The following is a 72,089-nucleotide window of genomic DNA, read 5'->3' as shown; positions in this document are numbered from 1 at the left end:
CCAAATTACCCAATTTCCCAAATTTCTCAATTCCCCCCAATTTTCCTTATTATTCCATAACTTTCTGCTCTTTTTTTTGCTGTTTTCCCATTTTCCTAATGTTCTTCATTTTCTCCCAATTTTCCTCATTTTTGCCCCAATTTTCTGATTTTTTCCCCCAATTATTTTCCTTTTTTTGAATCAAACTCCCATTTTTTCCCCAAATTTCTCAGTTTCCCCCAATTTTTCCAATTTTCCTTTCAATTTTACTCATTTTGCCCTAATTTTAAGCTTTTTTTTCAATTCTTTTCCCATTTTTTCCCCAAATTACCCTATTTTCCCCATTTCCCCCAATTTCCTGCAATTTTCCCCAATTCTTTTCTCATTTTTGGGCCAAATTCCCAATTTTTTTTCCAATTTCTTAATTTTCCCCAAAATTTTCTAGATTTTTTCCTTAGTGTCGGAGGTTGGGGGAGGCCTTGGAATTTTTCTCCATCACTGTTACTAAGCAACAAATAGTTGGGTGATTAGAGCCATCAACTCTTTTGTAAAAGACAAAAAGGTGTGCTTAGGCAGGGCAGGGTAAGGGAAGAGCCAGTCCTTGGAACACTCACTCTCATCGTTTGGACCCCAAGAGCAGCCACAGCCAGCAGCAGTTGCCCCTGTGGTGTGTACAAAGTATAAGACCAAATCAGTACGCCCAGTTAATGATGATGGGGAGCCATTGCCCTCACAACCACCAGTGGAATCTGAGCCCATAATCATCACCGAGTCCTTCCACTTCGATAGTCTCCGTAACCTGTGAGATGATGTTAAGCGACGGGGGCACGAAGCTTTCCCAACCTGGTTACTTCGGGTTTGGGACCTTATGGGCCCAGGTGTGCAGTTGGATAATAATGAAGCAAGGAATTTGGGACCCTTGGCCCAAGACCCGGCTGTTGACAAAGTGTTCGCGAGGGAGACAGGGCCCCTTTCTCTCTGGGAGAGGCTTTTAATGGGTGTAAGAGAGAAGTTTGTCCACAGACAGAATGCAGGATCACTACTGTAGAATGCCCTGGAAGACCGTTGAGGAAGTGATCCAACGGCTGAGAGAAGCAGCCATAATGAAGGTGCTCTTTGGGAGAGATGGACAGCATGAAAATGACCCTGACAGGGTCAGGTGCACCGGGCAAATGTTGTGGAACCTTGCAAAGCTAGGGCCATCCCAATATGCCACCTTCCTTGCAACAATTAATGCCGATGACAACCAAGAGACAGTGGGTTCCATAGCTGACAGGCTCAGGTATTATGCAAGTGTGATCAGTGACCCGATGCAGGCGCAGGTCTCTGCTGTGGTTCAAGACCTCAGAGAGGAGATAAAAGAGATAAGGGAGATGAGAGAGATGATGAAGGACCTGAGGGAGGAGATTAGGGAGGAGATGAGGAGGATCAATGTGGCACCTGTGAGAGTCACAGGCCCCAATACCAGAGCCCGACGTCCCCCAGCTAGGGAGAGAGGGTTCACCCCACGAGCTGAGTTGTGGTTCTTTCTGCATGACCATGGGGAAGACATGAGAAGCTGGGATGGGAAGCCCACTACTGCCCTGGCAGCACGAGTGCGTCAGCTTAAGGAGGGAAACGCTGGCCGAGGGGGTTCTGCTAAAGCAAAGGTAGCCTCAGCTTCCTGTGGCCAACCTGCTAGGTACAATAGAAGGGAAGATGATGGGTCAGATCCCCTTGAAGGAACCTCTAGAATGTATGACCAGGAAGGGAATGATAACCAGTGCTAGAGGGGCCCTGCCTCTAGCCAGGTAGAGGTACGGGAAAACCGTGTTTTTTGGACTGTGTGGATTCGATGGCCTGGCACATCAGAGCCACAAAAATATGAAGCACTAGTTGATACAGGTGCACAGTGTACCCTAATGCCATCGGGACTTGCGGGAGCAGAATCCATTTCTATTGCTGGGGTTACGGGGGGATCACAGCAGTTGACCCTGGTTGAAGCCAAGGTGAGCCTGACTGGGAAGGAGTGGCAAAAACATCCCATTGTGACTGGTCCAGAGGCTCCATGAATTCTGGGCATAGACTTCCTCCGTAACGGCTATTTCAAAGACCTGAAAGGACTCAAGTGGGCTTTTGGAATAGCTGCTGTCGAGGCAGAGGGCGTGAGGCAATTGAACACCTTGCCTGGACTATCAGAGAACCCTTCTGCAGTTGGACTTTTGAAGGTGGAAGACCAAAAAGTACCAATTGCCACCTCGACAGTGCACCGCCGGCAATACAGGACTAATCGAGATGCTGTGGTTCCCATCCACAAGATGGTCCGTGAGCTGGAGAGCCAAGGGGTGGTCAGCAAGGCCCACTCGTCCTTTAACAGCCCCATCTGGCCTGTGCGCAAATCTGACGGAGAATGGAGATTGACTGTGGACTATCGTGCCTTGAATGAGGTGACTCCACCTCTGAGTGCTGCTGTGCCAGACATGCTGGAGCTCCAGTATGAGCTAGAGTCCAAGGCAGCAAAGTGGTATGCCACTATTGACATTACAAATGCATTGTTCTCCATTCCTCTGGCAGCAGAGTGCAGACCTCAGTTTGCTTTCACCTGGAGGGGCGTGCAGTATACCTGGAACCGACTGCCCCAGGGGTGGAAGCACAGTCCCACCATCTGCCATGGACTGATCCAGGCTGCTCTGGAAAAGGGTGAGGCTCCGGAACATCTGCAGTACATCGACAACATCATTGTGTGGGGGAGCACAGCAGAAGAAGTGTTTCAGAAAGGAGAGAAGATCATCCAAATTCTCCTGGAAGCTGGTTTCGCCATCAAAAAGAGCAAAGTCAAGGGGCCTGCCAAAGAGATCCAGTTCCTAGGAGTGAAGTGGCAAGATGGACCGCGTCAGATTCCCACCGAAGTCATCAACAAGATCACAGCGATGTCCCCACCAACCAACAAGAAGGAGACGCAAGCCTTCCTAGGCGCCATAGGTTTCTGGAGGATGCATATCCCCGAGTACAGCCAGATTGTGAGTCCTCTCTACCTGGTGACACACAAGAAGAATGATTTCCACTGGGGCCCTGAACAGCAACAAGCCTTTGCTCAGATCAAGCAGGAGATCACTCATGCAGTAGCCCTTGGCCCAGTCAAGACAGGACCAGAAGTGAAGAATATACTCTACTCTGCAGCTGGGAGCAATGGTCTGTCCTGGAGCCTGTGGCAGAAGGTGCCTGGCGAGACTCGAGGCCGACCACTGGGATTCTGGAGCCGAAGTTACAGAGGGTCTGAAGCCAACTACACTCCCACCGAGAAAGAAATCCTAGCAGCCTATGAAGGTGTCCAAGCTGCCTCAGAGGTAATTGGTACGAAAGCACAACTTCTCCTTGCACCCCGACTGCCAGTGCTGGGGTGGATGTTCAAGGGAAAGGTTCCCTCAACCCACCATGCCACCGATGCCATGTGGAGCAAATGGATTGCCCTCATTACACAGCGCGCCCATATTGGAAACCCGAATCGCCCTGGGATCTTGGAAATAATTACAAATTGGCCTGAAGGTGAAAACTTTGGCCTCATGGATGAAGAGGAGCAGGAACAAGTGACTCGTGCAGAGGAAGCTCCACCCTATAACCAACTACCACAAGATCAAACACGCTACGCTGTGTTCACTGATGGTTCCTGTCGTATTGTGGGGGCAAATAGGAAATGGAAAGCAGCTGTATGGAGCCCCACACGACGGGTTGCAGAGGCTAAAGAAGGAGAGGGGGGATCGAGTCAACTTGCTGAACTCAAAGCCGTTCAGCTGGCCCTGGACATTGCTGAAAGAGAGAAGTGGCCAAAGCTCTACCTCTACACTGATTCATGAATGGTAGCCAATGCTCTGTGGAGTTGGTTGGAAAGGTGGAAAAAGGTCAGCTGGCAGCATAGAGGAAGACCAATCTGGGCTGCTGATGAGTGGCGAGACATTGCCACTAGGGTGGAGAAGCTACCTGTGAAAGTCTGTCATGTAGATGCCCATGTCCCCAAGAGCCGAGCTAATGAGGAACACCGAAACAACGAACAAGTGGATAAGGCTGCAAAGATAAAGGTGTCACAAATAGATTTGGATTGGCAACACAAGGGAGAGCTGTTCCTAGCTCGATGGGCCCATGATGCCTCTGGCCATCAGGGCAGAGATGCCACCTACAAGTGGGCACGAGACCGAGGGGTGGATCTAACCATGGACTGTATCTCCCAGGTAATTCATAATTGTGAGACGTGTGCTGCCATCAAGCAAGCCAAGCGGGTGAAACCCCTGTGGTGTGGTGGAAGGTGGTCTAAATATAAGTATGGAGAGGCCTGGCAGATTGATGACATCACACTGCCTCAAACCCGCCATGGCAAGCGCTATGTGCTCACAATGGTAGAAGCCACCACTGGGTGGTTGAAAACCTACGCTCTACCTCACGCCACTGCTCGTAACACCATCCTGGGCCTTGAAAACCAAGTCCTGTGGAGGCACGGTACCCCTGAGAGTATTGAGTCAGACAATGGGACTCATTTTAAAAATAGCCTCATAAACACCTGGGCTAGGGAACATGGCATTGAGTGGGTGTACCACATTCCTTATCATGCACCTGCTGCTGGCAAAGTGGAGCAATGCAACGGTCTGCTAAAAACCACCTTGAAGGCTTTGGGCAGGGGGACTTTTAACGGTTGGGAACAGCATTTAGCCAAGGCCACCTGGCTAGTTAATACCCAAGGTTCCACCGACCGTGCTGGCCCTGCCCAATCTGAACCCCTGCAAACAGCAGACGGGGATAAAGTTCCAGTGGTACACATGAGAGGCATGCTAGGGAAAACTGTTTGGATTAATTCTGCCTCAGGCAAAGACAAACCCACCCATGGGGTTGTCTTCGCTCAGGAACCAGGGTGTACCTGGTGGGTGATGCAAAAGGATGGAGAGACACGATGCATACCTCAGGGAGACCTTAGTTGGGGTTGAATTGCCCATAACACTGTGCCTGTATCCATATCTGTATGTATATATGTGTCGCTGTTGAGCCGCTAGCAGAGAAAGGACCCGGGTTCTCAGTGTGGCAAGAAAAGAGAGCTTTATTATTTTGATTCCAACTTATATAGACTTTTCAGAGGTCACCCAGATTGGTCAGCCAGAAACCTCCCCCTAGGCCTGATTGGCCAGGCCTGAACTGTCCAAATCTCGAGACACTGTTTTCATAACATCCAAACTTTATCTTTGTTTATAAAACACACAAGAAAGTTCTCATGAGAAAGACCTGTGCTAGCCACATATATGTATCTAATTAGAGTAATGCATGTACGTATATAATTTAAATGTTTAAGCTCAATGTAACATGTTGGAATGGAAACAAATTCGGGGTGCATAATGTCAGAGGTTGGGGGAGGCCTTGGAATTTTTCTCCATCACTGTTACTAAGCAACAAATAGTAGGGTGATTAGAGCCATCAAGTCTTTTGTAAAAGACAAAAGGTGTGCTTGGGCAGGGCAGGGTAAGGGAAGAGCCGGCCCTTGGAACACTCACTCTCGTCGTTCGGACACTGAGAGGAGAGGCTGCTCTTTGCTTTTGGCTGCAACCAGAGGAAATCCAATTGTGCCCTGTTTTTCTTCTCCTGGCGGGGTAAGCTTTGATTCAACCTTTTTTTTTTCCCACTGAGAAGTGCACGTTTCCCTGGGCTGCATTTTCTCGCAGCAGCTGCTGGGAGAGTCCGGCTACCTCTGCTGCCTGCCCCCGCCCTCTGCCGCACAAGACCGCGGCGTCTGCTGTGACTGCAAAAATCCTTGCTACCTCGCTAGCTAGCCGGGGAGAGCCAGCTCCTGCCCCTGCTGCCCTGCTTTTTGCCGCTCCGAGCTGCCCTGCCTGCTTTTCAGCCTGCCCACCATTACCAGCTGTGTGAGGCTGACCTGACCCTGTGCCACATCGCCACCTGCAGCCGCTCAGGAGTCATCGCACCTGTCCTGCCCTGGCCGGGAGCTCAACAGCACCCCTGCTGCTTGCAACTGTGATTACACCACATGGGAAGAGGCTCGGCAGCTCACAAGTCATCTGCTATTGGTTTCTGGTTCTAGTTGTGGTTGCTATTATTGTTATTGCTTGTTTATAGATACTAGTAAAGAACTGATATTCTTTTTCCCATACCTTTGCCTGAAAGCCCTTGATTTTCAAAATTAAATAATTCAGAGGGAGGGGAAAATCACATTCTCTGTCCTAAGGGAGGGATCAACCTCTCTTGGCAGACACCTGTCTTTCAAACCAAGACACTTAGTTTTCTGCTTTTTTTCCCAATTCTCTTACCATTTACGATCCAAATTCCCAATTTTTTGCCCCAAATTTCCTCATTTCCCCCTAATTTTTTGCTTTTTTCCCCAATTCTTTTCCCAGTTTTTAAACAAACTCTTAAATTTTTGCCCAAAATTTTCCCTTTTCCCAATTTTCCCCAATTCCCCCCTTTTCCCCCCATTTTTCTCCAATTTCCTGCATTTTTTCCCAATTCTTTTCCCACTTTAACAAATACTCAAATTTTTGCCCCAAATTTCCCTTTCACCCAAATTTCCTCATTTTCTGTCCAATTTTCCCTATTTTTCCTATTTCCCCTCAATTTTCAGCCTTTTTCCCAATTATTTTCCCCTGTTTTAACAAAATTCCCATTTTTTTTCCAAATTTCCCATGTTTAAAAATTTTCATTATTTCCCCTCCAAAATTCCCTGTTTTCCTCCTACTTTCTGGATTTTTTCCCAATTATTTTACCACTTTTGAACCCAATCCCCCCCCCCCCAATTTTCTGGGTTTTTTCCCAATTATTTTTCAGTTTTTGAACCAAATTCCTAAATTTTTGCCCCAAATTTCCCTTTTTTTCCCCAATTTTTCAATTTTACCGTAATTTTCCCCATTTCCCCCAGTTTTCTGCTTTTTTCCCAATCTTTTACCACTTTTGAACCAAATTCCTAAATCTTTGCCCCAAAGTTCCTATTTTCCAAAATTTCTCAATTTCCCCCATTTCCCCCCAAATTTCCCTCAATTTTCTGCTTTTTTCCCAATTCTTTCCATGTTTTTGACCCAAATCTCCAAATTTTTCTCTAATTTTTCCATTTTTTAAATTTTCCCCATCTCCTCTAGATTTTCTTCATTTTCCCCCAATTTCCCACATATTTTCTCAATTCTTTTACCACTCTTAAACCAAATTCCTAAATTTTTGCCCTAAATTTCCCATTTTCCCAATTTTCCTCATTTTCTCCCAATTTCCTGCATTTTCCCCCCAATTTCTCGCTTTTTTTCAATTCTTTTCCCCTTTTTAAACAAATTCTCTTTTTTTTTTCCCCAAATATTCCTTTTACCCAAATTTCTCGATTTCCCCCCATTTTCCCCTAATTTTTGGCTTTTTCCCAATTCTTTTTTCATTTTCCCCCCAAATTCCCCATTTTCCCCCCAAATTTCCCATTTTCCCAATTTCCCCACCCCAAATTTTTTCCAATTTCCTGAATTTTTTAAAATTCATTTACCACTTTTGATCAAAATTCCCAATTTTTCCCCCAAATTTCCCATTTTCCAAATTTTCTTGATTTCCCTTCCAATATTCCCCATTTTCCCCAATTTTCTGCTTTTTTCAAAATTCTTTTGTTATTTTTGAACCAAATTTCCCTTTTTCCCAATTTATCCCTTTTCCCAAATTTCCCATTTTTCCCCCAAATTTTCCCCAATTTCCTGCATTTTTCCCTAATTCTTTTACCACCTTTGAACCAAATTCTCAAATTTTTGCCCTAAATTTCCCTTTTTTCCAACTTTCCCAATTTTCCCAAAAATTGTCCTGATTTCCCCCCAATTTTTCACATTTCTTCCCAATTTTAACCAAACTCCCAATTTTTCCCCCATATTTAATATTTTTCCTCAATTTTTCCCATTTTCCCCTTTAATTTTTTTGTCCCAATTTCTCGCATATTTCTCATTTATTTTTCCATTTTTTTAACCAAATTCCCAAATTATTACCCCAAATTTCCCATCTGCCATGGACTGATACAGAATGCCCTGGAAAAGGGTGAGGCTCTGGAACATCTGAAGTACATTGATGACATCATTGTGTGAGGGAACACGGCAAGGGAAGTATTTGAGAAGGGAGAGATCATCCAAATTCTCCTGGAAGCTGGCTTCACCATTAAAAAAGTAAAGTCAAGGAGCCCGCCAAAGAGATCCAGTTCCTGGGGGTGAAGTGGCAAGATGGACTGCGTCAGATTCCCACCAAGGTCATCAATAAGATGACAGCGATGTCCCCACCAACCAACAAAGAGACGCAAGCTTTCCTAGGCGCCATAGGCTTTTGGAGAATGCCCATTCCTGAGTACAGCCAGATTGTGAGCCCTCTCTACCTGGTGACACACAAGAAGAATGATTTCCACTGGGGCCCTGAACAGCAACAAGCCCTCGCTCAGATCAAGCAGGAGATTGCTCATGCAGTAGCCCTTGGCCCAGTCAAGACAGGACCAGAAGTGAAGAATGTGCTTTACTCTGCAGCCAGGAGCCACCGAGGGGTGGATCTAACCATGAACTGTATCTCCCAGGTTATCCATAACTGTGAGACGTGTGCTGAGATCAAGCAAGCCAAGTGGGTGAAACCCCTGTGGTATGGGGGAAGGTGGTCCAAGCAAAAGTATGGTGAGGCCTGGCAGGTTGACTACATTACACTGCCCCAGACCTGTCAAGGCAAGTGCTACATGCTCACAATGGTATAAGCCACCACTGGGTGGCTGGAGACCTACCCTGTGCTTCATGCCACTGCCCGTAACACCATCCTGGGCCTTGAAAACCAAGTCCTGTAGAGGCACAGTACTCCTGAGAGAATTGAGTCAGACAACGGGACTTATTTTAAAAATAGCCTCTGTCGGAGGTTGGGGGCATTGGAATTTTTCTCCATCCCTATTACTAAGCAACACATATCTGGGTGATTAGAGCCATCAAATCTTTTGTAAGAGACAAAAGGGTGTGCTAGGTGGGGCAAGGGGACGAGGCAGCCTGCTGTTGGGACTGGTACTCGTCCGTCGGACACCGGGGAGGAAAAAACGACTGCTTTTTGCTTCTGGCTGCGACCGTGGGAGATCCAACTGTGCTCTGCCTTCTCCTTCTGGCTGGGTGAGCTTTTGGCTGGAGAAAAGTGTGAGATCCAACCCTTTCCCTGCCAGGAACGCACACCTTTCCCGGCTGCACTTTGCTGCAGCTGTGGGGGAGTCCGACTGTCCCTGCTGCCCTCCCCACTTTCGCCGCACGAGACCACGGCATCTACCATGACTGCAGAGTCCTTGCTACCTCGCTGGCTAGCCCGGGAGAGCCAGCCCATGCCCCCTGCCACCCCGCTTTGCTGCTCCAAGCTGCCTGCCTGCTTCTCAGCTCTCCGCTATTAACAGCTGCGTGAGGCTGACCTGACCCTGCGCCACAGCGTCACATGCAGCCGCTTGGGAGTTATTGCACCTGCCCTGCCCGTCCGGGAGCTCAACACCGCCCCTGCTGCTTGCGACCGTGATTACACCACACGGGAAAGTGCTCGGCAGCTCAAAAAGACATCTGCCATTGGTTTTCTGGTCCTATTTGTTGTTGTTATTTTTGCTATTGCTTGTTTACTCTGCTATAGATACTAGTAAAGAACTGTTATTCCTTTTCCCATACCTCTGCCTGAAAGCCCTTGATTTCAAAATTAAAATACTTCGGGGGGAAGGGAGATCACATTCTCTGTCCTAAGGGAGGGTTTGACCTCTCTTAGCAGGCGCCTGTCTTTCAAACCAAGACAGCCTCATAAACATCTGGGCTAGGGAACATGGCATTGAGTGGGTGTATCATATCCCTTATCATGCACCAGCTGCTAGCAAAGTAGAACAGTGTAATGAATTTTTAAAAACCACCTTGAAGCACTGCGTGGGGGGTATTTCAAAAATTGGGAGCGCCATTTAGCAAAGGCCACCTGGTTAGTTAACACCCGAGGCTCCACCAACCGAGCAGGCCCTGCCCAATCTGAGCCCCTGGATCCAGCAGACAGAGACAAGGTCCCAGAGGTACATGTCAGAGGCTTGTTAGGAAAGACTGCATTAATTCTGCCTCATGTAAAGACAAACCCATCCATGGGGTTTTCTTTGCTCAGGAACCAGGGTGCATCTGGTGGGTAATGCAGGAAGATGGAGAAAAAAATGTGTACCTCAGGGAGATTTGATTTTGGGTGAGAAGCACGTGTAATGTTGGGATGCCTATGTATCGCTGCTTGCTGAATAACACTGCCACTATTTGTATATGTATATATGTACATACGTATATATGTATATATGTATATATGTACATACGTATATACGTACATACATATATATGTACATATGTATATATGTACATATGTGTGTGTTTAGAGTTGAAATATATGAACTTAGCCATTAAGCCGACGATATGGAAGAAGGGGTGGAATGTCTTGGGGTGATGTTATGATAATCCTGTATTCTCTATCGTCTGGTTTTTTTTATACTCAGAAATGGGTTCCTGTTGCTTTAAGACAGGTTCTGCAGCCGGAAGAAGTTCTGAGTTGTTTTGAAAACTCCTGGGTTGTGCAGGCTGGAAGTGCAAGGGTGGGGGGGGGTGTGTGAAGAAGACACACTCCTGGGTCTGGTTTTTTTTCTAGTGGTGGCGGCAGTGGCAGCAAAGGGCTGTGTGGTGGTTTTGCTTAGCCCAGAACATCAGCAAGGTATTGATGCCTGATGGTTTTTTGTCCTTTCTCTTTATACTCTTTTTATACCCTTTTTATATATTTTATACCCTTTCCCATTCCCTGTACCTCTTATTCCCTGTACCTTGGCCCTACATGTTTATAATCCTTGTACTCTGATATCTAGCTTACTTCGGGGTTCTCTGGGGAAGACAAAACATCCCTAATATCTCAGAACTAGAGGCTCCAACCTTGGATGGAGCCTCCTCTCTGGAACATGCTTTTGTAAACTAGATTGTAGCCTCATTTGGAGGGGGGTAATTAGAATAGGGGGACAATTACTTCATTTTTTAAGTTTCTTATTGGGAGATTTTAGATAGATATGCTAATTTGTGAGGTCCATAAAATTGTATACGTGTTGTACCCAGTGTGCTTTGTCAGCGGGGTTCCACCTTTGACGAGGGGGCACCTATTAAAACCAATGTAATACCCTTTTTCCCTATACTGCCATGTCTGTGTCTTATTTTTACCAGCTTTTAAGGCATCAGTATCTTTAACATCTAAGAGAAATTTAAACTCTTCAGAAGCCGTTGTGGTAGGCCTGAGGGGTGGGACGAAGCACAAGGATGGCTCCTGTGAGTCCTGTGTGAAGGTTCTGGAAGTTTTTCACCAAGTCCAGTAGAGCAAATCTCTGATGGCTCTGAAGATGATAGACATGCTGCTGGCCAAGCCTGGGCCAATTAGAGATGTTAGTTACGCCTCTGTGAAAACACATTTAAGAAGAAATCAAAAGAATGTGAGCACACACTTCTTTTCAGTTAGAGGAGGAGGAGATGAAAATATGTGAGGGAAAACAACATGGAGATGCCAAGGTCAGTGGAGAAGGTGGGGGAGGGGAGGAGGTGCTCCAGGCGCCAGAGCTGAAAACCCTCTGCCGGCCATGGCAAAGATGATGGGAGGAGCAGGAGGTATCCCTGCGGCCCACCAGGTCCATGGGGGAGCAGAGATCCACCCACAGCCCATGGGGAGGTGCCCATGCCAGAGGAGCAGGTGGATGCCTAGAGGAAGCTGTGATCCAGAGGGAGTCTCATATAGAGTGTTAAAGCTGCAAAGGCCATGCAAGAGAGAGAAAGGCCTTGCTCCCTGTCTTGCATGGGAGACAGGAGCCTTATGAGTTTCTGCAGTTTGCCAGGCTTCTGGCAACAGGCAGTAATTTCTATCAGGGTAGCTAGCACCCCAAGACTTGGTCTCATTTGCAAGGTTCTTTGATATTTGGCCGATTAGTCTAATACGATGTAAAATACCATTTATTAGACACAGAAAATAACAAACATACAAACATAGAACAGATTGACATACATGCACACACAATAAAAGCATGATTGCAAAACTATAATAGCTAAAATGCAATTATGGGGTAAATGCTTGCTTGAACTATAAAAATAGTTAAAATGCAAGTTAAGAAAGGTACCTATAAGCTAGCCAGAATCATACAATTTAGGAAACTAATGATCTTACCAAAATCCAATTTTGGTGCTGGGATACATCAGAATTCGCCCTCAATCTTGCAAGAAGTTACCACAGAGCTGGGTCCAGACTCTGGGGAGAAGTTTTTCCTCACACTCCAGTATCCATGTAGAAAAGCTTCTACCTATTCTGAAAATGCATGAGTCTTTTATAGGAAAATAGTGTGGCTTTTTGGTCACTAAAAAATTATTTTTGTTTTTTTTCCACATTCTCTCTTCATTCCACAATATGAGTTAGGGGTAGTGGTTTTAGACTTTTGGGTGCCAACAAATAACCCTGGCTAGGCTGTTAACCTAACTGAGCCATCCATCTCTTGCGACTGAGCAGAGAGAGAGAAGGGGGGGAAATGTCCTGCCACACTCCTGAGTTGGAAACAGCCTGGCCTCGGCTCGGGAGTCTGCACCCTATGGATGAAGGACTCGCACTGCAGCAGAATTCAGGCAAGTCCTGCTCATGAGATCAGACCCACACCAAAGAAGTTTGCAGAGGACTGTCTGCCGTGGAGGGGGACCCCAAGGCTAAGTAGAGGACACCTCTCCCTGATGGTCTGACAAGAGGAAAAAAACCTCTTACCCTGTCCCCTACCTGAGTTGTTGGTTGGAAGGAGGGAGGGGGATGAGCAGAGGAATGGTGTCTTAAGAGGTCAAGGGGTGAGTGAAGAAAATGTGTCAGAAGAACTTTGGTTTACTTTTAATTTATCCTCTGTCCTGGGGTGAGGGTAATCCTGCGTATTCCCATATCATTGTTTGTATGCTCAGAAAATGTGGTCCTGCAGCTTTAACTGCATTCAGCCAATGGGAGGAGAGCGGGTTGTTTAAAACCCTTCCCCAAGCCTCTCTGCAGGGGAAACCAGGCAGAGGAAAAGACATTCCTGGGACTGGCTGGCAGCTGCTGTTGTCGCTGCGAGTTTTTTCCCTGGGGGTGCCTCTTCGTCATCTTCCTTTTTGGACTCTTTTCTCCAATTCGCTTTCTCGCCAAGAAAACCCAAGGAGCCCCCAGAGAGGGGAAACTACACCTGAGATAAGGACACTAAAGCTTACCACCTGTTAACTCAGGTTTAATAGCTCCTTTTCCCCTGTTTTCCTGTTCCCTGTGCCTTGCAGGGCACTCTGTGTGTTTTGTTAAATAAATAGGTTGGTTTTTTTTCACTTTCATTTGAGAAATTCTGTTGTGTGTGGGGGGGGAGGGGATACCAAAGCCCTTGGCTTTCGGGGAAAGGCATTTGTTCAGGAGCGCTCTCCGCCTAGAGATATTTGTCTGTAATCTGGGACCGACTCTGTTAGGCTAATGAATCACTTTGCAACTTTAGATTTTCAGCCTGTATGCCCTTTTTCTGTGCGTCCTCCCACCAGTGTCCTATTGATTTAGGGTAAAATAGAAATTATAAATGTAAAAGAACTAGAAGCTGGATAATAGTAATAATAATATTTTTGAACTGATTTAGAGAGCCAGAGATTGGATAATGATTTACTAAGATATGCCTGCTGCAATCCATTTATTATTCACTTAATGAATTTGTGCCTACCTGGTATCGGGGAGGATGGAGAGAAGAGAGCCAAATAATTGAGAGAAACCACCAAGTGTAACCGAGCATCCCGCCCTTGGACCCCAGAACTGGTACAAGTTGGCTCTCAGGCTTGGACTTGGACCAAGAACCAAGGGAGCATACGCAAGGGAACAGGGTGAACAGTTCATCGTGATGAAGAGTATGGATCATGTAATAATCAATCATTTGGGACCCTTGCCCACAATTAATCTGGGACACTGCGCTTGCGTGGGCACATTTAAATGAACTTTGAACTCATTATAATATGAAGTGGGGATAGATAATGAATATGTATAGGGGCTTTGTCTAACTTTATGCATATGTAATCTGTAACCTAATATAAACCTAGTGAAGTGCTGCTGAGGGTGTGCATGCCTTTGGAGGGGCTACCCCCCATGCACCCCAGCTGGAATAAACACATACCTACTTCATAACTATCTGAGTTGTGGAGTCAATTCCGTGCTTCACTATCTCAACTCATGAGTCCAGTGTGTGTTTAACAGGTTTTTTTCCTTCCCTCTCCTGCACGTCTGCAAGCAGGAGAGAGCAGAAGTGCCTAGCATTTAGTCAGGGTCAAACCTCAACAGGCTGTTTCCCCTGGGACTGTTCCTTCTTCGTTCTTCTTCTTGGATTTTTTTTCTGACTTGTTTTCTCATCTGAGAGGAGGATCCCCCAGGAGGACGGTAGGCGAGAAATAGTCCAGGGAGTCATCGGAGTGACTTACCCTGGGACCCCCCCATCAAGGGGAGGCTACGCGTGAGGAAAGGGACCCTGCAGTCCAGCGGCAGTTGAGGTTAAGAAAGTCCTTTTCCTTTTCCCCTGTGCCTCCTTGCAGGGCAGTTTGTCTGTTTTGTTAAATAAACAGGGGTTTTGGTTTTTTTTTTCACTTTCATCCAAGAAGTTCTGTTGTGGTGGGAAGAGGGGGTGCCGGAGGCCTGTTTCTTTAGGGGTGATGCCTGATAGGTTTTTAGATTTTTTATTTTACTTTTATACTCTCTTTATATATATATCCTTTATATATAACCTTTTACCCTTCCCCGTTCCTGTACTTTTTACTCCCTGTATCTTAACCCTGCATTCTATCACGCTAGTACCCCTTGCCCTGCTCAGAATCCTTTAGGAAGACGAAACAAACCCTCAATCTCAAAAGCATGACACACAACCTTGAAGAGGGCCCCCACCACTGAGACATGTTTTTTGTAAACTAAGTAGCAATCTTTTGAGGGAAGAGCAATTTTAATAAGAGGGCAATTACTTCATGTGTTAGACTTCTTATTGGAGACTTTTAGATAGGTATTCTAATCTAAGCTGTCCATAAATTGTATACGGGGGCTTTGGGCTTTTGAGGGCTTTTTGGCTGGCCTTTGAAGCTGGCTTGTTCGTCGGTGCGCATCTGGGATCCTATTAAACCAAGGTAAAACCCCTATCCCATACTGTGTGTCTGCGTCTAAAATTTTTCCTAACAATTTAAGGCATCAGTTCTGGCAAGCTAGGCAGGAGTAGGAACCCCGGGTTTTGATTTTGGACCGAAGAACACCCCGCCGCATCTCCCACTGCCGGCACTGAAGAGAGAGGCGGTGATTTCCAGGATCGGAATCCGGGAGTTTCCCAAGACTGCAAGAACACAGCTGGGGAGGTAAGATCAAAGAGGTTGTTTTATAGTTTTATAGATAACTGCTAGCAGTCGGAAGATCTCCAAGGGTGGGAGCGTGGCCAGGGGGGCCATAAAGGGGGTTTTTTAACCGCTCTACTCCCACAGGGTGGGGGGACTGTGAGAAGAGGGGGACGCCCCTCGTAAAGCTCACAGGGAGCCGCATAGGGCTCACAGGGGGCTGTGGCTCAGAGGGAGCTGCAGCCCACAGGTTGGGGTGTGGATTCGAACAGAAGTTCGAATCCCGCCAGGGTTTCTAAGCTGAACACGCGTGGTTTTCAAGCTTGCTTTCTTTGCTCTGCTGGTTCTGTGCTAATTTATAGGTTAGAAACTTTATCCTACTATTTCTTTCTAAGTAAGAGAATGGGCGGTGTGTTATCTACCAATCCAAACATCCCGCAGGATTCCCCATTGGGTTTGATTTTGAAAAACTGAAATATGCTGACAGTACGAAGTGTTGAATTACATTCTGGTGAATTAACTAGACTTTCACTGTGAGTGTGGCCTGCGTTGAAGCTAAAAGGGGGGAGTAAATGGCCTCGGTTAAGCAGTTTAGATCATGAACTTATTACAAAGTTACTCGTGGAACTCCGAGTTCAAGGCAGGTTTAAGGAGTTAAGATATGCAGAATTGTTTTCTATATTTCTAAATCGAGAAGAAGCGTATAAGCAAATGAAAAAAAACCGCTTTGAGATAGCTTTACAAAAATTAGAAAAGAAGAAAGATAGACAGAAGCAGCCTCCAACAAAAGATGAAGAGATAGACATAACAGACACAGACTTGGTAGCACCAAATTTACGAAGGGGGGCATCACCCCCGCCGCAACAGGGGCCGGTGCCCCCTCTCCTCCCCCCTCTTCCTCCTCTCCCTCCTCCTCCTCCTCCCCCACCGCCATTCTGGCCGTCTGCTCTTCCCCTTCACTTACTTGATACAGCACGGGGGAGAGAGAAAGTGTGGCCGCCTCCTCCCCCACTGCCACCATCCCCAGAGCGGTCTGATGACGAAAATAAAGGCGGGAGCAGGGGCGGAGACAAGAGTAGAAACAGAAGTAAAAACAAGAGCAAAAGCAAAAAGAAAAACCGAAGCAGAGAAAAAGGCAGAACCGGGACTAACCAGGACGGAGAGGGAAGCACGTCTACCGCTGGCCCCTCGCAAACTGAAGAAAAAAGAAGTGGCGGGCGGCACCCCCTCCACAGCTCCACTAGAGCTGAGAAAGAAAAAATCCAAATCAAGCGTGAGTCAGATAAATCCAGTGCAGATGCAGATAGCTCAGAAGAAGAAGGGGAAACCGAGGCTGAAGCTGCAGGCAGCGAACCTGCTGGGAAGAAAAGGGGGAAAATAGCCCGGGAAGCTATCGGAGCTCCCAGTCCAGTGGCAAAGCGTACCAGATCTAAGACGGATGACTCAAGGAAGGGGGAGCCTGTCCTGGAAGCACCCCTAAGGCAGGCTGTCGGGAATCAAGGGATGGTTTATATCAAAACTCCTTTTTCCCTCGGAGAACTCCGACAATTGAAAGAATCAGTTGGAACATACAGAGATAATCCGGAGAAAGTAGCCATGCGGTTTGAATTAGCTATCAAGGCACAAAACCCAGATTGGAGTGACCTGAATGTAATGTTAAATGAGGTACTGGATAGTACAGAAAAGCAGATGGTTATCAAGGCTGCTGTAAATGCTGTGGAAACTCAAATTGCAGCTGGAACCATTCAAGGACCTGTTGGTAATATTTTTCCTTTGATAGATCCAGGGTGGGATCCCAATGTGCCAGAGGAAATGGCCAAATTAAAACAGTATCAAAAGTGGATAGTTATTGGACTAAAATGTGCTATTCATAAAGCAACTAATTGGGCCAAAGTATATGAAATTAGGCAAGGTCTAACTGAGACCCCCACAGATTTCCTGAACAGGCTCAAAGAGGCTGCACGGAAGTACACAAACTTGGACTTGGATTCCCCAATGCAGCAGTCTCATTTAGCCTACATATTTGTAGGCCAATCTACACCTGATATAAGGAAAAAGCTGCAAAAATTGGATGAGTATGATATAAATAAGTTGTTGAACGTAGCCTGGAAAGTATACCAAAATAGGGATTCAACAGATAAGGATACTGGTAAACCCCACTACAAGAAGAAACAGGGTCAAGGGAAAAGAAAGGGTCCACCTCACCCTCCTCTAGCCGAGGACCAGTGTGCCATCTGCAAGAAGAAGGGACACTGGAAGAACGAGTGTCCAATGCGGGCGAAGGAGACGCCCACATCTTCTCAATTAGCTGTGAATGGGAATTGACGGGGACCGAAGGCATTATCCACCCCAGCGGAGCCTTCGGTTATAATTAAGCTGGGGAAAGATGATGTTGAATTTTTAGTTGATACAGGAGCAACATATTCTGTGTTAAATACCTTAAAGGAAAAACTGAGTCAAGATACTGTAGATGTAATTGGTGCCACAGGGGTAAGTGAAACAAGGCCTTTCTTTCAACCTTTAAGATTTAAACTGGGGAAACATTGGGTGACTCATCAATTTTTATATATGCCAAATTCTCCAAAACCATTGTTGGGCAGAGATTTATTAGAAAAATTGGAAGCAGAAATTAAATTTTCCAAGGAGGAGAGAGTGAAAGTTATAATTCCTGAATCTAAATTTGTCGAAGCAGCTACTATTCTTATCCAGGAATGTTGTGGAGAAATTCCTAAAGAAGTTGAGGATGCGGTAATTCCACTAGTATGGGCCAGTGATTTTCCCGGGAGATCCAAAAGAGCTGAACCTGTGAGTATTGCACTCAAAGCAAGAGCAACACCAGTAAGGCAGAAACAATACCCTCTGAAATTAGAAAATCGTAGGGGACTGGCACCTGTAATTGAGAAATTTCTCAAATTCAGGTTGCTAGTAGAATGTGAGTCCAAATACAACACACCCATCCTGCCAGTAAAGAAAGCTGATGGTAAGAGTTACAGGTTAGTGCAGGATTTGAGGGCAATCAACAGAATTACAGAGGACATACATTCAGTTGTACCAAATCCCTACACCTTTCTGACCACATTAACAAATAAATTAGGATGGTTCTCAGTCTTAGATCTCAAAGATGCCTTTTTCTCTATTCCAATCCACAAAGATAGCCAGGAGCTTTTTGCTTTTGAGTGGGAAAATCCTGAAACAGGAAGAAAGACTCAACTAACTTGAACAGTGTTACCCCAAGGGTTCAAGAACAGCCCAACAATATTCGGACACCAGCTATCAAAGGAACTGGAAGACTGGAAAAAACAGGAACCAAAAGGAGAAATCCTCCAATATGTGGATGACATCCTGATCGCAGCAAAAACACGAGATGACTGCATCCAACTCACTGTAAGTCTTTTGAATTTTTTGGGCATGGGCGGATACCGAGTCACAAAGGAAAAAGCACAGGTTGCCAAAGAAACTGTAGTATACCTGGGGCTGGAAATCTTCCGTGGTCATCGACAACTCAGCAAAGAACGGAAAGAAGCTATCTGTCGGCTTCCAGAGCCCCACACAGTGAGAGAGATGCAAGCTTTCCTCGGCATGGTAGGTTGGTGTCGACTTTGGGTGGCAAAGTATGGAATACTGGTAAAGCCTCTGTATGAAACCCTAAAGACAGCTGAAAAGGGAACCATTAACTGGACAGAGAAAGCGAAAGCTGCCTTTAAACAGTTAAAACATTCCTTGATGTCTGCTCCAGCTTTAGGGCTGCCAGATTTAACAAAGCCCTTCGAACTGTTCACATACGAGCGGCAGAATGTAGCTCTTGGGGTGCTAGCACAATATCTTGGAGATCAGCGAAGAGCTGTAGCTTATTTTTCAAAACAACTAGACAATGTTAGCCAAGTGTGGCCAGGGTGTCTAAAAGCCGTGGCAGCAACTGTCATCCTAATCCAGGAAGCTCGGAAATTCACCCTTGGGCAGCACATTGTCGTGTATGTACCCCACGCCGTGATTTCTGTGCTGGAGCAAAAGGGGGGACACTGGTTATCCCCTAGCAGAATGCTTAAATACCAAGCTGTATTGTTGAAACAAGACGATGTCACTCTAAAAACAACATCTGTTGTAAACCCCGCAATGTTCTTGTCGTCTACATTGCTTGATAACGTGCCTGAGCATGACTGTTTGCAGACAATAGAAGAAACCTACTCCAGTAGACCAGACCTGAAGGATGTGCCTCTGGAGAATCCAGATTGGGAACTTTTTACTGATGGGAGCAGTTTCATACGGAACGGTAAGCGTATGACAGGCTATGCAGTGACCACCACAGATGAAGTGATTGAGGCAAAAGCCTTGCCTTCAGATGTATCATCACAGAAAGCTGAACTGATTGCACTGACCAGAGCTCTAGAACTGAGCGAGGGAAAGAAGGTAAATATATGGACTGATTCCAAATATGCATTCAGTGTTGTTCATGCCCATAGAGCTATTTGGAAAAAACGTGGCCTGTTGACTGCTCAAGGTAATGGCATTAAACATGCCAAACAAATCCTAGCACTCCTGCAGAGCATCTGGAAGCCTACAGAAGTAGCTGTCATGCACTGCAAAAGTCATCAAAAGGAGAAGACAACTCCTGAAGTGGGAAATTGCTTTACTGATGAAATGGCAAAAGGAATAGCAGAAAAAGGCATTTTTGCAATAGTGCCACAGAAAGAAGTAAATTTGACAGGGTTTGCCCCAAAATATGATCAGAGTGACCAACAGTTAATCAAATCTCTTAAGGCTGAAATTAAGGAGGGTGGGTGGGCTGTTACACCTGTGGGCCAGGTTGTAGTCCCACCCCCGATCCTTCGAGAAATAGTGCAAAGAGAACATGAAAGTACACACTGGAGAACAGAAAACCTTTTAAAACATCTAAAGAAAGTAGTGATAAGACGAGGAATGACTGACATCGTGCAGTCTGTAACAAGCAAGTGTGAAACATGCTGCAAAAACAACCCTGACACAACTAAAAGGGTAGTGTTAAGAGTGACCAAGACAGGGCATCTCCCGGGAGATTACTGGCAAATAGATTTTGCTGAAATGCCACGGAGGGAAGGATACAAATATGTATTGGTATTGGTTGATACATTCAGTGGATGGCCTGAAGCTTATCCCTGTCGCACCAATGCAGCAAAAGAGGTAGTAAAAGCTTTGCTCAATCATATAATTCCAAGATTTGAGGTTCCCTTGGGAATGTCATCAGATAGGGGACCACATTTTATTGCAACAGTGGTCGGGAAAGTTAGCAGGATCCTGGGACTCACTTGGGACCTGCATACACCATACAGGCCCCAAGCAAGTGGCAAGGTTGAACGTATGAATGGAACCCTCAAAACCCAGATTAGAAAAATTTGTCAAGAAACATCCATGACATGGGTTTAGGCTTTGCCTATAGCCTTGCTGAGGGTCCGCATACAACCAAGGCGAAGGGACAACATAAGTCCCTATGAGATTCTATATGGCAGACCATATCAAGTTCCACACATTCCAAGTGAAATTCACATGAGGAGAAAAATTGATTTGCAGAAATACTTAATGGCTTTGAGTTCCACTTTGCAGAAGCTCCAGAGATTCGTTGTCCTGTCCAAGCCTATAGGATTGGACATCCCTGCCCATCCGTTTCAGCCTGGAGACTGGGTCTACATCAAATGGTGGGACAGTGACCCCTTGCAACCCAAGTGAAAGGGACCATTCCAAGTCTTGCTGACCACCCTCACTGCTGTCAAGGTTGCTGAGAAAGGACCGTGAATCCACTATTCCAGAGTGAAGAAAGCTTCTGCTCCTGAGACAACCGAGAAAACAGAGACTGATACAAATCAAGATGATGGTTAAATTGTTCCTTACTTGTATGCTGTTTTTCCAACTGGTAACCATGATTCAGGGCTCAGCCCAGGAGTTGCACAATACTGTGATGCAAAATATATCCAAAGCTCTTAATATGAGCAATTACTGGATCTGTACTCAATTACCACCTCTAAATGGGAAGGGGAAATGGTCATTAATTGGTATTGCAATGGAAGAAGAACATACAGAAAGGTGGCAACGGATCGAGCCCAACACCACCTTGCTGCCTCCTATACCCCTGAGCGGCCTGATGGAACGTGGGAACTATACAGTTCGCTGCGTGCTCATGAATGCTACAGGAAAGGCCGTTCTTCCACCATATTGTCATAAAACCAACTTTAGAGAAATACTTAACCCAAGATCTGTAACAAAAATGAGGTTACTGAGATAAAGACTGGCTCTGCCCTTTAAGACGAGAGTGTATTAGATATGTGATGATAAGGCCTAGAAAATTCTACCTGTAGATAGAGACCAGGCCTGTGCCCTCGGGGCTGTAATTCCAAATATAACAATATTTGACCAAATTGAAAAACCACGTAAGAGGGAGAAAAGAACTCTTAATCCCCTCATTGAACGTCCCACAGTTTTCCATAGTATAGTGAGAGCCCTCCTTCCCTCTTATGAAATAGTTAAATTGGAAAGAGCAATTGTAAATATATCGAGTGTTATTGAAAATATTGAAAAACATACTGCTGATGCAATTATAGCTTTGCAAGAAGAAGTCCATGGCATGTCAAGGGCAATGACGCAGTACAAGATAGCTCTCAAATTTTTGCTCGGCGCTCATGAAGGGGTATGCGATATTATCAATGGCAACTGTTGTTCCTTTGTAGACCAAGATGGGAGAATCAGAGAAGATTTGAAAGAAATTTGGAAGAAAACTCAAATTCTACACGAAGTGGGTTCAAGAAATTACACCTTGAAATTTGACCAAATTTTCCATGCCCTCACTTCATAGTTGCCAGACTGAGCCTGGGTAAAAGAAACATTTATAATTATTGTAATTGTAATTATTATTTTTGCCATAGCTAGTTGTGTAAACCGATGTTGTAGATAGAATATTTTAGAGTAAGTTAGAGACTAAACAAGGTAAAAACTTGTTAGTCTCCAAAAAGGGGGGAAATGATGCCTGATAGGTTTTTAGATTTTTTATTTTACTTTTATACTCTCTTTATATATATATCCTTTATATATAACCTTTTACCCTTCCCCGTTCCTGTACTTTTTACTCCCTGTATCTTAACCCTGCATTCTATCACGCTAGTACCCCTTGCCCTGCTCAGAATCCTTTGGGAAGACTAAACAAACCCTCAATCTCAAAAGCATGATGCACAACCTTGAAGAGGGCCCCCACCACTGAGACATGTTTTTTGTAAACTAAGTAGCAATCTTTTGAGGGAAGAGCAATTTTAATAAGAGGGCAGTTACTTCATGTGTTAGACTTCTTTTTGGAGACTTTTAGATAGGTATTCTAATCTAAGCTGTCCATAAATTGTATACGGGGGCTTTGGGCTTTTGAGGGCTTTTTGGCTGGCCTTTGAAGCTGGCTTGTTCGTCGGTGCGCATCTGGGATCCTATTAAACCAAGGTAAAACCCCTATCCCATACTGTGTGTCTGACATAACTACGAGAGGGAACTCACGGCAGTCTCAATATGAGATATAAAGTAAGCTCCATTTTATTTCACCAAACGAGAAACTTATATACTGTTACAGATCTTAGCAATTATAGCTACACACACACCTGCAGTCTGTTCTCACACATTCAGGGATCCTCCTGTTAACTCCCTTATTCTTTTCTCATAACACTTCTGACTCCCTAATCTTTCTCCTGACATTCTTCCCACAGCTCAGAAACACAGCTGTGGTTCTCAGGCGTCAGCTTGTTGGAAAACGCAGTTTTCCAGCAAAACTCATGCTAACTGAGCAAGCCTGAGCAAGGCTTCAGCATGGTCAGGCCTCAGTAAAATTCCAACAAGCTGCAGTGGTTTGTTTGCCTGAGAATGTTCTGTGGGAAGAATGCCATGAGAAAGATTAGGAGTCAGGAGTGTTATGAGAAAAGAATAAGGGAGTTAGCAGGAGGATCCCTGAATGTGTGAGAACAGCTGCAGGTGTGTGTGTGTATCTATAATTAGAAATATCTGTAACAGTATATAAGTCTCTCGTTTGGTGAAATAAAATGGAGCTTACTTTATATCTCATATTGAGAGTGCCGTGAGTTCCCTCTCGTCGTTTCTCTTTATCAGCTCTTCAAAACAACTTGTCAGGATTTTCACTGAGGCCTGGCTATGCTGAGGCTCTGTTCTGGCCTGTTTAGTTAGCATAAGTTTTGCTGGAAAACTGCGTTTTCCAACAATTCCCCCGTTTCGCTTGTGAGAACAGACGTTGTCTGTTATCAGATTAATTTGCTTTGCTATAAGTAATTCTTATTATTAGAATTGTTATAAATTTACTTAAGGAAATTTCACTAGTTATTTAGATATGTTGCCATGGTCTAGGAACTGTCATTGCTGAAAACATTCACTTCACAGGTAAAGCTTGGAGAACCTTTTCCGGACAAGGACTCCAAGTTTACTTGGAAGAAGGTTTAGCTTTTATGAACTCAATTTGGTAAATGAAAATTATTTGATCACATTTTGGTGCAAAATACTTGGGACTCATGGCATGTTTCCCAGCCAGTTAGGATCAAGGCTTGGCCAGGGCCTAGATGCTAAATGGAAGGGTTTTCTTGTTCATCAAGCTTTGATTAACATCAATAAGGAGAGTGTCTTAACATGCTACTATTTTTGCAGATAGTTATATAAGGTGAGATGAAATATTTGAAAACAGTAGATATTATTATTTGACTTTAACTAAGGAAGATAAAGCTGCAAAGCTTTTGTGAATAATAATATAAACTAACAAATTTAAAACTTAAAATCAATATCACTGAAAATGAATAAAACTTAATAAATCTGATTTTAAACTAACAAATAGGACTTAACTATAATGGAATTTAAAATTGATATCACTTTAACAACTTAACTCTAACAAAATTTAAAACTTAACAGAATTTAAAATTAACATCACTTAATATTACTTAACAGAATTTTAACTTTAACAGAATTTACAACTTAATAGAATTTAAATTCACTATTACTTAACTTTAACAGAATCTATGCTTAACCAAAAGTACTTAACAGGTAGTTTAAACTATTCAGTATAACTTCACCCACAGGTCCTCATTCACACATCAAAACTCTCAAGAAATCAAAATCACACTCTCATCAGTCACAGGTTTCATCCACATTAAAGCATTCAAAAAGCAAACAACACTCTCAGTAGGCCTACAATATTCACACATACACACAAATGCTTTAGCAAAATTCAGCTTTCGTTTAAGGCTTTTAGTATTCAAGGTGTTATTTTTTTTTTTTTTTAATCAGGATAATATCTTGCTACAATGCCTCCTCATTAGCAAAACGCTGAAAATAGGTGTTGGTCAATACGTGGCAATGGGTGTTTCACCCGGCAAAGCGAATAATTAGAGGTTTTGGAGAGAATAGCTGGAGAACGTGTTCAAAGATCTGTTTCTGAGGCTAGAGAGCGCAGCGGGACCGCTGCCGCCATGGGGAACGTCATGGACGTGATTCCCGAGCGGGAGATGAAGGATCTCCAGTTCAGAGCACTGAAGAAGATTCACATCTTTGAAACTCTTAAAAGTTCTCCATGACTACAAAAGAAACAACTCCATTCTGTATCAGACTGCTGTTTCTGCTGGCAACGCTGTTGGTTAGTTCTGGTTCGCTGCTGAAGCTGTCAATCATTTCTTCATCCTTGGGGAGGAGTAGAGTTTAGAGTCTCATCATAGACATCACCGTTGGGGCAGTGAAGGAGGCGTGGATGGCTCGCGGCTCCGCCCACCGGGGCACCCTCTGGGACCTCTGTTTTCATTGTCATTCGGCCGGAAACCACGGTTGGAGCAACTTCCGCCACAGGTCTATCTGTGTGGCGCGCAGGCGGCGCGCAGTGAGGGGTAGGGGCCGCCGCTGCTACTCGGTCACTGGTCACTTTCTGTTTGTTCTTTTTGTTTTTACAAGCTTCTGTGCTGTGAGTATCTCTGTTGCAGCGGGAACACCAAACTTTTTCGTTACAGTTCTTTCTTATGTGTTTTTTACTACCACATCGATAGCATCGGGATGATTTCTGGTTACTTTGTTGCTTTACCCGCGATATTTGAGCTCTCTCAAACAAAGCAGCTAAGATGTTTTTCGTTGTAAAATTGCCAAGCTCTGTGATACATTGAGACAGGAACAGATTTTTCATCCAATCGAGTAACTTTGTATTCTCGGCTGTCGGCAGCGCGGGAGAGCTACTATTCTCCCCCCCCCTCCCTGGCGGGGGGGTTTCCCCGGCTGCGCGGCTGCCGAAGTTCCCCGCATAGCAAAAGCAGTACAGTAACTCACAGGTTTCTCTCTGCTGCATGCGGCTGCCATCTCCTGCGCCGTCAGCCACACAAGGTTTTGTTCTGTGCAATGCTTCTGTAAGCAGGCTACGACTTTACTCCATGGTTTGCCAAGCTTTCTTGCAATTTTATCACAGTCCAAAAGTAAAATAGCTCCATAATTCAACCATTCTCTTACATCGAATACTGTAATAGGATTTGTAAAAAATCCATAGGCTTGTCCCACTGCCATCAGGCCAGCCAAATGTGACAGGCTGCCTTTACTAAGTCCGTGCTTTTCTAAAAAGCATAACAATAAAAATTGGGCTACCTCTGTTTCCATTATGGTCCAGCTGGTTTTCAGGGTCCTGGTCGCCGCCGTCCACATTCTGCTGGAGCTCGCGGTCGCCACATTATGTGTAGTTCACCGAAGTGTAGCCCCCACGGTAGGCAGGTCCTATTCGGCCTGTGCCTGCTGGATCTCCCCCGATTCGGGCGAAGATCTTGACACACCGTCGCTGCACAGCTTCGGCGCCTCTCCGTTCCCGCCGCTCTCAGAAGCAGGGTCGTAAAACTCTGCTGTTGGTGTCCGCAGTCGTCGGGGGTCACCATTTGACATAACGACGAGAGGGAACTCACGGCAGTCTCAATATGAGATATAAAGTAAGCTCCATTTTATTTCACCAAACGAGAAACTTATATACTGTTACAGATCTTACCAATTATAGCTACACACACACCTGCAGTCTGTTCTCACACATTCAGGGATCCTCCTGTTAACTCCCTTATTCTTTTCTCATAACACTCCTGACTCCTAATCTTTCTCCTGACATTCTTCCCACAGCTCAGAAACACAGCTGTGGTTCTCAGGCGTCAGCTCTTCAAAACAACTTGTCAGGATTTTCACTGAGGCCTGGCTATGCTGAGGCTCCGTTCAGGCCTGTTTAGTTAGCATAAGTTTTGCTGGAAAACTGCGTTTTCCAACATGTGTCTGCGTCTAAAATTTTTCCTAACAATTTAAGGCATCAGGGGAGGCGTTCATTCAGAGCATTTTCCTCCTGGACTTGTCTCTAACCTAAGGCATCCATTAATTCTTTCTACCCGACCAGATCTCTGGGGGTGCCAGAGGGTATGGAGGTTCCTTGCATGCCTGAAGCAGCCATGACCCCTTGAAGAATTTTTCCTGTTAAGTGAGATCCCTTATCTGAGTCTGTTGCTTCCATGTTCTAGGTTACAATATAGATGTATTTAGTATTCTATTACCACCAGCTGTGGGGCATTAGCTGTTATCTCCTGCTATGACTCACCCCTGATAACGGGTGATGGGCCATCAAGAACCCACCACATGACTCATGGAATTATCCTATTGTGAGATGCTCTGCCCAGGAGGGAGGAGCCAAGCATTACCACCTGGATATAACCTGGCTTTGGAACTGAACAAACCAGCCCTGTCTACTGGATTCCCAGAGGAAAAGAGTTACCACCGGACCTTCAGGTGGAGACCAGACCTTCCACAGGATCACGCTTCAACCTAACTGCCTCACTTGGACTGCTACCACCACCCTAACAGGGTGTCAAGTTGTATCTTTGTCAATGTTTCTTCTTGTATTACTGCACTTATTTTTAATTTTCTTATTAAATTATAATCCTGACTTGCGATCTCCCACTGGTTTGTTTTCAAACTAATACATTCCACCATCCTGTATCTTGGAATTATTTGTTAAAAAAATACCTTAATAACCAATCCTGTTGTTGCTGAAGCACTGTGAAATGCTTCTGGCCACCCTGTTAGCTGACATACTATTACTAAAAGATATTTAAACCTTGCTACTTGAGGCATTTCAGTAAAATCCACCTGGCATCTTTGGAAGGGACACACAGCCCAAGGCCTCCCTCTCCTGGCAGTTTTCTTTGTAACCCTGTCATTGGTTTTAGCACAAATCAAACAACCCTCAATAGCTCGTTTTGCCAGATTAAATAGACCCACAGGTGCATACATTTTGAGGAAGGCTTCTGCCAGTCCTCGAGAGCCCCAATGAATCTCCTCATGGAGTTGTTTTAATATTTGTAAGGTCAGAGCTTTTGGTATCCACTGCTTACCATCCCTTGTAAACCAATTATCCTCTCTTTCATCTGCTCCACTCTTTTTAATTATCTCCAGCTCCTCTGCTGGAAAATACAGTTTCTCTGGCAGTGGTGGGGCTACTGGGAGCAAAGGGAGGATCTTAGAGGTTTCTGGTCATAGTGCAGCTTTCCGAGCCTCTTCATCAGCCAGTCGATTACTGTCAAGGTTTGATCTTGATTAAACGCTGGCACTCCGACTCTTTCCTGCTGAAGATGTGCAGGAGAGGGGAAAGAAAAAAAACTTTAAGAACACACACTAATTTCATGAGTTAAGTGAGATAGGACACTGGTAGGAGGACTGTGGCAGGACCTCTCCCCTCCCCCTTCTCTCTCTCCCTTAAGTTGATAAACTTAATCCTAGCTATCTAGTCCTGGCGCCTGGAAGGCCAAGGTGAGACACTGAGAGAATGTGAAGAATTTTTGAGTGACCGCAAATCCACATACTCTTTTCCTATAAAAAACACCATGAAACCTCAGAAAGGCAGAAGCTTTCTACATGGAGATTGGAGTGTGAAGTAAAGTCTTCTCCCCAGGGTCTGGACGCAGTCCTGTGGTTACTTCCCTGGGATTGGGTGAGCAATTCCAATGTATTCCAGCTCCAAAATTAGATTTGGTAAGATCATTGAGTTCCTAGATTGTATTATTCCGGCTAACTTATAGGTACCTTTCTTAACTTGCATTTCAGCTAGCTCAAGCAAGCATTTCTTGCATTTTTAACTATTTTTATAGTTCAAGCAAGGTTTTACCCCATAATTGCATTTTTAGCTATTATAGTGTTGCAATTATGTATTCATTGTGTGTTTATGTGTGTCAATCTGTTCTATGTTTGTATGTTTGTTATTTTCTGTGTCTAATAAATGGTATTTTTAGACAAATCGGCCAAATATCAAAGAATCTTGCGAACGGGACTAAGTCTTGGGGAACTAGCTATCTTAAAGTCTGTCAAACTGCAAAAACACATAAAACTCCTGTCTCCCATGCAAGACAAGGACGCCCAGAAGAAAAGGGCAGACAGGCTCTAAACTTAAAGTTGCAAAGTGATTTAATTACAAATAGAGTTGGAGGATAAATGAGAGGTAAAAATAAGTTGTTCAGACACTATGTTCACTTACGTCCTTCTCTCTTATGAACCCATTTTTTATTCACCCCCTTTCTTTCCTCTTTTTAACCAACAGCTCAGGTATGGGGGCAGGGTGCGGGGTATTTTCTCAGTCCACAGAGCAGGTCCATAAATCTATTCATCACCACAGTTCTACTACAAATACTCTTTATCTCTACTTATCTCTCTCTCTCTCTAGGCAGTTTCTCTGCTCTCACCCCCTCCCTCTTAAGAAGCAGTCTCTCCACTCACCCCCCCCTTCCCTCTTTCCAAACCAACAACACGGGCAGGGGGCAGGGTAAAGGGTTTTTTCTCTGGTCAGTCCAATCAGGGAGAGGGGTCCTCTACTTAGCCATGGGGTCCTTCCCATGAGAGACAGTCCTTTAGGAACTTCTTTGGCATAGGTTCAATCTCACGAGCAACATCCCGTCCGAATTCTGCTGCAACATGAGGTTTTTGTCCATAAGGTGCTGTGCAGACTCTCCTGAGCCAAGGCCAGGCTGCTTCCATCCCAGGAGCAAGGCCTTTCTTTCCCTTGCAAGGCCCTTGCAGCTTTAACTCTTTAAATGAGACTCCCACTGGATCACAGCATCTTCCAGGCATCCACCTGCTCCTCTGGTGTGGGCTCTGGGTGGATTTCTGCATCCTTGTAGACTCCATGGGCTGCAGGATGACCTCCTGCTCCCCCATGGTCTTCACCATGGTTAGCAGAGGGTTTTCAGCTCTGGCGCCTGGAGCACCTCCTCCCCCACCTTCTTCACTGACTTTGGTGTTTCCATGTTGTTTTCCCTTCACATATTTTTACCTCCACCTCCTCTTCCTCCTCTAACTACAAAGAAGTGTGTGTGCCTACCTTGTTTTGAATTTTTCTTAAATATGTTTTCACAGAGGCGTAACTAGCACCTCTAATTGGCCCACACTTGGCCAGCAGCATGTCTATCACTTTCAGAGCCATCAGAGATTGGCTCTGCTGGACTTGATGAAAAAACTTCCAGAACCTTCTGTCGTGGGTTTGAGACAGGACCCTGCCAGGAGGACACACGAAAAAGGGCAAACAGGCTTCAAGCTTAAAGTTGCAAAAAGTGTTTAATTACCTAACAGAATTGGAGGATAAATGCAAGGCAAAAATAAACTTTTCATACATCATTTTGTTCACTCCTCCCCTCCCTCTTACGAACCTATAGTATTCACCCCCTTTCCTCCTTTACAATCCACAAGCCAGGTGGGGGGGGCAGGGTGTGGGGTCTCTTTTCAGTCCACAGAGCAGATTCTCAAATTTGTTCATCACTACAATTCTTCTACTACAAATACTCTTTATCTCTACTCATTTCTCTCTCTCTCTCTCCAGACAGTTTTCTGCTCTCACCCCCACCCTCTTAAGAAGCAGTCTCTGCACTCACCCCCCCCCCCTTCCCTCTTTCCAAACCAGCAACACAGACAGGGGAAGGTTGAGGGGTCCTCTGGTCAGTCCAATCAGGAAAAGAGGTTCTCTACTTAGCCAGGGGTCCTTCCCACGAGAAACAGTCCTCTGAGAACTTCTTTGGCGTGGGTCCAATCTCACGAGCAACATCCCGCCCGAAATTCTGCTGCAACATGAGTCTTTTTGTCCATAGGGTGCTGTGCAGACTCTCCCAAGCTGAGGCCAGCCTGCTTCCATCCCAGGAGCAAGGCCTTTCTCTCCCTTGCAAGGCCTTTGCAGTTTTAACTCTTAAATGAGACTCCCACTGGTTCACAGTCTTTTCCAGGCATCCACCTGCCCTTCTGGCGTGGGCTGTGGGCAGAATTTCTGCACTCCTGTGGACTCCATGGGCTGCAGGGGGACCTCCTGCCCCTCCATGGCCTTCACTGTGGCTTGCAGAGGGTTTTCAGCTCCAACACTGGAGCACCTCCTCCCCCACCTTCTTCACTGACCTTGGCAATCTCCATGCTGTTCTCCCTCTACATATTTTCACCCTCACCTCCTCCTCCTCCAACTACAAAGAAGTGAAAGAAGTGAAAGAAGTGCGCCCCTGCTTTGTTTTGAATTTTTCTTAAATATGTTTTCACAGAGGTGTAACCAGCACCTCCAATTGGCCCAAACTTGGCCAGCAGCATGTCCATCACCTTCAGAGCCATCAGAGATTGGCTCTGCTGGACTTGATGTAAAAACTTCCAGAACTTGCACTCAGGACACACAGGAGCCATCTTTGTGCCACACCCCACCCCTCAGACACCTCCCTAGGCCTACTAGAACAGCTTCTGAGGGGTCCAAATTTCTCCTAGATGTTAAAAACACTTCACTGATGTTTCGGGCCAATCAAAACCACCACACCTTCACTCAGGACACACTGGAGCCATTTTTGTGCCACTCCCCACCCCTCAGACACTTCCTCAAGCCTACTACAACAGCTTCTGAAGGGTTTAAATTTCTCTTAGATGTTAAAGATACCTTGCTAATGTTTTGAGCCAATCAAAACCACCACAATTACCTATTGCTTTTTCTGAGCACCCCACCTGGTGTCCCCTAATGTGTATTATTGCCACCCATTTTGGTAAATTCACCACCTCCAATAGGTGAGAAATTAGGCTCTCATGAGCTAACGTTTTTCCCCTGCAGGTTAATAAACCTCTTTCTTCCAATAATTTCCTAAATGCATGTATCACCCCATATGCATATTTAGAATTAGTAAAAATATTCACTGTCTTGTCCTGATATAATTCACAAGCTCTTACAAGCACATACAGCTCTGCTGTTTGAGCTGACCATGTTGGCAACAATCTCCCCCCTTCTCTTAATTCTCTTCTATTAATGATAGCGTATCTTGCAAATTGTTTTCCCTCTACTACCCTTGAAGACCCACCAACAAACACTTTCTTTTTCCCAGGCCAAGGAGTGCCTCACAAATCTTTTCTCGCCCTGGTCTGGAGATCTATCACCTGAATGCAGTCATGGGTTTCTCCCCAGCCCCCTCTCCAGGGCTGCCAAAACAGGAGGCTGGGTCAAACCCCCCCTCGTTTCTCAATTCTAAATCTTTTTCCACTAAACAAGATTCACAGTGTAATAACTGAGTGCTGGTCATCCTCTTAGAGGCTCTTTCAGTTAACAAAGCTCCAACTTGGTATGAAAATTTACAGATATCCTCCTATTGTCAGACCTTGGGCCACAGTTACCATCAAGGCCATGGCTGCACAATTCTGCAGACAATGAGTAGCCTCTGGCCACTGGATTTGGAAACTTAAAATAAAAAGCAACAGGCCCCTGTGTTCCCCAAAAGCACCTGCCAAATTCCCCAAAGCATGGGGGAACAACACTTTCCCAGAAAGTTGCTTGCAAAATCCAAAGCAGGTATTGGAACCTGCTTTTTCCCAGAGCACAGGGGAACCACACTTCCCCAAAAGCAGCTTGCAAACTACCAGTATACTTTACAGAATTGGCCTCAAGATTTTAACCCGCCAATTCTGGATTTTCATAACAAACCATGCAAAAAGGCAACTCACCCATTCAATTACAAAATTTGGTATATCCTTTATACCAAATCAAGTTTCTGAGGGTTCCTACAGAAGGAACCTTAATTCCTACAACAAGCACTTTGTTTTAGTTTTGCCCCCCCAAAAAATCAAACTCCAAATCCTTGTGTACACCAAAGACTTTTGAATTTACGATGCACTTGTATTTTCACCAGGCAACGATACTTAAAATCACTACTATAGACAGAAATTCATGCATTTCAAACCTATACCCCACATCTACCAATAGCGGTTGAATAAAATGCACCCGCTCATCTTTTCCGCTCACCCCTTGAATAATCAAAGATCTTGTTGACAACTCCCCCCTTAGGGATAAAATTCAAAGTGGATCAAGAGCCCCCCCCATGTCTACCAGGAAACACACCTCCTCTTGATCCAAGCCCACCTTAAAAGTTATCAAGGGCTCCTGTGTGGTGGGTCCTCAGTAAAATGGGAGCCCCTTACACCCCTAACAATTAATTTCCATTAATCACTGGACTTCCTCCTCCTGAGGATCCAGCAGTTTCTGCAGACATTCCTGCTTCCAGTGTCCCTCTGCCCTGCAAATAGCACACTGATTCCTTCCCAACTGCTGCTTTGGTTGGCTCTTCCCTGCCGAGGTAGGAATGTCTTTGCCACAACCTTGTGGCCAATCCCGTCCCTTCTGTCCCGGGGGACCCCTTGGGCACTGCAGTTTATTCCTCCAAGGCTGTAATAACTTTGGCATCATCTTTGCCTTTGCCTTTTCCTCATCCATTCTCACATACATATGCTGTATTTTTCTAACCAGTTCATCCAGGGGCTTATTCTGCCCTTCCTCTAGCCCCCACCTCTGCGACTGTGCTCATTCTCCCACAGTTCAAAATCATTAGTTTCTCCAGTGACCCAAACAAAATCTTTAAAAGAGAATCCTAATCCTTCCACATACAATCCGCATTTTCCAGATATTCTTTCCGCAGTGTCCAAACGCAGCCCACCCTCCGGCACTCCCAGCAGGCACGGCCAGTAGCACCACAGGCGGCCGGGGTGTCCTGCAGCCTCATGGAGGCCGGGGGGCCGGGGGCCACTGCCGCCCTGCCCTGGGGGGTGGCAGGGTCAGGCACTGCCTGACGCTGAGCCCACACCTGTTCCACAGCCCTGGCCCGGCCCCGCGCCTCCCCACAGGTCCCCAGCCCATGCTCCTGGTCCTACACCTCTGTGCCTAGTCCAGCCACTCCTTGACTTAATCATATTTCTCTGCATTCCCCTGTTGCCAAGACTGCTTCTCGCCTCCCCTTATTGCCCCCCCCCCGGGCATGGATTGTTGAAACCCCTTCTCGACTCCCCTTGTTGCCCCCCCTGGGCATGGATTGTCGAGACCCTTTCTTGACTTTCCCTTACTGCCCCCTTTGGGTGTCCATGTCCTTATATTTTGGGATCATCATCCCTTTTGCTGGGACCCCTTCCCAGCTTTACCTGTGCTGCCCTCCATGGGTGCCCTCTCAGGTTTTCCTTCCCTGACGGACTCTGATGCCTGGTGATTTTTGTCTTTTTATATCCTTTTTATAAATTTTCATACCCTTTCCCTCTCCTTGTACCCTTCACAAGCACTCCTTGTACCTTGGCCCCAGATGTTTATAACTCTTGTAGTGTGATATTTAGCTTAGTTTGGGGGTTTTGCAGGGCAGGAAGACCAAACATTCATGCTATCTCAGAACTAGAGGCTCCAACCTTGGATGGAGCCTCCTCTCTGGAACATATTTTTGTAAACTAGGCTGTAGTCTCATGGGGGGGTGTAATTAGAATAGAGGGACAATTACTTGATTTATTAAGTTTCTTTTTGGAGGATTTTAAGTAGATATGCTAATTTGTGAGGTCCATAAAAATGCTATACGTGTTGTACGGTGTGTGCTTCTCAGCATGTTTTCCACCTTTGACGAGTGTGCACCTAGGATCCTATTAAAACCAAGGTAATATCCTTTTTCCCTTTACTGCTCTGTCTGCTTCATATTTTTACCAGCCAATAAGGCATCACTCTCTGGGGTATTATGGGATCATCATCCATTTTGCTGGGACCCCTTCCCAGCTTTACCTTTGCTGTTCTTCATGGGTGCCCTGTTTTACTTGTGCTACCCTCCATGTGTGCCCTCCCAGGTTTACTCCCCAAAGTTCCCATTGTACTCACCGGTGACATTTTCAGTGGTCCTTCCCTGCAGACTTCACGGATCCCCCTGGTCCACTGTTCGTCTGTCTCCTGGACAGTCTCAGGTACCCAATCAAATTGCCAAGCGCCAGCCACCATCAAGGGGAGCTGATCACCGAAACTGGGTGAGGCGTGCCTTCAGCTCCGCTTGCTGCCCGCCACCCCCAGACGGTGGAAGGATCCTGTACAAGAGCCAGCCCCCATTTTGTAAGGAAAATTAATCCACAAACACCAGAGGTTTATGTCCAAAAAGGAGACAGAGGAGTCCTGTAACTTTATTAATGAATAAAGGGAGAGGTCATGGGCATTTCCCATGGGGTGTCTCGAATTGCTAGAGGACGCAGCCTCTTTTATCTTACTTTCCCAGCTGCATTTCCCTCTCTCTTTCCCCATTAGCTGAAGTACTTGAGAGGCACACACATCCCAAAACACCTAATGCAAACCCCCTTCTAATATACATCCTCCCCCCTTCTTCTTTTGCTTGTGTCTCTGTTCTTTTTAGCTAAATCCAGGGATTTAACACAGTCTTGAGAAGTCAATCAGTGGAATTCCTACGGAACTCCTTCCCATCGTTTCTTCTATCTCTCAGTATCTGGTTTTATCTACCAGCAGGCCCACAGTTTTTTTGTAAAGACACTCCCTTCTCATTCCTTCCACTACCTAGTCTGAGTGTATATTAACCCACTGAACTTGTGTTTCAGGATCTTCCCCCACCCCCAACAGTTCAAGACCGTGACCATTACTTCGACCAACAGTCTGAATTGCAACAACCAAGTTTCATTTTTGGATCCACAGGCGGTGATATCTTTCTAATCTTATCCTTTCTTTCACTTTCTTTCTTTTCCCTTTTAGTATTTCATAAGTGTTATTTCCATGCTTTTATAATACTATATATAATAACCAAAACAGTTACATACCTGCTTTCCATTGCAACCAAATTATTCTAAAATAAACCCTACATATATATATATTTATAAACACTGGCCATTCAGTGTTGTTTCACTCTAATCTGCCCCAAGGGATCTATTATCAAGAACCTGAGTTACCCTCACCTTCAGGGGTGGGTCATAACAGAAGGCACCTAGTATCCTCATAACTTCACCTCTGAGTATATCCAAGAAAAGTTTGAGTTACCAGGTTTCACCAGAAAAGAGAAATAATAATAAAAAAACTTAAACCACTCAAATTTTTCATTTAAACACATTCCTTGTAGAGCCCAAACATCAGCGTAAAGCAGATCTTGGAATTATATACAATTTCCATCTTAGCTCCAAGTGCTAGAACTTTGTTCTGCATAAAAAAGAATATCATTAATAGCTCAGGTGAAATTACTAAGTGGGTTCCTGCTACAACTCAGTTTGATTTAATTCATTGTCTTTTGTCTCTTTGGAGCAGATTTTTGTGAATCTCACAACAGACACCAGGGCAACTGCCTGGTATTCAAAATTGCTACTGAGAATCCACAGAGATATCTCACAAACAACAGAACTGGATACTTTCTCCAGGTATAATTTTATCAGGTATAATTTTATCAGGCTCTTTAGAACCCTGAAATAGAAGGCAAAGACATTTCAGTTATTTACTGAGGTTAAAATATCTGTACAGCTTGCATTTGGCCAATGTCAATAAGATTGTAAGGGCTTTGAACTTTTACTTGATCTTTTCTTGTGTCAATAGTAAGAAGGTATAGATATTAGACTATTATAGAATCATACAATGCTAAAGGGTTGGAATGGACCTGAAAGATCATCTAGTTTGTTTAAATTTTAAATAGGTCATATAAATGCCGTTCTGTATAATATGTTTAAAATTGAACTGAATAGAAAGCTTCTTCCATTTTTACTCATGTAGACTGGCACTGCACACCATATAATAAAGGCATTATTTATGTAATACTCTCTCTGTAATGCATATTCAGAAATGTCAATTGAAAATCAGCTTTCCACTGACATTTTTAAAGTTCCAGCATCGGCTCCCCTTTTTATGGTGATACCAAATAACTCTAGCTTCATTTCCCTGTACATTACCACCAGCAAATAACACAGAAAGTTGATTCTTAATGTGGAAAACAGGAATTGCAAAGACCAAGAAAGAAGTCATGCTCCTACTGAAATCTATGGCAAAATCCTGATAGATTTCAAGTAAGCCAATACTTCTCTGTAAATGCATCACTTTGGTACTCATAGCCTGTCCCGGGTTAATGATAAGACTCTCTCTCCTCCGAGAGCGAAGGGCCCCGACACCCCCTCCCCCCACCCACAACAGAACCTCTTAGATGGAAGTAAAGAAAAAACTATTTGACAAAACCACGCAGAGTGCCCTGCAAGGCACAGGGGAAGGGGAAAACCAAGGTGAAAAGGAGTTATTCAACCTGATTAAAAAGTCCTTTTCTCAGACGCAGTCCCTCTCCTCCTCGCCCCCCCCCGGGGCCGGGTGGAGCTCCCTGGAGAGCTCTGCTGTCCTCTGGCCCTCCTGGGTCTCCGGGTGGCAAAGCAGATCGAAGAGAAGGGGTCCAAACGAGGAAAAAGAAAAAATGGGAAAAAAAAAACGGGAACAGAGCTCACTCCGACCCCCGTCCAGCACGCAGTCTCTGCCGGGCGACGAATCCTCCCCCGGAGCGAGGCTTGGGGAAAATGTTTTCAAAACAACCCGCGTTTCTCTCTTCGGCTGGGTGTAGTTAAAGAGACAGGACCACACATTTTTACACATTTTTTCTCTCTTGGGCATATAAGCCAACGATAGGGGATAAAGGATTATCATAACATCAATCCAAGACATAGCCCAAGCTGCTCAGTGGCCTTGCCTAAGCCAGGGAATGAACCCTACATTGGCCAAATCTTCTTTATCACTGCTGCAGGGAGGCATACACCATAATTCAGCTATGGGAGGTCCATGTACATGATGTTCCCTGATGTGAAAACCTGTACCAGAACCCGTTTATCTTCAGCATCACACCATCCCACACTACCTCTTGGACCACTCTGAACTTCTCAAGGACTTCTGCCTTGTCTGCATACACTGGACTGGTACAATAGCCTAACATTACCCCACCACACTTTCAACACCTAACTGAGGAGCTCCAGCTAGGAGCTGAGTCAGACCATGATCCCTGAGCTGGCAATGGAAAAAGATGGGCCCATGCTATGGTTTCCTCCAACCCAGCCAAACTCTGAGACACCCTTGGAGAGGTCTGAATTCTCACTGAGGACAAAGAGAGTCTGCTCTGACTAATTCCTGGACACTGCAAAGGGTAAACCTAAGAGGGCTGATGTCCTCAGCTCTTGCACACCTCCAGCAGCAATGACTACAGTCCCAAGATTCCCCCAACTTCATGTTATCTCAGGTAGGTGTCTTGGGGATGGTTTTTTATCCCATACCATCTTTGGTTTGTTGTTTTGTGTCCAGGGTGGTCACTGCTTCCCCCCCAGCTCCGGGAGCATTGCGATGGGTGAGAACCAGACCAGGATTTCCTGTGAGAGTGTGGGGGGGGGGGGGGAGCAAGGGGCAGCTCCTTCCTTCTGGATGGGCAATTTGGCTGGCCATGCAGCACCATGTCTCTGACCAGAGATACTGTTGCTTGTGGGTTTTGCCTGTTTCTTTTTGTTTCTTTTCCTTCGGCACTGTGACTGGGCTTACTGGCTTGCTTCTCTGCTGTTTGGGAGTCCAGACCAAAGTGCGTGCCACGCCAGGACCCGGGACTGGGAGTACCCAATCCCCTTGCAGGGGATCCACCCCCCTTTGCACAGCCTGACCCAGGGACCAGCCATCACCGGTGAGCTACCCTGGGGACTGATTCTCCACTCAGCCCCACCATTTTTCTGCCACTGCTCTGGGTTTTTTGCTACACTGCAACCTAGCACCCCGTGCCTGCCAGGACACCCCGTGGGTCCTGCTACAGCTGCTGAGTTTCTGCTACCTTTTGCTTGCTACCTCCGGGTGAGCCAGCACTGCTTTCCAGCTGCTGCTCTGAGGTCCCTGCTACAGCCCATTTCACCATCCAGCCTGCCCGCCATTACCACGAGGGAGAGGTGGCTGAACTCGCACCACAGCAGTCCCCTGCAGCCGCCAGGGAGTCATTGCACCTACCCTGCCCTGCCAGGAGCCAACAGCGCCCTTGCTGGCTGTGACCGCAACTATGCCAAAGGGGCTTGACAGCTGAGAGAAGGTTGTTACTGGATTTCTGGTTTTGTTTGTTGTTGCTGCCTTGTTGTTTGTTTGCCTTGTTATACATATGCATACTAGTAAAGAAACAAAGTGGGAGGTTGTCCTGTGATTGCTCAGAAATCCATAGGGTGGCACACATCTGACTGGATATCACTGACTCATTAGCCTCAGTCAAAAGCACATTCCAAGTTTCAACTACCTACAGATCTCCATGGTGTACACCTAATTTTAAATTAATTAAAACAGCTGGGTGGAAAGCTGAGCAATAGAAGGCATAGAAGCTGCAAGACCATTATTTATTTTTTAAGAAACTATCAGTCCTGTCAGAAGGAAGTTCTACCTGCAACAGACTGGGCTGTTGTGATAAAAATAAGAACATATGGGATGCCAATATTTTATGGTTTAACAGTTTTTCCCTGTGGGTGAGGCCCCATCCACTAGGTTCCAGGAATAATAAATATCCAGAGAGGCTTGCTTTACTCTGGGGACCACAGGGATGGATTTAATGTATAGAAGGTGGTACATATGGCTTGTAACGCTGTCTCAATTTCTTATGGCTTTGTTGTCTGAGATGAGTGCTCCCCCAATTATGCACTGCAGAAAAGGCAGCACCTCCCAGCCCAGATTGCAACTGTCCTGCCTTGCCATCACCTCAATGCAACTCCCTATCCAGGCTCAAGGGCTCAGGTTGGCATTCAACCTTGCATATGTTGCATACCATCTGCAATCTTAGCACAAGAGTTTTGAGGAGTGGCTGAGGAAGCTGGGGATGTTCAGTCTGGAGAAAAGGAGGCTCAGGGGGAACTTCATCATTCTCTATAACTACCTGAAGGGAGGTTGTAGCTGGGTGGGGGTCGGTATCTTCTACCAAGTAACAAGTGACAGGACAAGAGGAAATGGCCTCAAGATGTGCCAGGGAAGGTTTAGGTTGGGTATTGGGGAAAATTTCTTCACTGAAAGGGTTATCAAGCATTGGAACAGGCTACCCAGGACAGTGGTGGAGTCACCATCCCTGGAGGAACTTAAAAGATGTGTAGATGTGGCACCTGGGGACATGGCTTGGCAGTGCTGGGTCAGTGGTTGGACTTGATGGTTTTAGAGGTGTTTTCCAACCGAAATGATTCTATGATCCTATCTGATGTATTGTTTGGTTCTTGTAAGGAACCTGCCATCATGAAGTAAGGCTAGACCTGCTAAGTGTCCCTCCTGCACTTGTCACTAAGGGGAAATGACAAAGGCAAAAACCACTCTTCAGCTCTTTACAGAAACAATATCACTCATTCTTATTGAAAAGTTCGAATCTCTTCAGTGTAGCTCCCCAGAGCTTGGGAGCACTTCCACCAGTGAATTGAGCTTGAGCTCACTTTGATGTAGAAAACTGTGGGAGACAAAAAAAGTCTTATGGAATTAGTAAAGGGCCTTTGCTTGCTTTTGCTCACTGATGATTCACGAAAAGCACTTTGGGAAATGTACAGCTGACATGCAGACAAGAACAACTTATGTATGCTTCACGTGGACAGCACCCGGTCAAAGTGCTAATTGGTCAAGGGAGCACGTGAACAGCAACAAAGGTGATAAGGTGTAGTGTCCAGGAGCAAGGCAATGATTTCCTAAGGTCGTGTTCAGAAAATCTCCTTATTAACAAAGAAACAAGCCTTTTTATGCCCTCCAATTGGCGGGCTAGGTACGGATTGGCTGCGCGCCTGTCAATCACGCGCCTTCCCATCCAATCACCATACAGTGTCCACGCATCTCACTGACCAATCCCTGCCTCTTGCAGGAGGCATTTGGACAGACCTAACAGCCATCTCCCACAATAAGGGATGTGACATGTGGCCAGTGTTTAGTTAACAAAAATGCTAACAAGAATATTTTTAGCCAGAATATTTTTAGCACAGTATAAAGCCTTGAATAAAATATTTTTAGCACAGTATAAAAAGCCTTGCATAATTGTAATAAACGATTCTCTTTGCTGGAATCAAGAGAGTCCATGCCTCATTTGCTATAGACAACTGGTCTCCATCCAGACTGCTGACTTCCAGCCACTGAGGATCACAAGTTGCTGATCTTTCAAAACTTACAACTTTCCCTTGGTAAGTTTGGAAAGCTCTTCTCAGCCATGCCTGCTTACTTGCTGGAGAAAATAAGGCACAAAGCTGATGTGATTTTCCTTAAGTCAGTAGTAATGCAGAGCACATTAGAACACAATGTTTGAGGCCAAAAGCACAGTTCTGGCTTACAAGACATCATCTCCCATAATCACTATTTTTCTCCCTGAAATTTCCCTATTTTATATTTATATCTTTACAGGTGACCCCTGTCCTGAGCTTTATTTCCTTCCAGCTTTAATCTTTGTTTTATTAAGACCATTTAGAACTGATCTATATATCAACCCTATAATACCCTGCTGACACAAAAAATGGTGACACATCAAGTTGAAGTGCTGGAACTACCATTTTCCAGTGGCTTTTTGAAATTATAACAAGTGACACTTATCATTTGCCATCCAATCCACTTGTGCAATAGGCAAAAAGCCAAGCAAGCTGCTTTTCCTCTCCATAAAGTAGTAATTTGTGTGGCAGAGTCAGACTGACTCAGGCTGCATAGGGAATGAAGATCAAAGGAGAAATTCACCTGCCTGTCTTGTTTGCTATTGATCTGAATCGTAGCCACTTTATCAGTAGCACTTTACCATCACCCCTCAGAGATCAGAACCTTCTGTATCTTCCCAGCTCTTTTATTTATAGAACCACATAATAAATGCATTTTCTTTCCTCAGTTTCCTTTTGTGTGTGTGTGTGTGTGTGTGTTGTTTTGTTTCACGAGCAGAAACAAAGGGTTGGCCTCAGTGTCAAGGAAAAAGAAAGGTATATGGTCCCATTTCAGCAAAGCATGTAAATATGTGCTCCGTTTTGAAAAGGGTGTCTTGGTTTGAAAGACAAGTGTCTGCCAAGGAAGGCAGGAACCTCCCCTGGAATGAAGAATATGACCCCCTTCCCTCCGAATTATTATAACTTTGAAATTAAGGGGCTTTCAGGCAAAGATATGGGAAAAGGAATAGCAGTTCTTTACTAGTATGTATAACGAGGCAAACAAACAACAACAGCAGAAACAAGAAACAAAACCAGAAACCCAGTGACAACCTTCTTTGGGTGTCACACGCCCTCCCCTTTGGTGCAGTTACGGTCACAGCCGGCAGGGGCGCTGGGTGGCTCCCGGCCAGGTAGGACAGGTGCGATGATTCCCCCGGGGCTGCAGGGGGACGCTGTGGCGCGGGGTTCAGTGGTGCCTGTTTTTTACGCGGCGATGGCGGGCGGGCTGGATGGTGGAACGGGCTGCTGCGGGAACCTCAGGGGCAGCAGCTGGAATGGCAGAGGCTGGTTCACCCAGGGTAGTGAAGAAAAGGTGGCAGAAACTCTGCAGCTGTGTCAGGAGCCGCAGGCGTCCCGGCAGGCATGGGGTGTTGGGTTACAATGTAGCAAAAGAACCGGAGCAGTAGCAGAAAAATGGCAGGGGTGGAGCGGGGAATCTCTCTCCTGGATAGCTCACCAACGATGGCTAGTCCGTGGGTCCAGGCTGTGCAGAAGGGAGGACGGGGTCCTCCCGGTCCCCGGGTCCCCAGCGCGGCACGCGCTGGCTGTGAGATCCCAAAACAGGAGGGAAGCAGAGAAACGAGCCAGCAGGACCAGTCACAGTGCCGAAGGAGAAAGAAACCAAAAGAAACAGGCAAAGTCGGAGTGCAACTGTATCTCAGAGAGACCCGTGCTGCCCTAGCTGTCCGAAAATTGCCTTCCCGGACGGAAAGGGCAGAGCTCCCCCTATCTCTTCCACCCCCCCCCCTCCCCCCCAACTATCTCAGGAAATCCCGGGATGGCTCGCAATTATCGCGATATCCCCGGAGCTGGGGGGCGGGCAGCGGCCATCTCGGACACAAAACAAAAAACAAAGATGGGATGGGATAAAAATATATGCCCAAGACACAGGGCAATAAACACATACCGTTCATCTTAGAGGCATGTAAATATGCACGGGGTTTTGAAATGCAGCTGCATGACACAGAAGCAAATGCCACTGAGGGAAGAAACTGGTCAGCTGAATATTCATTTTCCATTTTTGCTTCCTTTCTCTTCCTCTCGTTCATTACTGCTAATTACTGGGGTGGTTGGGGCAAAGCAAACAACCGCCTGATGAAAGCAAGGAACTACAGAACCCTAATGCCTTTTTGCATTACACTTTGAATGGTAAAAGGGACAAGGAAGACTAAAAACAGAGAGGGAAAATGAAATTCCAAACGATGCAGCTAAGAAATTAATAAATGACTCTTCATGCTGCCAGTGTTACACAGCCTGCCTGCATTGAATTGAGACCTATGTGATCCTCTTCTAATTGAAATCACTTCACCTTGGCCTCCAACAGTAAAGTGAAAGCTTGTTGGTCTTGATGCCAGCAAAACACCAGCAATAGGTTGTAGGAAATCTCAGCTGGGGATATGAGCTGCATTCACATGGCATTAATCTTGCACTAAGTGGCACTAAGCCAGGAGGCATCAGTATGTACAACAGCCATTGTGCCCATCTGATGCTGTTGGTGGTTTGCCAACCCAGATTGATATTCCTCCAGAGTTCTAGGTTTGCTCGCAGGAGGGTGGAGCCTAGAGCTGTGTGCATATGGTTCTCTATTCTATATCATCTATGTCATCACTGGGGGGCGTGGCTTCAGGGGGAAGAAAAAAAGGAATGCACACTGCAAGTCTGCCATTTTATTCTATTTCTTCCTCGGGGAAGGGGCCGGGATGAGCACTGCAGACTCTGTACTTCTGCCACTGCCCGTCTGTCAGAGACTGGAAAGAGTAATCTGTTTCAAGAAATCTTGGGATGCTTGGAATATGTGGTAGGGGGTGGTTCAGGCCTTGCTCTGGTGAGGTAGTGCCCTGCCTCCCATACGCCCCCAGCCCCACAGTGTCTGTCAATCACAGCACACTGGAGGTAGCCCCCCCAGTTTTGCCTAACCCAGACCCTGAGTGACCGAGCAACCAGAAGACCCACCTGGGAAAAAGGCCCAGGATGGGCCAAGGGTTTAAGAAAGTTGACCATGAGGCAAGCTGTGTTGGTTTTGCATGGCCTGGTTTTGGGTAGCGGGGAGGCCACAGAGGTGACTTCTACGAGAAGCTCCTAGAAGCTTCCACCATGTCCAGCAGAGCCAATCCCTGATGTCTCTGAAGATGGACATGCTGCTGGCCAAGCCTGGGCCAATTAGAGATGATGGTAACACCTCTGTGATAACATATTTAAGAAGAAAATAAAAAAAAAGTGGGGCACAGTTTTAATTCTAGTCAGAGAAGAGCAGGAGGTGAGAATATGTGAGGGAAACAACATGGAGACACCAAGGTCAGTTGCAGCGTCACGGTCTCAAAGGCAGCCCCCCCCACGCTGCATATCCGGGGGGGGCTGCCCCCGAGCCCAAACACGCCAGGAAGGCACGCAGCGGCCACGGGCTGCAAGTCTGTAGAGACGCGGTCCTTTGCAGAATCGTGACAGGTAAAAAAAGGCAGGCTCTCGATTCCAGGTTTCCAGGCGGTTTATTAGGGTCAGAAGGGAAGGACTGGGGGATGGGGCGGGGAGGGGTGTGGGGTCCACGGGAGCCTCAATCAAAAAAGCCCCGGGTAAGGATCCCGCCGGGGCTTATCAGGCGGGGCGCAGGGGGCGGTGCTGACTCACATGAACCAGTCAGGGAGAGCCAGAGGGGAGGGGTTAGGGACGGGAAAATGCACTGCAACAGTCAGTGGAGAAGGAGGGGGAGGAGGTGCTCCAGGCACCAGAGCTGAGATTCCTCTGCAGGCCATGGTGATGACCATAGTGGAGCAGCTGTCCCCCTGCAGCCCATGGGGTCCACGGGGGATGCAGAGATCCACTCGCAGCCTATGGGAGAAGTGCCCACACTGGAGCGGGTGGATGCCTGGAGGAGGTTGTGATCTAGTGGGAGACCCAGTGGAGAGAGTGGGCCCCTGCTTCCAATCAGGAGCAGCCTGTCCTTGGAGGACTGCACCCTGTGGAAGAATGACCACAGCAGTTTTGGGACAACTGTTTGCCTGTGAGATTGCAACCACACCGGAGAAGTTCATAGAGAACTGTCTCCCATGGGAAGGGATGTCATGGCATACCAGGGGAACAACTCCTCTCCCTGAGCAGTGGAAGAAGATCCTGGTGATGAACTGACCAAAACCCCCATGCCCTGTCTCCCTGTGCTGTCAGTGGGAAGGAGGGAGGGGTTGGGGGGGAAAAGGTGTTTTTAAGGGCTTATTTTACTTCTCATTATTCTCCTCTGACTTTGTTACTTATAAATTCACTTTGTACTTCTAAGTTGAGCCTGTTTTGCCCTTGGAGTGTTTTCTCCTCATCCTTAACTCATGACTCCTTAGTTTAATTTTTTTCTCTCCCCTGTCCAGCTGTAGCAGGGTGTCGCGGTTTGACCCTGACTAAATGCCAGGCACTTCTGCTCTCTCCTGCTGCAGACGTGGAGAGGGGAAAGAAAAAAAAATGTAAAAACACACACCAACCTCAGGAGTTAAGTGAGATAGGACAGTGGTAGGAGGACACACGGAAGAAAAGGGCAGACAGGCTCTAAACTTAAAGTTGCAAAGTGATTTAATTACCTAACCGAGTTGGAGGATAAATGAGAGGTAACAATAAACTTTTCATACACAATTTTGTTCACTCACCCCCCCTCCCTCTTACAAACCCATTTTTATTCACCCCCTTTCCTCTTTTTAACCAACAGCTCGGGTAGGGGGGCAGGGTGTGGGGTATTTTCTCAGTCCACAGAGCAGGTCCATAAATCTATTCATCACCACAATTCTTCTACTACAAATACTCTTTATCTCTACTTATCTCTCTCTCTCTCTAGGCAGTTTCTCTGCTCTCACCCCCTCCCTCTTAAGAAGCAGTCTCTCTGCTCACCCCCCCTTCCCTCTTTCCAAACCAACAACACGGGCAGGGGGCAGGGTAAGGGGTTTGTTCTCTGGTCAGTCCATCAGGGAGAGGGGTCCTCTACTTAGCCTCGGGGTCCCTCCCACAAGAGACAGTCCTCTGGGAACTTCTTTGGTGTGGGTCCAATCTCACGAGCAACATCCCGCCCGAATTCTGCTGCAACATGAGTCCTCTTGTCCATAAGGTGCAGACTCTTCCGAGCCGAGGCCAGGCTGCTTCCATCCCAGGAGCAAGGCCTTTTTTCTCTCCCTTGCAAGGCCTCTGTAGCTTTAACTCTTTCGATGAGACTCCCACTGGATCACAGCTTCTTCCAGGCATCCACCTGCTCCTCTGGCGTGGGCTGTGGGTGAATTTCTGCTCTCCTGTGGACTCCATGGGCTGCAGGATGACCTCCTGCTCCCCCATGGTCTTCACCATGGCTAGCAGAGGGTTTTCAGCTCTGGCACCTGGAGCACCTCCTCCCCCACCTTTTTCACTGACTTTGGTGTCTCCATGTTGTTTTCCCTTCACATATTTTTTCCTCCACCTCCTTCTCCTCTAACTACAAAGAAGTGTGTGTGCCTACCTTGTTTTGAATTTTTCTTAAATATGTTTTCACAGAGGCGTAACTAGCACCTCTAATTGGCCTACACGCGGCCGGCAGCATGTCTATCACTTTCAGAGCCATCAGAGTTTGGCTCTGCTGGACTTGATGAAAAACTTCCAGAACTTTTACTCAGGACACACAGGAGCCATCTTTGTGCCACTCTTCACCCCTCAGACACTTCCTCAGGCCTACTACAACAGCTTTTGAGGGGTTTAAATTTCTCTTAGATGTTAAAGATACCTTTCTGATGTTTTGGGCCAATCAAAACCACCACACAGGGGAGGGTGAGTGAGCGGTTGTCGTGGGTGCCTAACATTTGGCCAGTGTCAAACCATGACACAAGCACATTGTTCTTTAACCCTACCTTCATCTTAGAGTTTTTTATCTATTACATTCCTGGAACACAGGAGTTGGTAGCTATATGTCTGTTTTTCTATATCTTTCCTGTCTTTCTCTCCCTTTCTTCTTCTAACTCTCTTTTCACAGAATGTAACATTAAATGGGTTTAAAGGTTTCCACAATGATTGAGCTAAGTCTGTGGTGTGATTAGTGTTTTATGTTGTACTAAATCATTTGCCAATGTTCCTTGATTTTCCATAGTTTGGCAGTAAGCTTTTGTGTGATTTTTGCCTCTTGAGAATCTCTCTCCTTTGCGTTTAACCAGAGCAAAAGAACCTAGGTTTAACCCCTGGTTTTAAGTGACCAGGGTGTGACACCATCCCTTCCTGTCCCTTGAACACAGCTCCGGGTGGCAAACACAGCCAAGCTGTGGCATGGCTCTAAAAAGCCGTGAAAGCGGCCAAGACGCGGCTCTGAAGTGGCAGCAAGCCAAGCCTGAGCTAAGCCTCAGATGAGTCCAGCAGAGCCAAGCAGAGTAGTCTGAATCAGCAGCACCGATCGGAATCAAACCAGAGCAGTGGAGCAGAGTGGTCTGGAGCTCACAAGGTTTTCTGAGGCCTTGTGACCTACTAGGAGTAGGTTATCTTAGCAGTTCCTGCCCATATTTCACCATCTCTGTGGAAAACAGGTTATTTTATTTTTAGCAGTGCCAGCTCAGGTCTCTTCTCTGAGCATGTAGTGTTCTCTTTCCAAAGGCACTCTGAAAAAAGGGCTTGGGTCCCCCCTTGTTGAGTCTTTGAGTACAGTAGCACATGAGAGCTCCTGGCACAGCTGTCACTACCCTGCATGGGACAAGAGCTGAGAGCAGAGATGCCCCATACTCGAGGGGGTCCCTTTCCTTTCCTTTCCTTTCCTTTCCTTTCCTTTCCTTTCCTTTCCTTTCCTTTCCTTTCCTTTCCTTTCCTTTCCTTTCCTTTCCTTTCCTTTCCTTTCCTTTCCTTTCCTTTCCTTTCCTTTCCTTTCCTTCCCTTTCCTTCCCTTTCCTTCCTTCCTTCCCTTCCCTTCCCTTCCCTTCCCTTCCCTTCCCTTCCCTTCCCTTCCCTTCCCTTCCCTTCCCTTCCCTTCCCTTCCCTTCCCTTCTGTCAGAGACTGAAATAGTTCATGCCTCAAACATTGATATAAAGTTTTGCTCATTATAACAAAAAAGTACATAAAGAAGCTACAATCAAAGAAGCCTCCCTGAAGATACCTGACTAGGACTTTGGACAGAAACTCAAACTGCTGAGATTAGATAAAGGGGAACCTATTGTTCAGTCATCTCAGGCTGAGGGAAAGGAATGCATACACAAAGGCCAAACCTCAGCTGCACTGAGAATCATCCCTGGCTGAGTATTGGGGTGGGGGAGAGCACAGCTCACAGAAGCCAAGTGTGCACAAACTTCTCCCCAGCTGAGGTTGGGAGGAGGAAGTTTGGGGTGTGTGGTGTAACCTCTGGTCAGAGGCAATGAACACCCATCCTCCATTACACAAACTGGCCCAGCTGTGGAACCCCCAACCCCACAGGCCACATCCATGGGACTTTCATGTGAGAGGCAGCTGAGGGGGAGTCATAATCCATCAAAGACTCTCTGAAGTGCTAGGCCTTGCACCACAGAACTGCAGGTGATGCAAGCAGAGTCTGCTGCTAGAGGCTGCCCCCTCCCCCGGGGGGACATGCCTGGACATTGCCACCTGGCCTGAGTGTATATTAACCCACGGGATTCTGTGCTTTTCGGGGGGACCATCACCACCAAGAAGACCAGCTGGAGAGGATCAACACAACATCGTTAGGATCCATGGATGGTGATATTTTCTTTCTCCCTCTTTCTGTCCCCCCCCCACCTCTTTTCCTACTTCTCTTTTTCTCTCTTTTCCTCTCTTTTCCTCCCTCTCTCTCTCTCTCTCTCTCATATTTACTATCAAATAAAACCCATACTATTGACTGGCATATGGTCTCGTTTGCACCTTAATTTGGGCAGAGGTATTTCTAAAGAACCTTAATAATTGGATCATAGCACCTTCCCTTCCCTCCCTTCCCCTTCCCCTTCCCCTTCCCCTTCCCCTTCCCCTTCCCCTTCCCCTTCCCCTTCCCCTTCCCCTTTCTCCCTTCCCTCCCCTTCCCTTCCCTCAACTGGAAACACTACAAACAGCCAAATCTAAATATTAGTATTTTGGTATTTTTAATACTTGGATTTGTATTTTTGTAACTGAGATCATGCACCGCATTTGACAGAGATTTAAAGATGGATTTGTTCTAACCAATAAGCCATGGAAGAAAAGGGGTATTTACCATTCCCTGAAGTCCAGGGCTTTTTTACTAACTGGGATTTTCTTCAAGCACTTCTTTTTATGAGGCAAGAATAACTTAAAATAAATATAGGTGACTAATGAAACTGCAATCCAGCCCTTCATAAACATGTGATTTACTTTAAGACAACTGTGTGGTATTTACTGGCTCTGTGGAGAACAAGTGCATTTCAAAGAAGTAAGGTCAGCTCTATAAAATGAAAGCACAGCAAACTCATTCACATCCTAAAGTTCTGAGTGCTGTGGTGTAGGAGCTATGAGGTTAATTCCTGAAAAAAAGAAAGCCTTTTCTCACTGAGTAGTTACTTGGGTTATGCCTACAGTATCTGGTGTAGCATATTGGACTAAATGGTCCAATTTGAAGTTAGAGGTGGAAATGGTCCATGGCCAGAAGAGCGTGAACCTCATTGCGATATTGCTCTAGTCCTCACCTCCATGTAGCAACACAGGCACAGAGCTGCCCTATCCTGTTGTGACAGGACAAGGGGGAATTGTTTTAAACTAAAAGAGGGTTGTTTTAGAGTAGATATAAGAAAGAAGTTTTTTACATTGAGGATGGTGAGGCACTGGCACACTTTGCTGAGAGAGGTGGTGGATGCCCCATTCCTGGTGACATTCAAGGCCATGTTGAACGGAGCTTTGAGCAACCTGATCTAGTGGAAGATGCCCCTGCTCACTGCAGGGGGTTTGGACTAGATGATATTTAAAGGTCCCTTCCAACCCAAACCATTCTATGATTCTGTGATCCTTTCTTCAAAGAAGAGCAAAATTTCAAGGCATTGCATTGGTCTACAAAGCTTGTACTCAAGGTGAAGTAGGAGAAAAGGTGGAGAAAACAGATGAGATGGGACTGAAGTTTCTTAGAAGATTGAGTTAAGAGTTGGGGCCCATAGAAGTTGGTGGAGAAACTACTTGTGGGTTACTGACAATGCCATAGAGCAGGCATAGGCTTATCAGAACTGAAAAACCTTTGCATTTTCCCCTGTCCTAATTACTTTATAGGGTATTACCATGCTAATACATAAGCATCAAATGCTTTTTGTTTTAATCTAAACTTGTGGAAACGGTGCAGAATTAGGAGTGTGGTAATAAATGAAAAACATTAGCATACAATTCCCTTATGCTTTTGAAAAATTACTTCATAAATGCAAAGTAAAATATTTTCCTTTGTATTACCTGACAATTGCATATTAAGAACTTCTTTTTATGTTTAAAAACATGCAATACAGGCAGGCAGGCTCCAAAATGTAATTGCCTTCTTTCTACTAGAATCAGATGTCATTTTTTCCAAACTAAACTCTGAAAAGAAATCGGGGAAGCAAATTGTTGTATGCATTAAATTTGGAAACATCTGATAGCATTCCTCAATTAAACTATGTAAATGAAAAAATATTGCTTTACAGCTCTATCATATCCACTGAATAAAACCTCTGTTGAGGCAAATTGGCAGTGTCAAATACCAGATGCATTGGCCTTAATGAGACTGGACAACTTAGTAGAGGTCGTTGGTATTTGTGATTATATACAATATTGCACTGTCAAAAAAAAAAATAAACCGTAAGCTATACACATGGCTCAAGACATCTGAGTTTCATTGCTGCAAAAGAAGGTTTATATCTTTCTATGTCAAGCAATATTATTGTTTTTCATCATGAATTACAGGCCACTCTCTAAAGGTGCTATAGCAGAGGGAAACAGTGTTGGTTACCATTGGAATTTCGTGAAAGACTTTATGGAGGAGAAAGGAAGCCCACTTGGAATGTTTTCCCATAGTTTTCAGTGGGAGCTGGGTTGGGGTTGTAATTATATATCCTTGCTCAATCCCTGTGAGCCCACTGGAAAGACTCCTGTTGACTGAGATGTTCTGGGGTCAATATCTGTTGGGGTTTTTCGATAATCAGCTCTTGCAGAAGTTGAAGGACCAGAATTTGTCTGTGCGATGATGTTGATTCTCTGCAGCTGGATAAAAATGACAGCTCTTAAGATTTAATTTGTAGGAAGGAAGAATTAACTCTTGTTCATTCCTTGGCCTGCTCTGCTAATATTAAAATGAGGTCTTCTAAAGAGGGGTTACATTCAGCATAGCAGTTTTTCTGTTCCCAAGATATTCCATTTTTCTGCAAGCATTCGTATATTTCCAATGGCTAGTGGACCTGATTTGCTGTTCTATCAGGACTTTATCCAAACAGCATTATGGATCTTTCCTTTTGAATTTGCAGTAAATATTGTCAAGATTTGCTCAAAATATGTTGGACTATTTTTAACAAACTCCAATGTGTTTGGGGGTGTGTTGGTTTTGCTTGCCCCAGAACATCAGCAAGGTATCCTTGGCATCTAGGAGAAATTTGGACCCTTCAAGGGCTGTTGTGGTGGGCCCGAGGAAGTGGTTGAAGGGTTGGAAGAGGGCGTAGCCCTGTGTTCATGAGTTACTTTTGCTTAGCCCAGCTTTTGCTAGTGAGTGGGGAGTGGCACAAAGATGCCTCCTGTGTGTCCTGTATAAAGGTTCTGGAAGTTTTTCACCATGTCCAGTGGAGCCAATCTCTGATGGCTCTGAATATGATGGACATGCTGCTGGCCAAGTCTGGGCCAATTAGAGATATTAGTTACACTGCTGTGAAAACATATTTAAGAGGAAATCAAAACAATGTGAGCACACACTTCTTTTTAATTAGAGGAGGAGGAGGAGGTGAGAATATGTGAAGGGAAAACAACATGGAGACACCAAGGTCAGTGGAGAAGGTGGGGGAGGAGGTGCTCCAGGCACCAGAGCTGAAAACCCTCTGCCGGCCATGACAAAGACGATGGGGGGAGCAGGTGGTCACCCTGCAGCCCATGAGGTCCACAGGGGGTGCAGAGATCCACCCACAGCCCGTGGGGAGGTGCCCACGCCAGAGGAGCGGGTAGACGCCTGGAGGAAGCTGTGATCCAATGGGAGTCCCAGTAGAGAAAAAAGGCCTTGTCTTGCTCCCATGATGGAAGCAGCCTGGCCTCGGCTTGGAAGTCTGCACACTGTGGACAATAACTCGTGTGCGGCAGATTCGGGCGGCTGCTGCTCATGAGATTGGACCCATGACAAAGAAGTTCACAGAGGACTGTCTCCCGTGGGAGGGACCCCATGGCTAAGTAGAGGACTCCTCTCCCTGATGGACTGACCAGAGAAAAACCCCCTTACCCGCCCCTCCCCGCCTCCATGCTGTTGGTTGGACTGAGCCCAGACATGTTGGTTGTCCTGCCTGAGACTCCATTAGAGCTACTCAGAAAAATGTTACTGCTGTATTTGCTGTGACACTCTGCCTTTGCTTTTTGCTTTCTAGTACACTGCCATTTACCTTTAGAAATTGAATAATAGAATCACAGAATGGTTTGGGTTGGAAGGGGCTTTCAAGATCATCTAGTTCCAATCCCCCTGCTATGGGCAGGGACACCTTTCACAAGACCAGCTTGCTCAAAGCCCTATTCAAACTGGCCTTGAACACTTCTAGGAATGGGGCACCCACAGCTTCTCTGAGCAACCTGTTCCAGTGTTTCACCACCCTCATAGTCAAGAATTGGAAATAAAGAATGTGTTTTATAAATCAGTGCACATGAACTGCTTGTATTTGTGCTTGTGGAATCAGTTGATGCCTGAGGGGTTTTCGTCCTTTCTCTTTATACTTTTTATACCCTTTTTATATATTTTATACCCTTTCCCATTCCTTGTACCTTTCATTCCCTGTACCTTAGCCCTACATGTTTATAACCCTTGTACTCTGATATTTAGCCTAGTTTGGGGTTCTCTGGGGAAGAGACTACTGTCTCAGAACTAGAGGCTCCAACCTTGGATGGAGCCTCCTCTCTGGAACATGTTTTTGTAAACTAGATTGTAGCCTCATTTGGAGGGGGGTAATTAGAATAGGGGGACAATTACTTCATTTGTTAAGTTTCTTATTGGAGGATTTTGGCTAGATATGCTAATTTGTGAGGTCCATAAAATTGTATACGCGTTGTACACGGGATGCTTCGTCGGCGTGGTTTCACCTTTGACGAAGGGGCACCTGGGATCCTATTAAAACCAAGGTAATACCCTTTTTCCCTATACTGCAGTGTCTGTGTCTTATTTTTACCAGCTTTTAAGGCATCAGTTGTGGCGAGCCAGCCAGGAGGAAAGGGGAGCCCCAAGTTCCAATTCTGGATCGAGAAACATCCCGTTGCACCTCCCACAAGCGGAGGTCCGGAATTGTGAAAACCAGGGAGTTTCCAAAAAACCTACCACAGAAACACAGCAGGAGAGGTGAGATCAAGGGAGAAGGGTTTTACAGTTTTATTGCTAGCTAGCATATGGGGAAAATCTCCAAGGGTGGGAGTGTGGCCAGGGGGGCCATAAAGGAGGGGTTTTTTACAACCTACTCTGCTCCCGCAGGGTGGAGGTGCGATAGATAAGGATTGATTCTCTAAATCGCAACAGGAAAACAGGGCCCCCACGGGCCAAAGACCTCCTGCTGGCATAAGCAGAACTTAAGCATCCTGTTTACACAAGGCTTATACAAAACTTGCAAGGTTTAGGAAGAAAGGCAAGCTGCGAACGTGACTACGACCTTTCGGAAGGCAGCGGCAGACCCTCTAGCAACAGCAACAGACTACGCAGACACAGCTTTATCTCCAGCAAATGACACGTAACCCGGAAAAAGGGACTGCATAAAACCTCGGCACACACAAACCTCTGCGCGGTGTGTCTTAGGCAGAGCGAAGGAGCATGCCTAGCCCGCCCAGCGCTGCTTTGACCGGTATCCGCTTGCTTGTATAAATTACAAATTACTGAATTGGAATTGTCTCTGATTGACTTATTGAGACCCAATTTATAACAACATGGTGCTGTGACTCAGATAGGGTCCCTCGCTGGAGACCCCTCACTGGGAGGCGCCCCGTTGTTTCAACGGCCCTGTGGGGGTACTTCTCCGACACCCTAACCGACGAACCTAAATTCGGATACTGGTCAAAGGAAAACCCCATAATCTTTGTGCACGAAGCTCCGGACGAAGACGCAGGACGCGTGAGTATGTGTTCAGATTAAGAGAACACAGGGTATCCGTTCAGTTGGGGTGGTTATCCCAGAGTGTGGTGTGTGAGACGCCAAAGGCTTGGCGAAGTGAATGTAGACTCCCTTGTAGTGCGGTTCCCACATCCCGCGAGGGACTGGGCCACGACCGGGAGGACGCGAGTGTGTGTGTGACTGAAGACACTCTGGAAGATGGGTCAGAGGAAAAGCAAGCCCTCTGAATCCATGGGGGGGGAGCCCCAGACAAAACTCCCGGATATCCCGCCTGATAGTCCCTTAGGGGTTTTGATTAAATATTGGGCGGATGACCCCCGTACAAGGGGTAAGAGTAAAAGTAAAATGATAAATTATTGCATAGTAGTTTGGGGAGGAAAACAGATACGGACTGATCCTTTGTACTGACCAGTATTTGGGCCGTTTGAGAATTTTATGTGTCAAGCTTTAAATTCGTATGTAAATTCCAAACAACCTTTTAATCAGGAATAAAGTGATTATGCTGCCCTTTAGATTACCCCGATATGAGGGGCAGGACTTTTTGTGTTAAAACAAAAGATCCTAAGAAAAGGAATTCAGAGGAAATGCCCCCTCTATATGTACCTCCAGCACCAACTCCGGCGCCACCTCTGAATGCACCAACAGCCCCGTTATTACCTCAAGATGACACTAATCAGTCGTCTGAGGATGAAGAGCCTGCTCAGCCTAGTAGATGCATCACACGCAGCAGAGCGCGTAATGGTCTATATCCACTCAGAGAGGTTGGCATAGAGATGGTAAACCCACCAGGGGGAGGTCAGGCACCTGGTATAGGGCACATAGCAGTTCCCTTAAATTCAGGGGACGTAAGAGAATTTAAAAAGGAAATGGGTCACCTTCTAGAAGATCCATTGGGAGTTGCTGAGAGAGTAGATCAATTCCTAGGTCCTAACATTTATACCTGGGATGAACTCCAGTCTATTTTGGGGATTCTCTTTACGGCAGAAGAAAGAAGGATGATTAGAACAGCCGGTATGAAAATTTGGGAAAATAACCATCCTCAGGGCCCGACTGGAGATGTGAAGTGGCCATTACAGCGGCCCAGTTGGAATAATCAAGACCCAAATGATCAGGCACACATGCAGGACTTGCGGACGATCATAGTCCAAGGCATTAAAAAAATCAGTCCCTAGGGGACAAAATATGACTAAGGCCTTTAATGAACAGCAAAACAAAATGACAAATTCAACAATTACTGGAATTATTTGGCTATTGTAGACAATAGATTGAGAATTACAGCCAAAAAGTCAAATTCCTATATGAAAAATTGGCCCATGATGGACTCCTTAAATGGTCTCCAGCAGATGAGGAAAGATTTCAAGCTCTAAAAAAAAAAGAATTGGTCAATGCACCCGTATTAAGCTTGCCTGATATCCACAAGCCGTCCCATTTATTTGTGAATACCGAAGAGGGGACTGCATTTGGTATTTTAGCTCAGGACTGAGCCAGTAGTAAAAAGCCTGTGGCCTATTTATCTAAATTGTTAGACTCCCATTAGTAAGGGATGGCCTACTTGTCTCCAAGTAGTAGCTGCAGCATCATTAATGGTAGAGGAAGCCCTCAAAATAACCTTTGGAGGAGAACTGCGAGTTGTCTCCCCTCGTGATATCTGGAGTATTTTATCCCAAAAGGCAGAAAAATGGATCACAGACACCAGATTGCTTAAATACGAAGGAATTCTAGTTGCGTCTCCGAAATTAACTTTAGAAACCACCTCAGTACAAAATCCGGCCCAATTTTTGTATGAGGTACCCGACGGCAATGTGCTATTACATGATTGCCTCCAAACCATAAAAGAACAAACAAAGATTAGGCCTGACCTGGAAGATGAAGAATTAGAAGACGGCATTAAATTATTTGTGGACGGGTCCTCACGGGTAGTAGAGGGTAAACGTAAGTCCAGCTATGCCATCATTGATGGACAAACCATAGAAGTACTCCAATCAGGTCCCTTAAACCCAAGTTGGTCAGCTCAGGCATGTGAACTTTATGCTATATTACGAGCCTTACAAATAATTAGAAAAGACATAAGGACCATCTACACTGACTCCAAATATGCATTTGGAGTGGTACATACATTTGGAAAAATTTGGAAAGAAAGGGTCCTAATAACCTCCCAGGGTAAGGGACTAGTGCATGAGAGGCTCATTAAAGAAATCTTAAAGGCACTCTGACAACCAACTAAATTAGCTGTAGTACATGTTAAAGGGCACCAAAAAGGGTTAAGTTTAACTACAAGAAGCAATAACCTAGCAGATGAGGAAGCAAAACGAGCTGCTTTGCTTTCTCTCCACGAGAAACACCCACGCGAGCTTTGTGCAACATGTAAAGATAATTTAGAGAAATTCCCCTGCTTTGCTTGCTGGAAAGATTTTGGGTGCGATGGTCTGGTTTGCACATGCGATAATCCCCATAAGGAATGGTGTTATGTACATGAAAAAGAGGGTCAAACCCAGAGACCTCAGTTGTTATGCTTTTCTACGCTAGAGGAGCAAAAGCTTAGACAAACAGGGGTGACACAGAATTCAGAAAAGAAGTGGGTCCTTGCAGATGGGAGGGAAGTACTACCAAAAGCTATGGCTCTGCGAGTTTTGCGGAGATTACATGAAAAGACTCATTGGGGAATACAAGCCTTAGTAGATCACTTTGCTAATAAATATATGTGCATAAAGATATATAATCTGGCCAAACAAATAACCATGGGATATGTAACCTGCCAGAAAGTAAATAAACAGCAACTAAGAAAACGATTGCCTGAGAGATAGGAATTAGCACATAGACCGTTGTCACATGTTCAAATAGACTTCACAGAATTACCTGCAGTAGGAAGACACAAATATCTACTAGTAATGGTAGACCACTTAACCCATTTTGTAGAAGCCGTTTAAACAACACGAGCTACTGCACAAACAGTTGCCAAGGTATTGTTAGAACAAATTATTCCACGATACGGTCTCATTGAAACTATGGACTCAGACCAAGGACCCCATTTCGTGTCCAAAGTAGCAAAAGCTGTGGCAGACACTCTAGGTATCAATTGGGAATATCACACCCCTTGGCATCCACAAAGTTCGAGAAAAGTAGAACGTATGAATGGGGAAATTAAGAAACAATTGACTAAATTAAAGCTTGAAACAAAAATGAGTTGGGTTAAATGTTTACCGTTAGCTCTATTAAATATTAGGACACAACCCCGTACAAATATAAGACTTTCTCCCTGTGAAATGTTATATGAAATGCCCTTTGATTTAAAAATTCCTAGAGATCATCCCGCTGTATCAGACACTCACTTACAAACTTACATTACACACCTGGCGGGGAGATAGGACAAGCTGAGACAAAAGGGGTTAGCTGCCCAAAGACCACCTCTCTAGATGCCGATACATGCATATTTAGCCTAGAGATGAAGTTTTAATAAAATCCTGGAAAGAGACATCTTTAACCCCTCAATGGGAAGGTCCCTGTGTTGTGTTACTTACCACAGAATCCGCAGTCCGGACCACCGAAAAGGGTTGGACTCACGCCAGCCAAGTAAAGAAGTTCAACAGAGACCCCTTGTAGAAAGTCGTGGAACGCCCCGAGGAATTAAAGATAAGACTTAAGAGACTGTAATTTCTAGTGCATGAACCCTGTTACTGTACACCTGAAATACCCCATTAGAGTTTTCCCTAAGTATGATTTACCCTATGATTGCTATGCTTGAGACCATGTGGTCAAATGTAATACCCCTAATTGTAATTGCTATCCCTTTGTATGTTTTGTATGCAAAGTATGTAGAGAAAAGTGGTGGACCCATTACACCAGGGAAAAGCCTCCTATGAGGGTCTGCCCAACCTGCTCTAAGGCAGAACATAAGCAAACCGAGCATTTGTTACGATTGGCTGTTAAATTGGAGAGATTACGACAGGGAACGCCCGAATGGTGGAATATTTACCTCCATGAGATTTGCCCTGAATTTTATTGTTGCCACTCCAATAAACCTAGGCCGATGGTGGCAGAAATCATTAGAAGAGGCTGTAGAAAAAAAAAATGTGGCTCACTTACCCTGCCATGGTCCAGTGGTTAAACATAAAAACTGAGACAGTTATAAAAACAGATCATTTACCCCGGAGCCCCCCCGAGGAATATCCTTGCTGCCGAGAAGATGGTGAGCCCCGTGGCTCGTGGCAACCGAGTCGACGGGCGAGGCAGAGGGATCTAACCTGGGAGAGTAAAGACAGTCCGTGAGACTATGAAAAGATCTGGACCAAGCTGCCCCAAGTCTTGGAAGGACTTTAAAAAGGTTCAAGAGCCCAAGCAGCAAAGTGGGTATCAAATACAGGTAAGAAGTACACGTTCAGCCATGAGACCATCACTTACACGATGTATATATATGTGTAGCTTAATTTTGTTAAAATGTATCATGAGTAGTGCTAGCCATCATCCTCATGAACCGTTTAAATGGTCTCTGATCCGATGAGAAGATCAACACATCATACAAACACAAACTACTGTGGAAAACCCATCTTTTCAGATCCCAGTCAGGTCATTAGGACCATACTAGTATCTGAATCGTACTACAGATTACTATATGTGCCCAAGTTCAAATCCTGGTCTTGGGTACTGTAATCAACCAACAGCTTATTATTGTACACATTGGGAGTGTGTAACTGTAGCAAGAAGTTGAACTCCTAAGAACAGTGACAAACATATTTCCACAGGATGGTATCCTCAAGGGTGTACATCACCTACTAAGTACAATTATATTGACACTAGGAACTCAAACCATAGCAACATTGCTAGCTTTAAGAGCTACTAGAGCCAGTACAGGTATAGCATCTCTTGTAAACAAAGAATTTACCGCTCTGCGGGTAGTATGCTGACCACACAGGGGTAGTGAGAGATGCTATGTCTGAACTCTGTAAAAGATTAGAAAAACGCAAAAGAGAAAGAGAAAACACCCAGAATTGGTATGAAAGCTGGTTCAATACATGCCCGTGGCTTACAACCATGTTATCTACCCTAGCGGGACCTCTGGTTGTACTAATATTGACACTTACATTTAGACCATGTATATTCAATCAACTTTTAAGTATAGTTAAAGGAAGATTGGAAGCAGCACACCTAATGCTAGCTAAAGCTAAACTAGAGATAATACCCGATCAGCAAGAATATAATATGGCCGAAGGACTGATCCTTAGCACAGAGGCCTTAAAGCAATTTAGCGAACAAAATGGTATTAAAGAAAGGGGGGATTGTGATAGATAAGGATTGATTCTCTAAATCGCAACAGGAAAACAGGGCCCCCACGGGCCAAAGACCTCCTGCTGGCATAAGCAGAACTTAAGCATCCTGTTTACACAAGGCTTATACAAAACTTGCAAGGTTTAAGAAGAAAGGCAAGCTGCGAACGTGACTACGACCTTTCGGAAGGCAGCGGCAGACCCTCTAGCAACAGCAACAGACTACGCAGACACAGCCTTATCTCCAGCAAATGACACGTAACCCGGAAAAAGGGACTGTATAAAACCTCGGCACACACAAACCTCTGCGTGGTGTGTCTTAAGCAGAGCGAAGGAGCATGCCTAGCCCGCCCAGCGCTGCTTTGACCGGTATCCGCTTGCTTGAATAAATTACAAATTACTGAATTAGAATTGTCTCTAATTAACTTATTGAGACCCAATTTATAACAGGGGGGTTGTGAGGAGAAGGGGACACTCTTCGCTACTACTCACAGAGGGCCACACAGTGGCTCACGGGGAGCCATGGCTCAGGGGGAGCTGTGGCCCAGGGTTGGGGGTGTAGGTTCATCTACCAAGGGTGGTGGTTCAAATCTCGCCAGGGTCTCTAAGCCGCGCACGCACTCTTTTAAGCTTGCTTTCTTTACTCTGCTGGAGCTTGGGAACCACGGGTTTGTTTCTCGCACCAGACTCTAGGCTAGGAACTTTCTTTCTGGCTGTTTCTTTCCGTCTATAAGTAAAATATGGGTGGTGCATCGTCTACTAACCCAAAAATCCCACAGGATTCCCCGCTGGGCCTGATCTTAAAAAACTGGCACGTCCCAACAGGGAAAAACACCCCCCTGTACACGGGGGAACTCACTAGGCTTTCGCTGTGGGTGTGGCCTGTGTTGAAACTGGAGGGGGGAGGGAAATGGCCCTGTCTAGGCAGTTTGGACAACCAACTAAATACAGAATTACTCGTAGAACTTTGAGTCCAGGGCAGGTTTGATGAGTTAAGGTATGCAGAGTTGTTTTCTATATTCCTAAATCGAGAAGAGGCATACAAACAAATGAAAAAGGGCTGCTTTGAGATGGCTTTACAAAAGAAGAAAAAGAAAAAAGATAGAAAAAAGTAGCCTCTGACAAGGGTTGAGGAGATAGACATGACAGACACGGATTTGGTAGCACCCGCTTTATGCGGGGGGTATCACACCCCCAGCCACAAGGGCCAGCCGGGCCGGGGGGGGAAGCTGGCCAGTGCCTCCTCCCCCTCTTCCTCCCCCTCTGCCGTTGCAGCCGTCGCCCCCCCCCCTTCACCTTGTTGATACAGCAGTAGGGACGGGGGATGGGTGGCCACCACCCCCTGCGCTGCCACCCTCCCCAGATCGCTCTGAAGGTGAAGATGAGGGAGGAGTGGGGGTGGGCCAGTCACCGCCTACCAGCCGTACTAGCCGCGCTGAGGGCAGAAGCAAGGGTGGACCGGGGGCGGGTCGATCACCACCCATCAGCCGCACTGAGGATGGAGGCAGGGGCGGAGTAAGGGCAGATCCAGACAAAGAGGGAAGTGCGTCTGCTGCTGGCCCCTCCCAAGCTGGGGAAGGGGGGAGCGGCGGGCGGCACTCGCTTCGCTGCGCAACTAGTGGCAGAGCTGAGGAAGAAATAGCTCAAATTAAACGTGAGCCAGATGAATTCAGTACAGATAGCTCCGAGGAAGAGGAGGAGACCAAGGCTGGGGCTGTAGCCACAGCAGCCAGCAGGCCTACCGGGAAGAAGAGGGGGAAAATTGCCCTAGAGGCTATAGGGGCTACTAGTCCAAGATGAACCAAGAAATGAAGAGGCTGTCCTAAAAACATCTCTAAGGCAGGCTGTCGGGAATCAAAGAGTGGTTTATATCAAAACTCCTTTCTCCCTTGGAGAGCTCCGACAATGGAAAGAGTCAGTCGAGACATACAGGGAAAACCCAGAGAGGGGAGCCATGCAGTTTGAATTAGCCAACAAGGCACAAAACCCAGATTGGAGTGATCTAAATGTAATGCTGGATGAAGTACTAGATAGTACAGAAAAGGAGATGGTCATCAAGGTTGCTGTAAATGCTATAGAGACTCAGATTACAACTGGTATCCTTCAAGGACCTGTTAGTAATATTTTTCCTCAGACGGATCCAGGGTGGGACCCCAATGTGCCAGAGCAGATGGCCAAATTAAAACAACATCAAAAGCGCATGGTTCTTGGACTAAAATGTGCTACCCCTAAAGCAGTGAATTGGGCCAAATTATATGAAATTAGGCAAGATGTAAATGAGACCCCCACAGACTTCCTGAATAGGCTCAAAGAGGCTGCACGGAAATACACAAATTTAGATGTAGATTCCCCGATGCAGCAATCCCATATAGCCTACATATTTATAGGCCAATCTACAACTGACATAAGGAAAAAGCTGCAAAAAATGGATGAGTATGATATAAATAAGTTGTTGAATGCGGCCTGGAAAGTATATCAAAACAGGGATCCAACAGATAAAGATACAGAAGATAAGGGAGATAAGGGGGGTAAACCCCACCACAAGAAGAAACATGGTTAGGGGAAGTCATCTGGTAAACAAAAAAAGGGTCCACCTCACCCTCTCTAGCCGAAGACCAGTGTGCCAACTGCAAGAAGAAGGGACAGTGGAAGAACGAGTGTCCAATGCAGGTGAAACAGATGCCCCCAGCTTCTGAGTTAGCTGTGGATGGCAACTGACGGGGACCGAAGGCATTATCCACCCCAGCGGAGCCTACGGTTATAATTAAGCTGGGGAAAGATGATGTTGAATTTCTGGTTGATACAAGGCCAACATATTCTGTGTTAAATACTTTTAAAGAGAAACTGAGTAAAGATACTATAGATGTGATTAGTGCCACAGGAGTAAGTGAAACAAGGCCTTACTTTCAACCTTTAAAATTTAAACTTGGAAAACAGTGGGTGACTCATCAATTTCTATATATGTCAAATTCGCCAGAACCATTATTGGGCAAAGATTTATTGGAAAAATTAGAAGCAGAAATTAAATTTTCCAAAGAGGAAGGAGTGAAAGTTATAATTCCTGAATCTAAATTTGTCGAAGCAGCTACTATTCTCATCCAAGAATGTTGTGGAGAAATTCCTAAAGAAGTTGAGGATGTGGTTATTCCAATAGTATGGGCCAGTGATTTTCCTGGGAAATCCAAAAGAGCTGAACCTGTGAGTATTGCACTCAAAGTGGGAGCAACACCAGTAAAGCAGAAACAGTACCCTCTAAAATTAGAAAGTCGTAGGAGACTAGCACCTGTAATTAAAAAATTTCTTGAATTTGGGCTGCGAGTGGAATGTGAGTCCAAAACAGCACACCCATCCTGCCAGTAAAGAAGGCTGATGGTAAGAGTTACAGGCTAGTGCAGGATTTGAGGGCAATTAACAAAATCACAGAGGACATACATTCAGTCGTACCAAACCCCTATACCTTTCTGACCACACTGACAAATGAACTAGGGTGGTTCACAGTTTTAGATCTCAAGGATGACTTTTTCTCTATTCCAATCCACAAAGATAGTCAAGAAATCTTTGCTTTTGAGTGGGAAAATCCTGAAACAGAATGAAAGACTCAGCTCACCTGGACAGTGCTACACCAAGGGTTCAAGAAAAGCCCAACAATATTTGGACATCAGCAGTCAAAGGAACTGGAGGACTGAAGAAAACAAGAACCAAGAAGAGAAATCCTTCAATATGTTGATGAAATTCTGATCGCTGCCAAAACACGAGATGACTGCATCCAACTCACTGTAAGTCTTTTGAATTTTTTGGGCATGGGCGGATACCGAGTCTCAAAGGAAAAGGCACAGGTTGCCAAAGAAACAGTAGTATACCTGGGGCTAGAAATTTTCCGTGGTCTTCGACAACTTAGCAGGGAATGGAAAGAAGGTATCTGTCGACTTCCAGAGTCCCACACGGTGAGAGAGATGCAAGCTTTCCTCGGTATGGTAGGTTGGTGCTGACTTTGGGGGGCAAGGTATGGAATACTAGTAAAACCTCTGTATGAAACCCTAAAGACAGCTGAAAAAGGAACCATCAGCTGGACAGAGAAAGGAAGGTTGCATTTAAACAACTAAAACATTCCTTGATGTCTGCTCCAGCTTTGGGGCTGCCAGACCTAAGCCCTTTGAACTTTTTACATACGAGCGGCAAAATGTTGCTTTAGGGGTACTGGCACAATACCTTGGGGATCAGCGAAGAGCTGTGGCCTATTTTTCAAAACAGCTAGACTATGTTAGCCAAGGGTGGCCTGGGTGTCTGTAAGCTGTGGTAGCAACTGTCATCCTAATACAAAAGGCTCGTAAATTCACCCTTGGGCAACACATTGCCGTGTATGTACCCCATGCCGTGATTTCTGTGCTAGAGCAAAAGGGGAGACACTGGTTATCCCCTAGCAGAATGCTTAAATACCAGGCTGTGTTGTTGGAACAGGACGATGTCACCATAAAAACAACATCTGTTGTAAACCCTGCAATGTTTTTGTCATTCCCATTGCTTGATGACGTGCCTGAGCATGACTGTTTGCAGACAATAGAAAAGACCTATTCTAGTAGACCAGACCTGAAGGATGTGCCTCTGGAGAAGCCAGATTGGGAACTTTTTACTGATGGGAGCAGTTTCATACAGAATGGTAAGCGTATAACAGGCTGCGCAATTACCACCATAGATGAAGTAATCGAGGCAAAGGCCTTGCCTTCAAATGTATCATCACGGAAAGCTGAACTGATCGCATTGACCAGAGCTCTAGAACCGAGCAAAGGAAAAAAGGTAAATATGATTATGACTGATTCCAAATATGCCTTCAGTGTTGTTCATGCCCATGGAGCTGTTTGGAAGGAACGTGGCCTGCTGACTGCTCAAGGTAATGGCATTAAACATGCAAAACAAATCCTAGCACTCCTGCAGAGCATCTGGAAGCCTACAGAAGTAGTTGTCATGCACTGCAAAAGTCATCAAAAGGGGAAGACAACTCCTGAAGTGGGAAATTGCTTTGCTGATGAAATGGCAAGAGGGATAGCAGAAAAAGGCATTTTTGCAGTAGTGCCACAGGAAGAAGTAGATCTGACACAGTTTGCTCCAAAATATGATCAGAGTGACCAAAAGTTAATTAAATTTCTTAAGGCTGAAATTAAGGAGGGTGGGTGGGCTTTTACACCCATAGGCCAGGTTGTAGTCCCACCCCCGATCCTTTGCGAAATAGCACAGAGACAACATGACAGTACCCACTGGGGAAGAGAAAACCTTTTAAAACATCTGAAAAAAGTAGTGATAGGGAGAAGGATGACTGATACTGTGCAATCTGTTACAAGCAAGTGTGAAACCTGTTGCAAAAACAACCCCGACACAAGCAAGAGTGTAGTGTTAGGAGTAACCAAGACAGGGCATCTCCCGGGAGATTACTGGCAAATAGATTTTGCTGAAACACCATGTATGGAAGAATACAAATATGTGTTGGTATTAGTTGATATGTTCAGTGGATGGCCTGAAGCTTACCCCTGGTGCACCAATGTAGCAAAAGAGGTAGTAAAAGCCTTGCTCAATCATATAATTCCAAGGTTTGAGGTTCCCTTGGGAATGTCATCAGATAGGGGACCACATTTTGTTGCAACGGTGATCAGGGAAGTTAGCAGGATTCTGGAACTTACTTAGGACTTGCACACACCATACAGACCCCAAGCAAGTGGCAAGGTTGAACGTATGAATGGAACCCTCAAAGCCCAAATTGGTAAGATTTGTCAAGAAACATCCATGACATGGGTTCTGGCTTTACCCATAGCCTTACTGAGGGTCCGCCTACAACCAAGGCAGAGGGACAACATAAGTCCCTATGAAATCTTATATGGCAGATGATATCAGGTTCCATACATCCCGGGGGAAATTCACATGAGGGGAAAAATTATTTACAGAAATACTTAATGGCTTTGAGTTCCACTTTACAGAAGTTCCAGAGATTCATTGTCCTGTCCAAACCTATAGGATTGGACATTCCTGCTCATCCATTTCAGCCTGGAGACTGGGTCTACATCAAGTGGTGGGACAGTGACCCCTTGCAAGCTAAGTGGAAGGGACCATTCCAAGTCTTGCTGACTACCCTCACTGCTGTCAAGGTTTCCGAGAAACTACCGTGGATCCACTATTCCAGAGTGAAGAAGGCTTTTTCCCCTGAGACCATCGAGAAGACAGAGACTGATGCAAACTAAGATGATGGTTAAATTGTTCTTGACATGTCTGTTGTTTACCCAACTGGTAACCATGACCCAGGGCTCAGCCCAGGAGTTGCACAATACTAAGATCCAAAATGTTTCCAGAGCTCTTAATATGAGCAATTGCTGGATTTGTACCCAATTACCACCTCTAAATGGGAAGGGAAAGTGGCCATTGATCGGTGTTGCAATGGAAGAGGAACATACAGAAAGGTGGCAACGAGTCGGGCCCAACACCATCTTGCTGCCTCTTATAATCCTGAGTAGCCTGATGGAACGTGGGAACTATACAGTTCGCTGTGTGCTCATGAATGCTACAGGGAAGGCCGTTCTTCCATCATATTGTCATAAGACCAACTTCAGAGAAATACTCAACCCAAGGTCTGTGAAAAAAATGAGGTTGCTGAGATGGAGATTGGCTCTACCACTTGGGACGGGGGTGTATTGGATATGTGTTTTGGTTTGAAAGACAGGTGTCTGCTAAGAGAGGTTGAACCCTCCCTTAGGACAGAGAATGTGATTTCCCCTTCCTCTGAATTATTTTCATTTTGAAATCAAGGGCTTTCAGGCAAAGGTTTGGGAAAAGGAATAACAGTTCTTTACTAGTATCTATAAACAAGCAATAACAAAAATAACAACCACAAATAGAACCAGAAACCAATAGCAGATGGCTTTCCTGTGTGGTGTAATCATGGTCGCAAGCAGCAGGGGCGCTGTTGAGCTCCCGACTGGGCAGGGCAGGTGCGATGACTCCCGAGCAGCTGCAGGTGGCGCTGTGGCGCAGGCACAGGGTCAGGTCACCCTCACACAGCTGGTAATGGCAGAGAGCTGAGAAAGCAGGCAGGCAGGCAGCTTGGAGCGGCGAGTGGAGCAGCAGGGGCAGGGCCTGGCTCTCCCGGGCTAGCCAGCGAGGTAGCGAGGGTTCTGCAGTCACGGCAGACGCTGCAGGTTCGTGCGGCAAAAGTGGGGCAGGTGGCAGGGACAGACGGACTCCCTGGCAGCTGCTGCGAGAAAACGCAGCCAGAAAAAAACATGCTCTCCCCGTGGGAAAGAGGTTGAATCAAAGCTCACCCAGCCAGGAGGAGAAAACAGAGCACAGTTGGATCTCCTGCGGTCCCAAGCCAGAAGTAAAAAGAAGTCCCTTTCCTCCCGGTGTCCGACGGAGAGAGTGCCAGTTCCAACGGCCAGCTCTTTCCTTCCCCTGCCCTGCCCAGCACACACTTTTGTCTCTTACAAAAGAGTTGATGGCTCTAATCACCCAGCTATTTGTTGCTTAGTAACAGGGATGGAGAAAAAATTCCAATGCCCCCCAACCTCCGACAATATGTGATGATAAGGCCTGGAAGATTCTACCTGTAGATAAAAATCAGGCCTGTGCCCTCGGGGCTGTAATCCCAAATATAACAATATTTGGCCAAATTGAAAAACCACGTAGGAGGGGGAAAAGAACTCTTAATCCCCTCATTGAATGTCCCACAGTTTTCCATAGTTTAGTGAGAGCTCTCCTTCCCTCTTATGGAGTAGTTGAACTGGAAAGGGCAATCGTGAATATCTCGAGTGTTATTGAAAGTATTGAAAAACATACTGCTGATGCAATTATAGCTTTGCAGGAAGAGGTCCACGGCCTGTCAAGGGAGATGACGCAGTACAGGATAGCTCTCAAATTCCTACTCGGCGCTCGTGAAGGGGTATGTGATATTATTAATGGCAGCTGTTGTTCCTTTGTGGACCAGGATGGAAGAATTAGAGAGGATTTGGGAGAAATTTGGAAAGGAACTCAAATTCTGCATGAAGTGGGTTCAAAAAATTACACCTTGAAATTTGACCATATCTTCCACGCCCTCACTTCATTGGTACCAGACTGGGCCTGGGTAAAAGAGACATTTATAATAGTTGTAATTGTAGTTATTATTTTTGCTATAGCTAGTTGTGTAAACCGGTGCTGTAAGTAGTGTAGTTTAGAGACTAGACAAGGTGAAGTTTGTTAGTCTCTAAAAAGGGGGGAAATGATGCCTGATGGTTTTTTGTCCTTTTCCTTTATATTCTTTTTATACCCTTTTTATACATTTTATACCCTTTCCCATTCCTTATACCTTTCATTCCCTGTACCTTTCATTCCCTGTACCTTAGCCCTACATGTACTCTTGTACTCTGATATTTAGCCTAGTTCGAGGTTCTTTGGGGAAGATGAAACATCCCTACTATCTCAGAACTAGAGGCTCCAACCTTGGACGGAGCCTCCTCTCTGGAACATGTTTTTGTAAACTAGATTGTAGCCTCATTTAAGGAGAGATAGAATAGGAAGACAATCACTTCATTTGTTAAGTTTCTTAATGGGGGATTTTAGGTAAATATGCTAAATTGTGAGGTCCATAAAATTGTATACGCATTGTACACGGGGTGCTTCGTCGGCGTCATTGCACCTTCGACAAGAGGGCATCTGGTATCCTATTAAAACCAAGGTAATACCCTTTTTCCCTATACTGCGGTGTCTGCGTTTTATTTTTACCAGGTTTTAAGGTATCATCGCCAGATTCTAGGACGACTGTTCTTGCGGTGTAGACGTCAACCCGGGCTGGTCCTTGGGTGCTGTCTCCAAATTGACTGGATAGGCCTGTGCTATCGCCCTGTTCTGGGGGAACGTTTGCGTAGGAGGGCAACTCCCCCTTTTTGCACTCCTCTTCACGTTTCCCGACAGAGGTTGACCAGCAACATGGTACTGAGACCTGCAGTATTCTGGACAGTGACCTGGCCTACCACACCTCCCGCACTGAGGAATTTTCCTTCTACTTTAACTCGTTTCCGTTTGTTCCCAGCCTTGAGCTGCTTTTGTCCCTGGTCAGGAGGTGCCTGACCAGGTGGTAGGAGTGCAGCCAAGGCAGACCTCTTTTGGTTCCCTGATCCCACCTAAGTGCAAGTTTCTACCATTTCTGCAACTGTACGGTCCCCTGGTAGGGCATCTATGATCTTTCTATACTCATCATTGGCATTGTCTCTTGCCAACTGTTTGCACAATATCTGTCTCAATGAATCATCTTCCACCTGCTTTTCCAGGGCTGCCGCTAGCTTTTCTACAAGTCAGGAAAAGCTCAGACTGCCCCTGAGATATTTTCGAATACTGTGTTTGTGGGGGGCCATGTCCATGGTTTTCCTGATGGCTCCCATACCGATATTTTGGGCCTGCTCCAGGATCTGAGGATCCCAACTAGCTTGGACGTTGGGGTTAGAAAAAATTTGTTCCCATAAGGACATCCACCCCAATCGTGTGCCTAAGGTCCTCGGGAGGCAAGCGCATATTCTGCCTTGCCTGTTTTTAAGACATTTTTCTCCAGTTATTCTCAAAAACTGAATATTCCACAGGCTGAAACAGAACTTGACCCAAATGTCTACTATCGAATGGGGCAAGCAGGTCAGTATTTATCGCTCTAATAATTTGCATACTTTGCAGGGAGGAGAGTCCATACTGGGCTAACTTTTTCTGCAAATCTTGGATTATCTTCCATGCAATGACGTCATGCCTGTGTTCCTGACCCTAGATCGGGTCAGGCTTGAACACAGGAAAAGCCTGGACATCCCCTTGCAGGGTGCCAGTATCACCTTGATCTGCTGGTACACCTCCTGGAGGTGCTGTAGCAGCCATAGGATTCCCTTCAGGGCCTCCTCTTCGGTCTGGCAACCCTAGTTTCTCTAAAAGATTCCAATTTCCTGCCTCCAGTGCGCCCAGCTTTACCGATTCCCAGAAATGCTGGGGGTTCCTTGGGCGCACTGTCACCGTACAGTCTGGGAATGTCCAGGGGTGATTCTGAAGCAGGCACTTCTTCCGCCGCCCTGCCACTGCAGCCTTTTGTCCTGGAGCAGGCACTTCATCTAATTCACTGTCTGAGTCATCAGACTGGGGCTTCTCCGCAAGCCCTATCACAAATGACGGAGTCTGGCTAGATGCAGCCATTGTGCCCTGAGATGGCACGGGGGCGGAGCTCGGAGTGGAGTGCGAAGAAGGCAGCGACACAGGTGGAACGTTGCAGGGCCCTGCTGGTTGCACTGGCACAGCATCAGTTAAAATCGGCTGCTGCGCCAGCACAGAAGCAGCTGGGTCAGCGTGCCATGCCGGGGCCACCTCTGCCACCGGAACTGTCGCTGGGACAGGTGTGTCCTGCCCAGAATCCATCTGCGCTCCTGTGGGCACTTCTGCTGTCGCCGCGGGATGAAACCCAGGCACCCTCTGGGTTGCCGGAGCAGGCACTTCCGGGCCATCCCGCCCCGGGCAGAGGACCCTCTGCAAAAGGGCCTCCGTCAAGTCCTGGCGGAATCCGGTGAGCTCGGCCAGGATATCCATTAAAAGCCAAGAGAGGAGGGGTGAGTCCTGCGGAAACCCAGGTTCTTGTGCGCCCGGCGATTGAGGGTTTTGTCCCAGAAGCACTGCGGCCGCCATGTGGAAGGAACCAATCGGCACGTAAGCAGCCGCTGGGAGGGGGTCTCCTTCCTGTCCAGGTGCGGTTTGTGCTTGTTGCCTGGCCTGCGCCGGCATTCCCGAGCCTGCGGTTTGAACGGACGGAACCGGGATCCGTCCTTGCCCGGTCCGCGCCGCCGTGGGGCGTGCCGCTCCTGCATTCTCAGTTGCCGCAACCAGGAAGGGCTGCGCCACAGCTGCGCGCGCAGGCACCGGCTGGGATGGCGGCTCCGGCGCAGGGGGATGGGCCGTGGCATTCTGCGGGGGCACCGGCGGCGGTGCGCCAGTAGTTACTGCAGAACCCTGCCGGTTTTTCTCCTGTTTCAACATCTTCGCCAACTGATCCATTAGATGCAGATACGTGGGAGTGTTATCAATTTAGCCTCATTATCCAATCAGAGACGTAGATCCAATTAAAAAAATTTATTAATTAAAAGCAAGCGGATATCAGTCAAGTCAGCGCTGGACGGGCAGAGATTCAAGCATATCTCTATGCACCGCGCCTCGGGCCTGCAGAGGACTGAATTTTATAACCCTTTAGTACCCCACTCCCCCCGTATGTCTTGATTGGCGTCTCTTCATGAATCCTTGATTGGCTGTTGAGACGTCTTGGGCTGGTGTGCTCTGCGTTGGGTGATGGTTACTGGGCCTCCTGGGATGGTCTCTCCGTGGGGGTTGCACAGGGGGAGGTTTTTATGGACCCCTGAACCACATTCCTTTTGTATCTGCCTCATAGGGGCTGCACAGGGGGAGGTTTTTTATGGCCCCTGAGCCAAATTCCTTTGTATCTGCCTCATGGGGGTTGGGCAGGGTTCCTAACAAGATTCGTTTTTATAACAGCAAAAAAAGAAAGAAAGAAAGAAAGAAAAAAAGAAAAATAAAAGGAAAGGCAATTTTAAGACTTATCACCTTTTTCAAACAGTTCGTGAACTAAACTGATTGTAATTTATTACAATCCCCCCTCTCTCATGTTCATTTAGTTCACGAATTTGTCTGGATGATAATCTAGGCTCTGACAGTGATGACTAACTTGTTTATAAGTCATCTTCATCTTCGAGAGCCGAATCTTCATTAACTGGAATGTCCTCATACTGTATTGTAATAGGCAATAGATGTGCTGCTTCTAAACGGTTTTTAAGTGTAATTAAACGATTAAAAATGCAAGGTCCAAACGTTAGGGCTAGGATTAACATAATTAGGGGTCCAGCAATAGTGGATAGTAAGGTTGTTAACCAGGGAAAAGATTGGAACCAATTTTCATACCATGCTTGTGTGGCCTCTCTTTCTCGTTTACGCTTTTCTAGTCCTTTTCGTAGCTCTGCCATTGCATCTCGGGCTACTCCAGTATGGTCAGCATACACACAGCATTCTTCATTTAGAGCTACACACAATCCACCCTCATGTGCGAACAAAACCTCTAAACCCCTTCCGTGTTGTAATACAACTTCAGACAGAGATCTTAGAGAACTTTCTAACGCAGTAATAGAGCTTTCAATTTTTACAAGGTCCTCATCAACTGCTGTTCTTAGTACGGAAAACTCTTTTCCTTGTTGTACGAGGGAAGCTATACCAGTGCTAGCTCCAGTAGCTCCCAATGTTAATAAAGTGGCAATGGTTATAGCTGTGATCGGCTCTCTTTTTATTATAGGGTGTTCTGGTATCATGTGATGATCCAGCACATATTCATTAGAGTGGTAAGTAAGTCGAGGAATAATCATGACTTGAATGCAATGATCCGTGGTTTTAAAAGCATTCGAGGGTATGCATGGGGTGACTCCAACACTGGCACAAACCCAATGTGCATTTTTTTCGGGTAACAACCATTTAGCTGGTTGTTGATTGTTAGGATTTTCCACAATTTTACTGCACAGGCTTTGTTTTTCTTGTGGCACTCGACCGATGCAGGTGCCAGTTCCAGTTACTTGTGCTAAGGTGATTCCAGTTCTTATATTTAAATCACTTCTCCATTTACACTGGGTAGGATTGCTGTCATTGGTTTTAGTCTCTCTTCCATCAATAGCAATAGCTTCATAAAAGGGTGGTTTAGAGCTATAACAAAGCCAGCAATGTTCTGTTAAGTTAGGATTAGTAGCATTTAAAGCATAGTAGCTATTTTTTACTAATTTCCATAGATTATCTGAATCTGTGATGTTAGTTTCTGGTAGCATATTCCGTGGATTGATTGCTGTGTTTGGACTTATAGGTTG

The 72,089-nt window shown here is 45.8% G+C and overlaps 1 protein-coding gene across 1 annotated transcript; it reads left to right on the top strand.

Moving 5' to 3' along the window:
- The first annotated feature begins 60,344 nt into the window (after nt 1-60,344).
- On the top strand, nt 60,345-67,384 carry LOC146425497 (endogenous retrovirus group V member 2 Env polyprotein-like). The gene is made up of 3 exons (XM_085041473.1): nt 60,345-60,362; nt 60,478-60,717; nt 66,716-67,384. Exons 1-3 carry the CDS (start codon nt 60,345-60,347, stop codon nt 67,382-67,384), a joined length of 927 nt encoding a protein of 308 aa, XP_084897599.1.
- Nucleotides 67,385-72,089: the final 4,705 nt, after the last annotated feature.

Source organism: Lichenostomus cassidix, chromosome W, assembly GCF_008360975.1.
Source record: "Lichenostomus cassidix isolate B80296 chromosome W, HeHo_3.0, whole genome shotgun sequence".
Taxonomy (NCBI): domain Eukaryota; kingdom Metazoa; phylum Chordata; class Aves; order Passeriformes; family Meliphagidae; genus Lichenostomus; species Lichenostomus cassidix.
This window is presented reverse-complemented; position numbering and strand designations above follow the sequence as displayed.

Bases quoted from the DNA above. Each gene is read 5' to 3' on its own strand.
- LOC146425497 (XM_085041473.1), top strand. The intron at 60,718-66,715 runs GTAAGGGCAGAT...GCTTAGTAACAG, and splicing joins AGGATGGAGGCAGGGGCGGA to GGATGGAGAAAAAATTCCAA.